At 37.3% G+C, this 72,089-nt stretch overlaps 1 protein-coding gene and 1 pseudogene across 1 annotated transcript; one reads left to right on the top strand and one right to left on the bottom strand.

Moving 5' to 3' along the window:
- Positions 1 to 30,000: 30,000 nt before the first annotated feature.
- LOC116257290 (pentatricopeptide repeat-containing protein At3g62470, mitochondrial-like) lies at positions 30,001 to 33,818 on the bottom strand (annotated as a pseudogene).
- Positions 33,819 to 59,074: 25,256 nt separating this feature from the next.
- LOC116257108 (uncharacterized) lies at positions 59,075 to 71,563 on the top strand. The gene is made up of 4 exons (XM_031633724.1): positions 59,075 to 59,267; positions 59,373 to 60,067; positions 71,228 to 71,369; positions 71,448 to 71,563. Exons 1-4 carry the CDS (start codon positions 59,075 to 59,077, stop codon positions 71,561 to 71,563), a joined length of 1,146 nt encoding a protein of 381 aa, XP_031489584.1.
- The last annotated feature ends 526 nt before the right edge of the window (positions 71,564 to 72,089 follow it).

Raw genomic sequence — 72,089 nt, 5'->3', positions numbered from 1 at the left:
GTCAAAGCTGCATTAGCGACGACAGAGGGGCTGATTGTTTTTAGTTTATTTGTTGGGCGACACATCTATTCTTGGGTTTTAGAATTATTTTTAGTCCAATTTTCTAATCTTCCATTCTCTTAAGTGTTGACCTTTCGATCCGACTTTTTTTTTAATCCAAATAAATTTGGATCCAAATCTAAATTTGTTGTGAAATGGAAGCTTTCGTAGTTTTAATTAAACTTGGATCTAGATACAAATCGATAAAAGTATTATTTTAATTGTCGTAAAAATTGATTTTCAAGAATGGGTCCGACTGTTTTAAAAATATATATCTATATATTCTGTCACTTTCAGTGGATTTCAACTCTGGGTTCAATTTGTTCAAAAGTTTATATTTTGAAGTTGTATTATCTGAATTCAGATTTAACTTGTTTTAAAATAGATATCTTGGGCCTCGTAAATGGATTTCTATACGGATTTCACTTGTTTAGAACTTATTCATATTTGGGTTTGGAACTAAATTTGATTTGTTTGGAGAATGCATGCATTTTGGATATGTGCGTTATTATAAACATATTTGATTCCAATGTGGATCCAAATTTAGCTTGACCCAGTTACTTAAACATACGTAAGTCTAACATTGTTTTTTATATTTTATTGTATAGTTTAAATACATAATGAAAGATAATTTATGCATCTACAACAATGCTTGAAATACACCAGCAGTTATGAATATGGGAATCATGTGTTTTGGTGGCAACCAAACAATCTAGGTCTGAACTGCTTTAGATATATACCTGTTTGCATGATTATTGTTGCAGATGCATTTGAGTTGCACTACCTATTAGCATTTTTTTCCTTGGTTGTTGTGAATATGTTATATGGGCTCAGTTATATATATACGCATTAATGCACTATGCATACGTGCACACACACACACATATATATATATATATATATATATATATATATAATATATATATATATATATATATGTGTGTGTGTGTGTGCACGTATGCATAGTGCATTAATGCGTAAACACATGTTTTTTTGTCCAGACTTTTGTGTTAGCAAATGGGTATATGTGTTTGTGGACAACTGACTCATAAATTGCTTTTGATGTTAGACTGACGTTGACATCCCTCGGCGTAGGCGTGTCCCATTCCCCTGTTACTAGATTTAGGAAATATCCTTTCAGCTGGTCCCTTTTAAGAGGTTGGTTAAATGGAGGATGACAGCCTTGATCTATAAGTCTAGTACTAGTACGTGTTGGTGTTAAGGTTAATCCTTTCTTATTGTTACTAGTTGTTTCTTGGACATTGTAATAAAAATATTATGTGGAATATCAATGCCTGCTGGAACACCCATATGCACACAGCTTTAACAAAAGAAACTTAATTATGTTTACAAGCACGCCAACAAATAATAATTATTTCATGCATGTGTACCTATTAAATTCGTTACATTGCTATTCTAGACACTTGTCATTCTTGAACATCTTATCCATGTGTGTATTAAAACCGGAACCATGCATAGCATTGAAATGTTACCGCCTTTAATCATTCCCATTTTCATCAACCTCTAAGGCTCCAAACTCCAGCATTAGACATCATAAGCAATAATCTTTTGCATTACAAGGATAAAAATGTATACGAACAAGGTGACTTGAAGTCTGCAGATTTTGCCCACTAGCTTGAGAGACATTTCCACATACAAGTCCATTAAGTTCGTTGGCCATCTGCAAAAAAGTGCAGCCAACAAAATATTTCGGTTATGAAACGATGGAGGTTGAGAAGATAACTGTAATGGAAGGTAAGATTAATTTCTTCTGTGTCATCAGCTTCCATACAAATGAACAATGGAAACAACCTGCGATAAAGCTAGATAAAACCTTATCATCATAAGCCAATGACATAAATTCAAAAATAAGCAATCTACATTATTGAGGTTGGCATATGAAGAACATTGATCCATGAGATGATGACAGCTAGCAATTTAAAGTAGGAAAAGGTCAAGCATTATGCATATTTTTAATAAAGTTCCTCTTACACATTTATGGGAAGCAAGTCAAGATGCCTTTTCACTAATTGCAACAAATAACAGAATGGAGGGCCACATTCCTGGGAATCTGATACAGATACTCTCGTTGATTCATTTTTACCATCTTCCTTGACACACTGATCAACAAGATCTTTATAGTTTATAGCATGTTCTTCACAAAATACAAAAAAATGAGCACAAAAGAATTTGAAAGAAGTAAAGGACGAACATCATATATCTCACAGAACATTAAACAACTTAACTTCTCTAAGACATGGGACTATTCCAGAACAATAAGGTGACTTTTCATTTATGCTAGTATTTGAAATTATCATGACATTTAGCAACCACTACTAGCTTGTTCCAAAATTGTATTCATACAAAATATTGATAATGCCATCGACTATGATTTCTGCCATGTACATCACTAGGTGATCATGACCAAGAAGAGCCAAACACATGGGGATTTTCTACCGCATCACCATGTGACAAATAGGGTAGATGTATCTATATGACACAATCAGCAACGGCTTTCAAAAACCTTTATGTTGCAACATAGAGTATATATCCACTTCCACAAGAATGTATATTTTGGCCATTTGTTTTCAACTTTTAGTAGAAAAGTTGAGATGTAAAGTTCAGGTATATGACATGATTCTAAATCTCAACTATTTATTTCCAAAGACACGTATCAGTGTTCTTCTCTCATACTAGCTGCTAGCATCTCATTTATTTGCTCACACTGAAGTATGGCAGTTCAGTCGCACAAGCTGCATTGATAGTCATACTGCTCATAAACTTCACCAATCTAAATAAGCAGACAAAAACATACATTTAAAATTGTATGTTAGTATAGAAGCCATACATGGTGAAATATGTAGTAGAGACATTCAGGCATGAATCGGAGATTTGCAGCTTCATCCCAGATAAGAAGATGAAGTCCTATATAAAAAAGCTACATCTGTTGTTTGTCCCTAGCATTTGATGTGTTGTTGTCAAGAGGAAAAAAATAGACACATGTTGTAACGCTCGGCATATGCAGGCCGGGTCGGGTCAAGGTCCAGACCCGAACCCAAGCTCCACCCGCGTGTGAGCCCGACGCCCTCTCCTCCCTCGTCTTTCCCTCTTCTCCCTCGTCTTCCTCACAGACCCCCCTCTGTTGCTTCTCGTGCCAACGCAAGGAAGAAGAAGACGACGGAGGTGCTGGGCGGCGACGAGAACGGCGGCGGTGGTGCTCAGGTGAGACTTCTGACTTCACTCTGCCTCCTCCTTCCTCTTCTTTCTTCACCTCCTCCTTCCTCTTCTTTCTTCACCTCCTCCCTCTTGCGCAGCCTCCTCTCCTCTCCACCAGTGCCCTCCCTTTGCTCGCATGATCTCTCTTTCCCTCTTTGCACACTCTCATCTCTCTTGCGCTCTCTCTGCTCTGCTCACTTCCCTCTGTCAGCGCCTCCCTCACCCACGTTCTCTGCTCAAGCACACTCAGCCCACGCTCACTTCTCTCTGTCAGCACCCTCGCTCCCTAGCACCTGCTCTCTCTCTCTTCTCTCACCCTCAGCCAAACCTCATACTCACGGCAAATTTCCCTTCTTCTAACGGCAGATTTTCCCTTTTGACCCCTCTTTTGCAAAAGCTCACCCTATTTATGATTTTTTGGTCGGATTTCAGCTTGGGGACTTGTCTTCCCCCTCATAGCAGCGACTTTAAGGCATTGGTGGAGGTGGCAGTGAGAAATTTTAGCCGCTTGAAGACACTTAGACTCGTGATGTGGCTGCCGGAAGGATTGCAGCAGTCTAGACTCTTGATTTGGGGTGAACAGGGCGTAATTGAGCTTATTTTATTGTATATTTTCCTTTGGAGTACATATAATTATTGTTTGAGCATGCTAGAATTAGAATTTGATGTTTAGGGATGCATGTTAGCGACTTTGTTTTTTGGGAAAAGTTTAGAATTATGTTGGAGAAGCGATGATTCATGTATATATTGATCTTTTAAGCTTGAGGTGTTGATTTTCAAAGCAATTGGGAAGCATGGTAGAGATTGTGATGTTGTGGGGAAAGTTTAGAACCGTCTTAGTGAGCACGTGGCACATGCTTTTGTAAACGGGTGTATTTTGGAGTCCGAGGGGAAAGCATGCATAAGTTGGATATGACTATGGGGTTGGCGTCTCGACTAAAAAAAGCAAATGAGAATTGGGTTGTGATGGATTGATCAAAACAGTGATTTTTGATGTTTGGTGGCAACGTCAAGAGGTTAGGAGGAGACCTATTGGAGGGCTTGTAGGTCGACACTACCCGTCGACACCTTCTTGAGGCGACGACATATGCCTCTATGATTTTGTTTTATGTTTGTTTGGATCGTAAAGGTAACTAGTAGAAATTTATCTTGTGATTATGTCTGCAGGTACACCGAGCACGTCCCGTAGACCTTCAGCAACCAGTTTCGAAGCTCGAGGCATTTTGAAGAGTTTTGTAGGTGCGCGACAGGTATGGCAGCATTCCAGACAAATCCCTGCCTGGGCAAATGTGTGAATGTTTGTTCTTAGGATCATGAGATCGTAGGATTGTGATGTGATTGATGGATTGTTTTGTGAACGATTTTGTGTATGCATGCAAATGGTTTGATATATGATATGATTTGCTTTGAATGGCTATTAGAAGCATGTTTTGAAAATGTTACGCATTTACATGTGCATGCTAGAATTGATAACTATTTAGGATAGATGAGGTGGGGTATCGAGTCGAGTGTCTTTTCGACCCCAATTGTGCATTAGAAAGCATCCTAGAATGATAACTGCATAGGACAGCTACGAGCCCATCACAGATCGAGACTACTCTCTGTGGTTTGGCTAAGTTTCTCAAAGATGTGATTATTGTGATAATTGATGTGAATGTTGTGTTTTGTTGCATACACATTGCCACGAACAATGATGCAAATGAATTAATTGGAGGGTAATTGTACTCATATTGTATGACGGCTAACTATGCCTGTTAATATTATATGTAGGCCTCGTGTGGAGGCAATTGGAGGTGTGGGAGCACTCGTGAAGTGAACCAACTTCATGAGCTAGCCAGTTATTTTGTGAATGTGCATTTGTAATGATAATAATATAAGAATAAGAGATGAGAGGCCAGTGGGCTGTGTCAATGTGTTTGGGAACGTCCCGCTTTCGCCACTAGTCTCGCCTGTTCGGAGCACAGGCGGTGCAAGGCCCCAGGGTATTGTTGTGTGTTGTGCTTGGAGTGTTGGGCTCCCGCCTTCCCAACCTGGGTGTCATAGGAAAGGCTGAGTATCTCTCCGTAGAATTCACACACCCATGGATGAGTGCTCTACTATTGCAGCGGATGAATGGATCCATACCGTTATGGGCCACCACGGGGGTTGTCCCTCGGCTATGGGCCACCCATGGTGTGCACGTGTCTGCGTTTGCACCTACAGGAACTGTCAATTCACTAAAGCTAATGAAAATGAAAGTATGTGAATGAAATGTTAAGTATGTCTTGCATGTGATTGATATTGTGTTACTGTGGCCCTTGAGTGATCTTTACATGTCGTGGTCTATGTTAGGGGTTTTCTTGACAAATGATGTGGTTATGCCCTGACACGACAAGATGATATATTGTTTTTATGATTGTTCTCAGATTTGAGTCTTACCTAAGAGGGTTTGAAATTTTCCTGGCTTGTTGTCATACTGCGAAGGCTAAGCTTTCTGTTGTTTCATTTTTTCATGTTTTGGTGGACCAAGGGCAGCAGGTTGAGCAGATGGTTTTACTCACGTCCTACTGGGGAGGTTTTGGGTCTTTTGTAGTGCTGGCGCGTTTTATTTTGATTGTGCTGATGTCTTGTTTTTGTTAGACATCAATTATATGTTTTGGGGCATTTTTGTCATCCACTTATATGTGATTTTGTATGAATCAAAGTTGTTATATGAATGAAAGTTCGCCCCATTGTTTTGAATAGCATAGCTCCTTCTTTTGAATTGTTGTGTCGTCACACTTCAATACTTTATGTTAGAAAAAAAATGTGTTTGAGGGTCAAAAAGGTTGGAGTTTGACACATGTTTTCTCTGTTAGACATTACAACAGAAAATACTTTATTTTTTGAAATAATGCCTCTAATAAAGCCTGTCACTTGATATGTCGTTTCTGATGCAGATAGGCACACCATCCATAATAGTTCTTAAATATTTTGCCCATTAAATATTTCAGAGTGTTGTCATCTATCTGCCATTGATAATCATGATAAATTTGAGTTGAACTTGGAAAAATGATTCTGTACATACTGGATAATGGTCTGAGGACAGAGACAGATTACTGAAAAACTTACCAGGTTAGACTCCTGATGATATTTATTTTGTGTTGCAACATTTTCCAGTAACAAAACTAGGTGTTCTCTTTGGTTCTCCACATTGGATTTCTTCATGACATAAACTATTATTAAGTTTCAATATAATTCCACATCAAAAATTTACAGATTGAGATTAGTGAAAACCATTCAAATCATCAGGGCTTACAGTACCTGAAATCCAAAAATTGATCAAAGTCAATCAAATAATCAAGATCTTGTCTACTACAATCATGATATGCAGTATGAACAAAAGATTAAAGCCAAGGAAGACCGTGAATTTTTTTTCAAAGCATGAACTGCAGCTTTTATCTACCCAACAGAAGTTAGGTAATATTAGCATGACCGATACTAGAAATGCTATAAAAGAGTAATAGACACAAAGAAGACAAGTACTAAAGAAATTTGGAGTCAGAACTAACTGTTATGAACCAACATATTTTACAGCAACTAGGTAATAAATGCAAGACAAACCTCAGGCACGTTCATTATTGGAGGAGTGGTAGCAACTGCATGAAGGGGAAGAATGTTATATGGTACATACTGCTCCCTTATTTTCTCAACTACTAAAGCATACTTTAAAATCTGAAAATTACAGAATATTAGTACATGGAATGCATTTTTCACTTTCATATAAGAGAAATGGCAAGTTAAAGGAAAGTTATACTTCATAGGCAGACCTCCTCAATGATTTTGTCTTTAGCTACCAGGTTTTCAAGGACATCATATAGAACAGATGCAATCTGACAGTTTTTTGCCATCTCGTCACTACAATTTTCACCAAAAAAAAAAGGTGCTGAAAATCAGACAATTGTCCCTGCATTTCACGGACAATAACTTACTACTTTTTTATCAACTCAACATTAAGACAAGAAAATTACGGAGTTCTCTTATGAAGTTGTTCCTTAATATTCTTCTCATAAAACCCCTTGTAGAATTTTTGAATTTCTCGTGCATATGCTTTTGTAGGCTTTGGCCCTTCTTTTTCATCCTTTATGAATATAGCACTTCACAGTTAAAACATAGACAGATAAAGAGATGATGACGAAGCAATAAAATTTTTCCTGAATGACAGGTTTATAACACTCGCCTTTTCTTGCCTGAGCAGAAGTGCTGTCTTAAATTGGCGAACTCTTCGTCCAGCTGATGTAGAATCCAACTTAGGTGCCATCTCAAATGCATGAAAACGACCTGGTGAGAAATGGCATGTTACAGTCTGCAGAAATAGACAAGCACCGTAAAACCAAAGAAGTAGCAGTACCTTTACATGCACAACCAGTTTGAATCATTTTAGTTAAGAAAAACATTTCTATGAGTTATGACATAATTGCAATGTCTTCAACATGAACTAAAATTTGAACCTATATGCATAAAATCTCAGTTAGTAGGATGATAATATTAGTCTTCACTAAATGATATGAAATCCTAGTATCTGAAAGGTTGAGAAAAAGTTTCAATACAAAATGAATGTTGTCTATCAGGTTGACATTAATATATTAAGAATTAAGTTGTTTTATGCTGTAACTTAAATGTATAGGAAATAATACATTTATCATCGGTGATAATACAAAAAGAAAATGACATAAGTGGAGGGAAAACATTTACATATGCTGACGTGAACCTTGTAAAGACAAAGAAAGGATAGTCACATGTAATGCTTCTTTAAACATTTCCAAACTCAATTTGACCTTTGTCTTTTTAAGTTTTCTATATTCTCTTATTCTGCACATACGGCAGAACCATAATATTTGCTTGGAGTTTTACCCACTATTTTAAGCTAGCCATTATCAGATATAAGACCTTAAATTTTATTATTATAAGAAGCATTCTGATGTATCTCTATATATCTTTGTTCATCTCTTTTGGGTCCACAATCCCCAAAAGTTTCTTCTTTGCGACAATGCATTCACCATATTACACCACACCCGGTATCATTTGAGGCAACCCACTTGTGGGCCACACCAAGGTTCTAAACCTGGTTTTCATCCCAAGTCTGAGATCCATACATACATACATGTGTGACTGAATGTGCAACCCGTACCCAACGTTTCCATAATATTGCATCCTTACCTGTATTACAAATCCCTGTCTATTAAAACATAGCTTGGTACTCTTGAGACAAATCACACAAAATGGTACTTATGAGAATCCTTGGCTGCCAACCATCTCAAGCTCATTAAAGGAATGAACTTCAGACCCCAAATCTCCTTCATAAAAATACTAATATCAGGGAAAAGAAAAACAATAAGTAGGCCATCTTGCAGTGCATTTTAATTTCCCTTCCTAAAGGTGCCCCAACCCCTCTCTCCCCCCACCCAAAAAAAAAAACACTTCCTTAAAGTAAACAGGGTAACAACACTCTATTTTGGAGAAAGAATATGCAGATCTTCTTCTTAAGTTCAGGATGTGTACATCGAAAAAAAAAAGTTCAAGATGTGTAGTTTTATAACCAGATCAAAAAATTCAAATCTTTGACCTAAGCCTAGGCATTGGGACGAGTACCCAGTACCTGGCCCAACTCGGGCTCGGGCTCGAGCAAGAAAAAAGGCACCTGACTGGCCTGATAACTTATCGGGCTGGCCTGGGTGGGCCCAACTAAGCCCAGTTCGGCACGATAAGAATTTTTTAATATTAATTTTATTGATTTTGATACATAATTCTAATATTTTATTATGGTTAATTATATTTATATATTATTTATATTATATATATATATATTTCATTAAAGTGTATATATATATATATATATATATATATATATATATATATATATATATAAATCCATTACCACTATAGTCTCAAGTCTAGCTCACTCTTGTGAGGAATTTGCTCAGATGTGGTTAATAATGTAACTCATCCACATTTAACCTCCTAATAGAAGAAAAAGCTGTGTCACTGTGTCAGACCAAGCACAACAACTACATTGATGAGGACATCTGATGAAGTGACATCAAATTAGATCAAAATTCTATCTGAATAAAAAAACTAAAGTCAAAAAGATAAAATCCAGCTTCATTATTTACAAGAATTAGGTGATACAGAACCACAATTAAGCACATTTTTCCATGGTTGATGCCAGTTGATATATTGATATTTGATATTCGCTTAAACAATCATATGGTAATAAATACTGGGAATGGTGGTTTACATATTATACATTTTCAAAGTGAAGACAATTAAGGTTACTCAAAATGCTAAGAGGGAGTGAGAGACGAGGCTCCTGACTTTTTTTGGCAGCTCAAAAGTAATATTTCAAATGGAAGGAAAAAGCAATGTGTTACCCATACATGGGAAGTACATTTCGTGGAAATTCCTAGGCATGAACCAATTATGAGAACAGTTAAATTCTTTATAAATAAGTTCCTTCAATTATGTTACAGAGGTAGAGGTACGGGTATGGGTGCCAGTACAAATCGGCACGGAGCATTTAGAAAACTTAAGTATGGGTGACGGCCGTGTGTGTATTATATATATATATATATATATATATATATATATATATAATCCTGAGTATGTTATTTTGACCAAAGTCAGACCATACCCAACGTACCAGTACCCATATCGATACCGTACTGGGTCAGTACCGGTGTGGCATAGTCCTTCAAGTGCACTAATTACGAGGTGCTGCAAAATTTTACAGGATGTTACAAGATCATGTAAAACCATCCGTAGCTTGACACATGTATGAGAATAAATATTTATGAACCAGCAAAAATGATCCATGTCTCGAGACACTAGGCTGTTAGCCATCAATGAGTACGGTGCCTTGTGTAAGTTTACCTTCCTGTTTGCAATCACAATTTTTGTTGGTCTCATGGATTCCAGACACCAAAGTTCCACTATGGATACGGAGGCCTACCATTTGCATGTAAAATCACAGAGAATTGATCGGAGATTTGGATGGCAAATTCATGCATGACAAGGTGATAACATGAACACAATTTGAAGCATATACAGATATGAGGCTGAAAAAGCAAGTCCTTTTCTTAATCAGTTTTTTCGTTAAAATGACTTACGACTACAGCAACAAATATTATTCTCGGGCTTTAACAGCGAGATTCCTATCTGGTATTTTTCAGGAAAACGTTAGCAATTTTTTAAAAATGAAAAATCCTAAAATTTAGGTAAAAATAAAGTAAACGAGAAACTTATAAGAAGACACAAAAGATACCAGATAAAGAAAATAAAATAATGTTGTAATGATGACAGCAAAGACAATAAATAATTTAATTTAAGTTTAAAATGCGAAAGCAAGTTATTTTCTTATTTTTTTCGTTAATGAAGTGAATTACCACCACAGCGACAAATATTATTCCCAGGCTTTAAAAGCGAGATTCTTCTCGGGTATTTTCAGCAAAGGTGTTTCTCTCAGTAAAATCTTGGCAATTTTGTTTTTCAAAATCCTCAAATTTAGGTAAAAATAAAGTAAATGAGAAAATTATAAGAAGACGCAAAAGACGCCTAGACAGAGAAAATAAAATAATGATTTAATGATGACAGAAAAGACGACAAATAATTGAATTTAAGTAACCCGTGATGATATCAATGTTGAAAAACAGAGAAATGAAGAAGCGGGAAAATGGAAAAAGAAATGCGATAATAACACATTAAATTATTTTCTTGTTTTTTCAGCAAATGCTTCTTTTACACATTTTTTTCGTTTTTCTATTTTGACATTAATATTGTATTTTTTGGCAAAAAATGCGATATTCACAACCAGCAGTTAAGCAATTGTGTCGGAACTACGAGCTGAAGCAACAAAAAGTACTGAAGTAAGGCCAATTTAAATTTGCCTGGAACAAATTGCTGATACAGAGAAGGCCATTGATTCTCCTCCTTAGAAGAGCGACAGATCACTGTAAGTACCGCTCGAACCTGCTTGCAATAGTGTCTAGAAACTATGCGAAATTCCATCAATACTTGCCTATAATTCTTTTACGAAGGAAAATGGAAATATAGATGTTCTCCTCGAATATCAAGTGCCTGAAGATAGCTTGACATACGGAAACCATCAAGATCAGAGCTAACATTGTCAATTTTCACAATAAATGCGTTGAAGATTCCCCACCGTCATCCGTTCACTTGCAACTCAAGCTTTAAGCAATACAAGCAATCAACGCGTTCGACGAGTTCGGGTTTTGAATATGGACTCCGCCACCCCGCGCTTTTCTGTTCCTTGCTCTTTTCTTTTTCAAAATTATATTCAAGGGCTTCCTTTTTAGCTATACTCTTAGTACAACCCTAACTTTTCATCAATTTCGTACATAGTCCCCACTTTTTCCTTACAACAGTCAAAATGTGGACCACCGACAACTTTATAGTTCAGTGACTGCCCCTTTAAGCTTCATTTATTTTTTTTTTATCTATTACTGTGTCAAAAGCAAACCCTTTGTTTAATTATGCGTCCCCTTTTTAAAACATATTATTTTTCTGTTGCATTTGCTTCTCAAACAATTTATTATTTAGTGCCTTCTAAAACTTATCAAACAGTACACGCATCGAGTCGGGTATTCAACGGGTTGGGTTGGGTTGGGCCGGGTTGAACCAGACTCAAATTTCGGGTGTCAAGTTTAGACTCGGGTTCGGGTTTTGAATATCGGGTCAACCCGAACCTGGCTGTTATGGGCCGGCCCGACGGCCAAGTCTAGTGCGAGCCAACTTGTCCTTTGCTCAAACTCAACTCAGGTCAGTTCTTCTAGCCCAGTTCGACTCAACCTATTTAAGCTGAAGCGGGTTTAATGAGGGTGCGCAAGTATTAAAATTCGTTCTTTTGAATAAAAGGATAATATGTTGATTTAAAATATTTTAGAATATTAATATATATATATATGAAAACTTGAAGCATGTCGGCTGCATAGGATGGTTAAATTATTTAAAGGTTCTAGATAAATACTCTATAACCATCAATACACCAAAATCGTTGTTAATGCTTCCATTGCATAGTATTTTTAGCGATGGTTCTTATATATTTGAATTTATATTCGAATTTAAACATGAACAAAGAAATGTTTATACCACATCTAAATCTGGTTTCGTTTCTAAGTTACAATTTGAATCCAACTTTTGAAATTCACACCCAAATATGAATCTGACCTTTAAACTGAATATAAACCAGACTACAATATGGTACAAATGACTTTCAAAGTGTATGAACACTTGATATTAATAAAATTGGTATTGAAAACCAAGTACAATTCATATATGAATCCCATTGAATTTATTTAAATCCAGACATGACTCTGATCAGGTGTCATTTCCATTCAAACTGTTATAGCATGGTTGGTGTTTGAGTCCGACTGCACTCACTTAAAGGTTGGGCAATGGGCATTGGGCCGGGCCTCCAGTAGGTACTTGGGCACAAAAAAAAGGGCACCGAGTTAGCTCGATAATTTATCGGATTAGTCGGGTTGGGTCCGATAAGTCTGGGTAGGTTTGATATTTTTTTAATATTTATTTTAGTAACTTATATATATATATATATATTACGATTAATTAAATTTATATATTATTTTATATTAAAAATTATATTTTGTAATTTAGTCTAGCCAAGCTCAGGCTTGAGTTTGAGTTTGAATGGTCGGGCTAGGGTCTGAGCCTGAGTTTCATGTGTCAGACTAGGCCGACAAGACGCCCAGACTTACACTCATCCCTGTTAGTTCCTTAGATGATGTGTGAGGAGTATTTGTCTTTTAGTTAAATGACTCTTCATTTTTTTTTATTTAATAAACGGTTCTCTCCTTTTGGCATGTGTGGACATTTTTATCTTTTCAGTTTTCAACTATTTTGGGGTCAATATTGAAAATATAAAATTGAAAAAAAAATTGAAAAATAAATTTCTTGGTATAAAAGAATGAGAAAAAATTTCTCTATTTTGATTTTGATGCGTGTATGATGAATGAGAAAAAAAAATCCTTGTAGATTGATGGATTGAAAACAAAACAAGTTCCAAGTGGCATTAGTTAGTTTAGAATTTTTACTAAAAGCATGGTGCATCTAACTAATTTTGGTAAAAGATGATGTACAATATTGTAAATAAAGAAAAGTAAACGGGGCTGAAGTGAAATGTTTTTATAAAAGGGGTTCAACGTTTTCCTTCTTCCATATTTTCTTCTTCGTCTTCACTCCATGTTCTTTCTTCACCTTTCGGCTTTCGGACCTGCGTCTGGAGACCGACGAACTGTGGCAGGAGACTGGCGATTGACAGCTACCTGCGACTAACGAAATGGTAGTGAGATGAAGGGTTTTTTTACTTATTTCTTTTTGTCTTATTAGGTTTTATTTTTCTTTATCACTGAAAAAACCAGCGGCTGGTCGTCGCAATAATCACCGGCGATTTCTAACGTTAAAACCCTTTGTCATGACTATAGGTCGCCGAAAACCCAAGAAGAGGGTGCTGAGGCTGTCGTCTTCGGCTTCATAATGACCGTCTTCCTTTTTACTTCAAATGGTCGGAAGCCGAGGAGAGCTGCCGTTCCTGCTGTAGAAGAGCTGCCGCGGGGTGCTCCCAACGTGAACAACCTTTGGCAGTGGGGTATATCTCCTGAATAAATTCAGATTATGTTTTTGTGATTTGTTAAAGATAACTTGTCCGAAAGCACCAAAAGGATAAGTTGGGTAGAACTTTAACAATTATAAAAAATGTTTTTCTAGTAAACGTTGTCATTTTATTATTGTTCATCTACATGAGTGGGTTCATGAAACATTTTAAAATACCCACCGTGAATCTGCTCTAATTCTTAAGCCATGTACATAAACCATTAACATTTTACAATTGCCAAATAACTCGTTAAGGTATATAGTATGCTTTTGATGCTTAGAGGTGCTACCTCAATACACTTCAACTTACAACTTGCATGCCAACTAAATATCTTCTTTCATCACTACCCACAACCTGCAAATGAAAATCGTCTTTAATTACCCAAAAAAGATCGAGTCTAAAATGAGAATCTAACATGTTTAACAGGCAATAAGGCCAGATTTTGCCCGTAAGTGGACCTTTTTTCTTTCACTTGACAGAAGAAGGCAATCAAAACAGTTCACTCGCAAAAAGAATCCATGCCATCACATCTGTATAGCTTAAAAACCAGACACTTATATTGCATTTGATTACCACGGTGGTTTGAAGTCACTGCAGCACCCACCCCTCCAAAAAAAAAAAAATGTTGATTTTTCTTTTGTCAAAATGTTGATGTTATGTATTTTATCGGTATGGATGGATAGGAGAAAGGAGGAAAAGAAGTGAAAAGAAAAAAAAGAATCATTTCTTGCATTTTAATTGTATATGCATCATATCATGAGTGGATAAAAAATGACTAGACTCAGCCTGGGAAGGGCTGAACTTGTGCCGCCTTTGCCCATTCGTCACACACGTGGACCTCCTCGGTTGCACTTCCTTTGGGAGTTTGGATCTACCAGATCCCTTTAGTTCTGCCCTGCATCAGATCCAAACCCACTCATATGGTTCCAGATCCAATGTCCACGCTTTTGTCTATTTAGACTACGGACCTCATTCTGTACGTGTGGTAGAATGAGGTCAAAATCAATGTTTTTGCTTCCTTTTATTTATTTTGTTTCATTTCAACCCTTACTTTTCATTTACTTAAATCTTTCTAGTTTTGCTCCTTAATTCCTTTATTTTAGTGGTATTAAAGCACAGGTTTAGGACATGAAAATCTTAACCAGTTTACATGAAAGCTGCATGGGAGAAAGTTCTCCTACACTCTTCACAGTGGCAAATGAAGAGAAAAGGAAATCCTATTGTGGAAAACGGCGGTAGATGATCAAATGCACATGTTCGAGATGTTGCTCAAACTTCACAAATTCATGACGATTTTATGGGAAAACATGTTACGGCATTGAAGAACATGATCTTAGAATAGACAAGTACATGTAAAGGATGGATGAACAAAGATTGAAAGATTATGAACCGTAAATGGATGAGATCTAGGCAATGCAATGCATGAGTGCCAATTACACGAGTCTGATGCCAAACTAGTGGGCCTGGAATTGCACCAATTTTGCTCTAATCTCATGTTTATGAGGATGCCGTTTTGGCTTGTACTTTGCAATTCTTTTGTGATAGTGAAAAACTGTTTTGTGTGGCGGCCGTGGATGTAGGAGAATTTTGTCTCCGAACCACATAAATCTTTGTATACTCTTTTTTCATTTGATTTCTATTCTCTTGGTGTGTTAAGAGAGTGAGAGACAATATCGTTCCTAACAAAGAACCCATTGACAAAAATGGATGACGCTCTATAAGTCGCAAGCTCACTGAAAAATTTCATCCTACCATTTGGCTGAAATCTAAAACCCTAATCCTCCTCCTATTCATTAAAATACCACGTCTACTTTCAGTACTTCGGAGGACCAAACCCTTTTATGTTAGACAATAGTGTTTTGTCTCAACCATTGTCTCAAAAAATGCATTTTATTTGAAAAAAATGCATATAAAACGTGAAAAACAAGTCAGCTGTATAAAACGTGAAAACAAACACGTTTAAACAAAAAATGCTTTTAAAAAAACACCAAAAAACAAAAAACGCGTGTAATATGCATATAATACCTGTATTATACGTTTTCCCCCCTTTTTGCCGTTTTTTTATTTTTTATTAATTTTTATTTTTATAATTTTTAAGATTTATTAAATGTTTTAAATTTTTTAAAAATTTGCCGAGATTTTCTCGTTTTATTCCTGAGATATAAAACTTTGCCGTATTATACCGGTCTTTTTAATATCCATGCACGTTTTTTGCGACAATTCTCAACCATCTCAAGGGTTGAAGTGAGCCGATAGGCAATTGTTCATAAAATTTGACTTGACTCAATTGGGTACTTTTTGAGCTGGTTCAATCTCCTTCTGGCCCCAATCTGGTTTCAAGCTTGTCTCAAGCCTCATCATGTACTGGATTTAGCCTAAGGATGCCCTTAGAGTAGGTCCAAACCTTTATCCAAAACTCCAACCAGACAAAAAATGCATTTTACCATTCAAATCCATATCTACACCCAAGTCCATAGCTACATATAGGCACAATTTCTTATGAAAAAACCACAATCTAAATCGTTATTTTGAACCAAATCTAAAATTCAAATCCAAATACCCAAAACTTGAATTCATATTTCAACTTCAATTCAAACCAATATCTTATCCCAACCCATGCCTTTATCAAAACTTGTATCAATTTTCAAATCAAAATCCAACCCAGAACCAAATTCAAACTCCAACCGAAAGTTAAATCCACTTAAGAATCTAAAAGCGCACCAAGACCCCTTACCTAGAAGCACCGTTTAGGGCTCTAGCTACTATATGTTTGTTCTCTTATTTTTGATGAATTTAACCGCATTACAGTAGACCTTTTAGATTAGATAGTTAGTGGTCACCCGATGAATGTAGAGGAAACCTAAACCTTTTGCAAAGAAAGCAGAAATGTGAGGCAACGAAGGGCAAGGTGTGTAACCATTCTGGGTTTACTTCTCCAACCAGGCGATAGAGATCCACAAAGCGTTTGGACCTTGGCTTGTATCCAGAATCGAAATATATGAAATTGGATCCAGAATCCAAACCACTTAGACGGATCCAGGCCCAAGGTCCATCCCTTTTCTATTTAAAAAGGTTGAGACTTGGGACCGCATTTTGTACACGTTGTATAACGAGATCAAAAATAAACTTAGCTTGCTCGCTTTATTCCTTTGTTTCATTTTATTCTTTATTTTTATTTGCTTCAATGTTTCCAGACGGTGTTCTTTAATTCCCTTATTTACTGATATTGAACAGCATCGAGCTGAAGCCCAATTCGCTTAACTGGTTTATGTTAACGTGTCTCATTGCTTTTAACTCGTAACTTATCAACTCGTTTAACTTGTTCATTTGTTTAACTAATTCAACTATGAATGAGCGGTATAATGTGGCCGAACCAAGGTAGTCGAATTCTTATAACTTGAACTAGGCTTTTAACATGAACTAGGCTTTTAACATCTCAAGTATAAATATGAAAGAGCCGAGATTGAGTTCATTTTTTTTGAGTGAGTTCGAGCCGAGACTAAGTTGGTTCCACTCATTGTGTAGCCCGAGCTGGCTCAACGCATTGTACAATTCTGTTTTGGGAGTGCAGCCGAGACGAAGTCGACATGCGTTTATAATTAAAAAACACTGTGGGGGAGCAGGGAAGACTTCTTTCCCCCCTCTTTTTTTTTTTATTAATTAACCTTCCGATATATAATTTTATGGCGACCGTCGGTACATGCCCATAATATAGGGAAGCGCATCATGTAAACGGCGGCCAACCATGGCCACATTATTTCTGGTTATATATACATGAGCTTAGTAAAAATTGAACACTTAGTTAAAGAATAAAAACCCAAACCCCACTAACTTTTTTTTTTGTTTAAAAACTATATATATATATATATATATATATATATATACAGTATGGATCCAAATAGATATAACAGCGATAGTTTGGATCTAAATGGTTCCGAAAGTGATACTTGGATTTAAATGTTTTGAAAGCGATAGTTTGGATCCAAGTGGATCCAACAGTGATAGTTTGGATGGTAGTATTGATGATATTATCATTGGTATTAATGATATTAGTATCCTCATCGGCGTGTTGGGCAAGATTTTCTTTAATTTTTTATTTTTTTACTTTTAAAAAACACTCGTATTTCTGGAAAAATAAAAGAAAATCAGGAGGATTTCAGTAAATTGAAGTTATTTTAAGGATTTTTGAAGTTAAATTCAAGGGTGTTTAGAGGAATCATGTGGATTTTACAAATCAAGGGTATTTTGGGTATTTTCAAGGTCAAAATGAAGGCTACTTTGGGCATGTGCATGCTGTATGGGGTTTTCTTCCTTCAGTAGTCAGCAAGGGAATTTTGGATCAGGATTATGAGTTTCTTTTATGAATTTTAGACTTTGGATCTCAATGTGCTTATTTGGGTGTAGAATGGATCACAAAGTATTGTTTGGATCTGAACTGTATTTAAAAGTAAGATTTAGGTCTACGTTGGTTCCTGAACTGAGGTTTGCATCCAAGGGCGATAGTTTGGATCTGGATGGATCTGAGAGTAATTGTTTGGATCTGAATAAGTTTGATAGCGATGATTTGGATCCAGAAGGATCCACAGGTGAGTTTGGATGAGAATGAAATCTGAAAGTTATGGTATGGATCCAAATGAATCTAACAGCGATAGTTTGGATCTAAATGGTTCCGAAAGTGGTACTTGGATCTAAATGTTTGGAAAGCGATAGTTTGGATCCAAGTGGATCCAACAGTGACAGTTGGGATCTGAATGCGTCCAAAAGTGATATTTTGATCTAAATTTCATAGTTTGGATCTGAAATGGATCCTAATTTTGAATGTTGGATTTGGATTGGGCTTTGAGATACAGATTTGGTCTGGCCCAAAAATCGAGATCAAAATTTGGATTGGGATCGGTATTTTGAGTTCGAGGCTTGAATCGAATGCATTTATTTGGTTGTGATGCAAAATAGTAGCATATGGTTTGGGTTGTGAATAGAGTGAAGATTTTGTAGAAATGGAAAATTAGTATTTTCACATCTCCTAAAGCTTTTCTCTTTCTATTTTAGTAGCTTTGTCTTCTACTGTGTATGGTGCCTGCCATTCACTGATCAGTTGTCTCAATGGATAGATCGATCTCAGATCGCCCAGTTGATTAGGAAATCGCTCAAGTCAGCTGGGATTGTTAGAAAACTTAGTCTCGCTCACCCTTGACTCGTCCTGATTAGCCCGTCATTTTAACGACACATATCACACAAGCAAAGAAAAGAGGAGCATACAAAATGTATATCTAAATAACATAAATTTGAAAAAAGAATGTTAATAAAAAAAAACAGTAAACATACTTATATTAATAAAATAAAAATATATTTTATATATGTAATTTAATTTTTGTCCTCGCTATAAAGCTCGCCCTTAAAGTTTATGTCTTAAAAATAGTTTGAATTGGTTTTCCAAACACAAAGTTCTCCCTAAAAGCTTATGTTTTGAGGTCGGATGGAAGGAGGTCTCAATTCAAATCTATGGATTTAAGATCCTCAAAAGTTTTGAGTTCATTAGTTAAGGAACACATTCATACTGTTTTCACGGAAAGAGATTGGGTCCTCCTTCGAATGTCTCGACCCAAAAAATGGACTGGACTCGGACGTGGATCTGATCACTGATGGGATCTGGATCCATGGTTTAACCTTCAAATCCGGTTCCGTGTAGGAAACAGAAATAGCCACGCCAGCTTAACACGTCGGATGATGGGACCCACCTCAACGTAGGAGATCTACAAATTCCTCGTTCGTCATGGCGCATGGCGGGTCTCGTCGGAAAGAGGAAAAAATTCAAAGAAAAGGAAGAAGGGAGGATACAGAAGAGTGATCTGCCCCGTCCCGATGGCCGGAAAATTACCCGATCGAAGACGTGGAAAAGGCGCGCGGATTTATGCCCAATCAAGCTCTCCTGATCCTTTTTGCCGTTTTCGTGATCGGAAATTTTTGAAGAAAGCCGTCGAGTCGGCACGTTTCTCCGTTTTATCCTTGTCTACTTACCTGCACGTTAGTTTTATCAGCAGTTTGTTAAGATTTTGACGCTTGATAGTCGATGATTTCGAGTTTCTGCTGCCTTGACGTCGAATTTCGTCCGTCGGTGAAAGTCATTCGCAAAGTTTTACTTGCTTCTTTTGCCGGAATTTGTTCGTCAGGAAGGATGTTCGACGATCTTTGATGGATGATCGTCTCTTCTCTTATGTTCTTTCTTCATTCATTGCCATTGCCTGGAGAAGATGCTCCTTGATGAAGCGGTTTTTAGTGATATTTCTCCGGGCACGAAATGCAATCGGGGAATCAACGAGCTTGCTTCTTTGCACATTCACAATAATCCCGTCGCCGTCGTCTAGCACAGTAGGAAGATGGAGAACGTCCGATAGGATGTCTGACGATCTGTCGTGGACGATCAAGAGGATGAGATTTAATGTTCTCTTTGTGAAGAAAGGCGTGCGGAAAAGAGAGAAGAGAAAAACTAGTGAGCGAAAAGAGATGATTTTCATTTCTTATGATGGGGTGTTTATAGAAGTTTGCAGGTATGTACAAATCCCACAAATTTTGGGATTGAAAGATCATGATCTGTGATTGACAACAATACAAGGAAAGATTATAATTTCTTTCTTGAAATCTTCTTACTTTTTGATTTTCTTGATTCCTGAAAATCAGTCAGTTTACTGATTTTCCTCTCCAATACTCCCCCTCAAGTTGGTGAGTGCAAATCTGAAACACCCAACTTGATTCTTAAAGTTTGAAAGCTGTCTCTTCCCAACGGTTTAGTGAAAATATCAGCTACTTGCATACATGATGAGCGCAGATTATTCCTTGCTGATTTTTTTCTCTTACAAAGTGACAATCTAGTTCTATGTGTTTAATTCTTTCATGAAAAACTGGATTTGCTGAAATATGCAAAGCTGCTTGATTGTCGCAATATAAATTGATTGGTTCATTATGACTCCACCCCAAGTCATTCAATAAGGCTTTTAACCAAACAACTTCACAAGTTGTCAAAGCCATTGCTCGGTATTCTGCTTCAGCAGACGATCTGACAATAGTAGACTGCTTCTTTGATTTCCAAGAGATAGGACTATTCCTCAAGAACACAATATATCCATTAACTGATTTACGAGTGGTATGACAACTAGCCCAATTTGAGTCACAATAAGCCCTCAATTGTTTTGCACTTGATGAGGATAAAAATATTCCTTTTGCTGGTGAAGCCTTCAAATACTTCAATACTCTAAGTGTTGCTTCATAGTGTGTAGTTCGTGGTGATTGCATGAACTGACTGAGAACTTGGACTGAATACATTATGTCTGGTCGAGTAATGATTAAATAAATCAAACGTCCAACTAACCTCCTGTATTTAGCTGGATCTTTCAGTGAAATATCATCATTGGGAGTTAATCGTAATTTTTGTTCCATTGAAAAGTCTATAGGCTTGGCTCCCATCAAACCTGCATCATTCAAAATATCAACAATATATTTTCTTTGACATAGAAATATTTCCGATGGGGCTCTTGCAACTTCTATGCCAAGAAAATACTTAAGTATTCCCAAGTCCTTAATATGAAATTTCGAATGTAAATGTTGCTTAACGGAAGCAATTCCTGGTTCATCATTTCCTGCAATGATAAGATCATCAACATAGACAAGGATAACAATAAATTGTTTGTCATGTTTCCGAGTAAAGAGAGTGTTGTCAGCTGATGATTGAATGAAACCAGCGCCTTTAAGTGCAGATAACAGCTTGTGAAACCAGTTACATGGCGCTTGCTTGAGTCCATACAGAGACTTATGAAGACGACACACTTTAGTACTTGAATACTCCCCCTCACGCAGAAGGCCTGGAGGAATGGTCATGTATATTTCCTCATGTAATTCTCTATGTATAAATGCATTACTCACATCCATTTGATATAAGTACCATCCTTGAATAGAAGCAAGAGCAAGAAGTGTGCGCATGGTTGTTAACTTTGCAACTGGAGCAAATGTCTCATGATAATCAAGACCCTCTAGTTGAGTGTACCATTTCGCAACAAGTCTGGCTTTGTAGCGTTCAATACTTTCATCTGATCGCCGTTTTATCTTATAAACCCAACGACAACCAATTGGATTTTTGTATGGAGACAAAGTAGTAATAGACCATGTACTGTTTTGTTCAAGAGCCTGAATCTCATCAGCCATAGCACTTCGCCAATGTTGATGCTTAACTGCTTCCACATACGAACTAGGTTCAACATCACTCATGATAGAGGTTAAAAATGCATAATGAGATTTAGAGAATTTGTGAACAGGTAAGTAATTGTGTATGGGATAACGTGTACCTGAGGATCGCTTAGTTGAAGTAGATTTCTTAGGCGGTGAACTTATAACCATTACATTGGAACACACACAGTCTTGAAGATAGGATGGTGAATGACGAGTACGACTAGATTTCCGTAGAGCAAGTGAGTCTGGAGGAGGTGGATCATCTGACATAGGTCGATGATCTGAAACTGGTAGATTTTGGTCATTGTTGATGGAATTGTGAGGTTGAATGAGTGATAATGGGGAGGAATTTGCTGGAACACCATTCTCACACGATGACATATATTTCTCTCCAAGATAATCTGGTTGAGGGTGAGGTAAAACAACATTGTTCAAATCGTTTGTATGGCATTGTTCGGTTAGAAATGGAAAATTATCCACAAAAAAAGATATATCTCTGCTTGTAAAAATTTGTTTGGTATCCAAATAATATACACGATACCCTTTTTTATTATGAGGATATCTGACAAAAACACATTTGTGTGCATGTGATGAAAACTTATGCATTGAGTTTAAATTTTTGGCATAACATAAGCATCCAAAAACACACAAATCTTCATAATTAGGCTTTTTATGAAAGAGAAGCTCACACGGAGATTTGTTATTTAAAAGAGTTGACGGCATTCTATTAATTAAAAAGGTTGCTGTCAAAATACATTCATCACAAAAAGTAACCGGAAGATTTGCTTGAAATCTAAGTGCTCGTGCCACCTCTAGTAGATGGTGATGCTTCCTCTCAACACGTCCATTTTGTTGAGGAGTTCCAACACATGAGGTTTGATGTTCTATGCCATGCTCATGAAAATATGCTTGCATATTGTGAGCTGTAAATTCAGCACCATTATCACTCTAAACACATTTCACATGAGTATTGAATTGGGTAAACACCATGGCACAAAAACGAGCTAAACAAGAAAATGTTTCAGATTTGAACCTCATCAAGAAAACCCAAGTAGAACGTGTAAAATCATCTACGATGGTGAGGAAGTAATGTGCACCCATGTGGGACGACGTGGCATATCCTCCCCAAATATCACAATGAATTAAACCGAACGGATCACTTGCTCTACTACTCCCCACCCGTCATCTATCAATTTCAATTATTAAAAAATCTGAATATAGGGGTAGATACATTTCTGGTAAGTACTTTATTGCTTCCTTGACTTTTTCTATTTGTTTCATATCTTCTGTATTAAAAGCTTTAACCCTAGTTTGGCCGAGTTTACTATATAATGGGCCAACCATTTTTCCTAAGTCTTTAATAAATGGTCTAGCATGGTTTACTAATCCTAAAAACCATTGAAGGCTTTTAATATCATGTATCTCAAATTATAAAGCTTTAGTTGCTATATGTGGTTGTAGTTTGACTTTTCCATCACCTATCTCTACACCTAAATATTCTATGTGTGTTGTAAAGAACTGTGCCTTTTTACTACTGATTATAATTCCATTATGTAGAAATTCTCCTAACACTATTTTTAAGTGGCATATATGATCTGGTTGTGTTTTACTATGAACAAGAATATCATCTATATAAATACACACAAATCCTCTATATTGGCCAAATATCATATCCATCTTTTATTGGAATATAGCAGGAGCATTTTTTAAGCCAAAAGGCATGACTAACCATTCAAAGCTTTCTAAGGGACAAGTAAATGCAGTCTATTGAATACTATCTGTATGCATTTTTACCTGCTAGAATCCAGATTTGCAATCAAATTTACTAAATATTTTACTGTGTTGTATACTATTGATTAATTCAGTCTTATCAGGTATATCATAAGAGTCTTCTATGGTGTTATCATTAAGTCGCCTATAGTCTATGACCATTATTGATTTTCCACGAACTTGTTCACTATGTTTATTAACAATAAAAGCAGGACTCTTGTGAGGGCTTATGCTTCTCCTTATGATTCTTAGTTTCAACAATTCATTTATATGTGTTTCAAAATCTTTAATATTGTCATTTGTAGCATTTATCTTTTTGTCGGAAATAGTAAATCCTGGGTCTTTTATCTGTAGGATACATTCTATCTTATTACGATCCCAATGTTTAATAGGTATTTCTCCTATGATTTCATCCTTTTTTAATATTCTAAGCAAGTCATCTATTTCTGTACAGCTCGTTTCTAATTTATTATAGATTTTTTGTATATTTATAAGGTTACAATCGGGGTCTATTTCTAATTTTTTTCTTCTAGGTTATAACTGGTATCAGAGCAGTCATAAGGGGGGAGGGGGGATTTTTGAACGAAAGCGCAGGTTCGCTTCTTACAACAACATGGGAGTGGAGAAGAAAATGAAGGGGAGTGAGGAAGGGAGAGGAACTCAAGCACTCGGGAGCAAGCACTCGGAGGTGGATGGAGGATAGATGTGAGGATGATGGATACAGATGCTGGGGTGGTGCCTTTATAGGCACCAGACTTGAAAACAAATTACAATATGGAAAAGGAATAGGATTCCTTCCCGAACAAGCTAAATGCAAACAAATAAAAACAGTTACACCCGAAGGAACTCGAAGGTGGACAGCTATCGTGTGCTGGATGAGGTGGCAATCGAACATGTCCAAAAAGCCAAAAGGTGCTACAGTGCATTACAGTGTCTGTTGAAGTGCTACAGTAACTGCTACAGTGACTGCTACAGTAGCCGCTTCGTCTTTTCTTCAATGGCAAGCGACGTGTTCACTCTTTTGACGTGTGTAACATTCCTTCTTCTTTATTTACGCAACGTTGCTTTATTTACATAAAGAAGGTCGACAACTACAACGATCTTCTAGAAGCGCCTCAAAACGATTTGCTTCAGGATGTGACCCAGAGCTTATCCTGTGGGGTGCGTCACAGGGTAAATTTTTATGCAGAAAATTTACAAACATAAAACCCATATTTATTCTAGAGGGTTTTTCCAGGGTAGATTTTGAGGCGATGATCTACAACGCAAATCCTATGTTTAACTTGGGGGATTTTTCCAAGGAGAAGTTTATCACGTTTCTTCTCAAACGGATCTTGCTTATGTTTTACATGGGAAGCACTGTACCTATGAAAAGTTTAACCATAACTTACCAGGGCAAGTTTTTTCGGTCTTGACAAACGATAGGCTGCAGGGTTAAGGACTCAGCAGCTTCGTCCCTACTTTAAAGAATGTCTACTGCCATGCTGGATCTGTAGCTTCTTCGCTATCTGAATGTTGAATGTTGATCAAATTGGAGAGTTATTGCGGCACCATCAGCACCATTATCACCGAATTCATGAAATTGCCATCTTGCATTGGTTTGGGCAAAATGTTCACGTAATCTTGACTTAATACAAATGTGGTTTTGGAATGGTATAATTATTTTTACATGTTCAGTGTCATAGGTGTATATCCTTGTATTTCTGTCTTCTGAAATGAGGTGATTCTAGGTTCTCCATTGTTGGGATATCTTGAATTCTCTCTATCTTGTAAGCTCATCATGCCAGTCGTCTGGATTGGCTTCTGGTATGTCTGTAAGAGGTAGAGGGGCTTGTAGAGGGGTGGCAAAAGAGTATGTCCTAATGATTATTTCATGTTTTGCATCACATGGATAGTCATATGTTGGAGGGATTGTATTGATATCGAGGTTTACAAATCCTTTTATAACCCAGTTATTCTTGAAAATCTGTTCAACTATATAAGCCAAACACCAATTGAATAGCAACATATTAGTCTGCTTCACTGCTGTTACGATAATCCTTCTTATATATCCTAGTTCCATTAAGTTTTTCAATGAAATCTGCATGTCAAAAGTTTCTATGTCTGTCCATCTTTTCAGATTAATGCTTACCATGATAATCTGAAATCCTTTATGACACTCGCAGAAAGAGTTATCAGCATGTCTTCTTTGTTGGTATTTGACTAAACAGAACTTCAATCCCTTTTTTCATAATCTAGGGTTTCTGGCAAGAAATCTTAAAATCTCTTGAATACGTCCTTTTTCCTGCTTTTGCTTTTGAAGAACTATTTTATAGACTTGTTCTCTTGCTACATCTATTTCTGGGGAAAAATTTTCTCTTTTTTCTTCCCGTTGTTTTTTCATTTCTTTTTCCCATTGTTCTTTCAATAATTCTATTTCGGCTATTGATTGCTTCAATTTTTCGGTCATGTCTTCCAATTTCTCTTTACAGAAAGTGAGCTCTGTACTAGTATTCTCTAATTGTTGGGCTATGTTCAGAAAAGCAGGGTTTGGGGTAGGCTCAGGAAAGAGCTTGAGTTGGCTTTGTGTGATTTGGTTTTGAGTATTTTTGATACTAAGGTAGGTTGCTAAGATGCTGAGGATTTTTGAGAAGGTTCGGTTTTTTCTATTGTGCCAGAAGTTATCTAATAAAATATGGTCTTTTTGGTCAAGATTCATACTAGGCAAGGTTAAGAATGCAAGGTTGGAGTCTGGGGGTAATATGGGTAGGCCTAGATCTGGTCTATTTGGACAAGGTGGTTTTGGCTAGAAGATGCCATGTTTCCTGGAACAAAATTTTGTGTTAGATAAAAGAATGCATTCTACATTGTCTACCATAGCTAATGTCTACAGAAAAATCTTAAACCTATCCTATATGATGCTCAAAGGCTATCAAACATTATTAGTCATTATTCATGTTATCTAACAAGTATTGTAGGTTGGTTAAAGTAGAAAAATTTTCTTGAAATTCTTCACAATATTTTCTACTTGATTCGAGTATGTTATGACTCATGCAGCTATCATTACAAGGTTCTTCATCAGAGGAATTAGGAGCATGAAATGATTCTTTTATAGATACAATGCTATTGATGCTTTCAATATCGCTAATATATTCATCTAAAGCTAATACATCCTCATTTACATCGTCAATAAGGATTGAAGCTTTATTGTAAAGATTTTTTAGTTTTGAACAGTCTCTAGCTAAATGTTCAGAACTTCCATAAGTAAAACATGTTAACTTGTTTTTATAATCTCTTTGGGTATTATATTTTCTAACATGTCTATGTTTGTCAATATAGGGTTTTCTAGCATTAGATTTACGAAGGTAGTATCTTCGTCGTTTATCTTTATCTCTTGTCTTATAAGTTTTTGGGTGTCTAAGTTCTCTATCATATCTTTGTGGTGTATAAATTTGTTTGCAAAAGCTATATTCTCCTTTTAATTGTTTGGAAATGGTTATCTCAGTACATTTCTTTACTATTCTTTAATAATAAATTGAATCTTTATACTAATGTTATCTAGGTGGGGCATCATCTCTTTTTCTTTATATTTTTTATGAATCTCAGAACCCAAGGGATCTAGTAACTTGAGAAATAGGCTTTCTCCTATCTCTTTATTATAAAAACATCATGCTAAGGAACTATAATAAAAGAAGTCTTGTAAAAAAGGTTTAATATAGCGCCAGTCTTTAATTTGAAGTTGCTCTAGTTTTTTGATCGAGTCTTGCTGTTGTTTATCATACCCTGTATTTGGCTGGTATCCTAGTAAGAGTAATTGTATTTTATTGGTAAAGTTATAAATATTTTTGCCTAGAAGAATTTCTCTTTGCAAGTCTTGTGGGTGTTTTTTTTTGTACGCTTTCCAAGATGCTCTAACGGTTTCTCCTAACAATTTTTTCTGCCCAATTGTACATTTCTTCGTTGTCCACATTTCTTGATTCATCCTGTCCCATTTCCTAGCAACTCGTTGAGACCACATGTCTATTACTGAGGGTAATAATTGCGGATCATGAGCACTTATGTTCAAAATTCTTCCTTTATCTATTAAATCTTTTCTGTCTATGGTTTCTAAAGGCATTATTTTACCCTTAGGTGTATAGGTATCTTTTTCTTTATATTCTACATGAGGTCTTCTAGGATGTTGTCCAGGTGAATAGAATAGTACAGGTGAAGTTGACGGGGGTTGTGCTTGTTGTTGAGGTTGTTGTTGATCTTGTGGTGATCTCCCTGTAGTAACTAAGGAAGATTCTGGGGTATCTATTTCCATAAGATTTTTTGAGATGTTCATTGGATTCTACATATAAGCATCCTCTAGTCTATTTATCCTGATATTTCCCGTGGAATCTATGTATAGGTTATCTTCCTCTTGAATTTTTCCTTCTGCGACTAATTTTATTTCTAGTATAAGAATATCTTCTTCTGATAAGTCAAATCCCTTAAGAAGTAGAATACAATTATTTTCTAAGGCTTTCTTTTAATCTTTTATCTGACATCGAAATTCTTCAGATTCGTTTCCCCCAAAAAAAAAAAAGAAAAGAAAACCTTGACGACTAATACTTTGCCGGTACCAAAACATAATTAGTAAAGATTTTCTTCGATTGAATGTCAATAAAGTGAAATAGAACGTTGTTTAGTGAATCATCAGAAAATAGCCTCCTGCCTGCCTTCTCAAGCCCCAAACCACTCTAAAGGTAGTGGTAATTGGCGAGCCGTGTCGAGCAAGTAACCACTGGAATGCTAACAATTTCAGATGTAGCAACATCATCTTCCTCCAATGCCATCCAAATCCCTGCAACATCATCTTCCCAAACAAAGACTTGCTGTCAAACTGCTGAGAACGAAACTCTCTGTGACAAGACCCCTCAATTAAGGTGTACAATCTGAGCAGCAATTTCATGTACCATTCTATTTTCCAGCCAAAATCTGCCAGCCCCCTGCTGAAGGCTTGATTGAAAAGGAACCATGTCTCAAACTCTAACGAGAGACATTCACAAGCTGAGTTCAAAGCGAAGCTAAGCAGCTCAAGCTCGACTTGTCTCTTAAAAGGCTCTGGTCAAACTCGAGTGGGCCTTGAGTCACCAACTCAAACACAATATGCCTCAACCTCCTTGCTTGGGTAAGCAAAGCTCAAGTTTGAGCTCAGCTCAGTTCAGCTTCAGCCAACCAAATATTAAAGAAAAAATCATTTTAAGATAAAAGGGCAACAAGAAAATTTGAAATAGAGACATCTTTTTAAGTTGGCAAGTGAGACAAGCAATATGCAACAAAGTTGGTTGTATTAATATTAAGAAAGACATTCTCTATAGATATTTTAAACAAGCTCATTCCAGCCTCAACAAGCCACCCTTGCCTAGCTAGAGCTCAACTCATTAAAGATATGTTTAATTTATGAGTTGCACTTGGCTCTTTTAATAGATGAGAGTCATTGTGCACCCTACTAACATGAATGAGAACCATTACGGAACGTCCACTGCTGCAAGTATTGTGAATCCACTATAAACTAAATGCCCTTGCTCTCAGACTATATCACATGGGTGCTAAGCATGGGTGATGGTGTTGGTGAAAGATGCGGCAAGGTGCGGGTGCAGCGAGAGTATATATATATATATATATATATATATATATATATATATATATATATAAGTAATTTTATTTTTCTATATTTTTAAACAGTTTTTATCAAAGTTACCTTAATCTCATACAAAATTAAAAGTGTTATTAAATAAAATAGGGGAGGAGAGAGAGAAGAGGGAAAGATAGGAGAAGGGAAAAAAATAAAAAAAAAAGAAAAAGAGAAAAGAAGAACAGGTGTGGCCAACAGTGCCCGATTTGGTTTGACCGAGTCAGGTGTCGTTTCGAGCCGCACCAGCACCCGAGTCGACGTGGGTGCGCCACCATTGACATCTGTATATTTTCAGATGAACTTGTTCCTCATGCCACCAGGATTCCCAACTCTGGTCTTCCTTAATACTAGTTTTCCTAGCATATGTTATGGGATTTGTGAAATCAACTACTGCCTTCTGCCATGACCCCGACAGATTGGAGACAGATGGTGCGAACAGCCAAAATGTCATGAAGAACCACACAAAACGTTACAAAAAGATAAACACTTGAACTAGAATATGATGTGCCAAGTAAACAATCAACAACATCATTAACTCGAGTCTTTTGACAAAGTGATTCTGTGAACACATCCTGTAATTAGCAGCAAATTTTACATGGACCAGCTCGAGAAAATGACCAGCGGCAATCCATTTACCATGTAGAATTGTATATTAATATCATACAAGCACAAGCCTGATTTTGATGCTGATTTTCCTGTGAAGGCCTTTTTCATTTCTGAAGATGCCAGACTACGTTATATAACAGATCATTACAGCATGGAAACAAAAAAGTGATGCCAAAACTCCGCAATTCTCAAGAGTCTCTCTACTCCTGACCCTCTTCTTCATCTGTGCAGATAATCTCAAGAATGTATTTGAATCTTCAAATTTCCCAGAAAACTTCAAACGCTTGGCAAGCTCTTCAAGTATATCAGGTTTCCCTGCCTTAGAAAAGTCGGCAGCAAACTTGTTGTAATCCAACTGTGGAGCTTTCATGCCTTCGTTTGTCATCTCCTCTATGTACATGCAAGCCTCTTCAGATCTGCCTGTTCTGATAAGCCCATTGATGAAAACTGTATAGGAATTATCATCAGGGCAACAACCTTTTCTTAACATTTCATTCCAGATTGCCAGCCCCATTTCATAATTTTTTGACAGGAAAAAGGACTTCATTATCATGTTGTAAGTGTGTATTGTTGGCTCCAATCCATTTTCAATCATTTTATTATAAATTCTTGCAGCATCAGCTGGCATCTTTCGGTTGGTCATCAACTTAATCAGGACATTGTAAGTTCGACCATCAAGAGGACATCCATTTTTTTTCATCTCCTGCAGCAACTTATAGACATAAACCATTTTCCAACATTCCCAAAGCCAACAATCAAACAAGTATAAACTGCGATATCTGGCTTGCATCCACTAGCTTGCATTTCATCAAAGTACTGCATGGCAAAATCCATTTTTTTCGACTTGCAGAGATTTCTCATCAAGATTGTGTAACTTCTCGCGTTGGGTGAAGGTCCCTTAACTTTCATGAGTTCAAAGAGCTTGATAGCCTCAGATTTCCTCCCACCCATGAAAAGCCCCTCTAGCATGGTGTTGTGAGGAACAATGTCAGGCTTAAATCCCTTCTCCGCCATCTCATTCCAAATTGTTCCTGCCTCCACCAAATTTTTCACCTTGTACCACCCCGAGAGCAGAACGGAATATGTCATGAGATCTGGAGGAAACCTATCCTTCATTTTCTCACACAAAGATTGGGCTTCCTTAGCCAGCTTTGCTCTTCCAAGCGCATCGAGCAGTGCAATCAATGTATTGATATCTTCATCAACTCAAATATACTAACAGCCTTCTTCATCTCCCTGCCAGCAGCAAATGCCTTAGTTGGTATAATGAAAGTCTCCATTGTGGTCACACTGTTTTTCCCCATCTCTTCAAACGTAGCCACCATGCTCTCAAACTGCCTAGTGTTTCCTAGGATGTTCATCATTGCATTGTATGTCTGTGAATCGTGAGAGAAACCTGGCTGCTGCCCTGCCCAGTAAAAGAATCTCGAAGCAGGCTTCCAGGCATGCCGGAATCGATTTAAGACATCCACAACCAGAACGTGTGAAACCTTAACATTGCATTGGTTTAGAACTGCTTCCATATTCCTGTCAGAAGCAAACAATTCATTAACCACTTTGTACACTCTATCAACCTCTTTGGCATAGATCTCTCTTTCCCTGCTCTTCTCAGAATCACTGCCACTGTCACCACCAGCACTGCCCCTACCATCATCATTATAATCATCGCCAACATCACCATCAACAAATATATCAGTGTCATTAGCAACTTCATCGCCATTCCTTTTGTACACTTCTTCCTCCAAAAGAGTAGAAAATTTTCTACACATATGCGGCCCCATTAGCATGCCAAATGAGAAACTAAGATTCAGAGCCCCGGAGGTGCACAATGTTTCATGCCTATCTTTTGGTAAAGGGACCGAAGAGGTGATATATGGCAAAAAGCATGGAGCTTGACAGAAAAGAGTATAGACACAATGATGAGCACCAAAATGATGCAAATCGGACAGGGACAGAGAGCTACCATAAGAAACACGCACTTGCCATCTGCAAAATCGTCCTTGTCCTCTTCTTCTGCGAGTGGCACAGATGTTGTCACAGATGAAGGGGGACATATTTGCTGTTGAGAGCTGTTGCTGCTGGTATCGTTGAAGAAGGGGAAGACAACTGCTGCTTAAGAGAAGTCAATGGAGACATGTTCTACAGTCATCCAGTCTACTGACATGAGTATCTCCTCAAAAGGTCTCTTTGAAGGTTTCCCTTCTGGAATGGCCACAAGGAGAAGGGATTCATCTGCAAGGGAGTCAATGGAGGAGGCAGAAATTCAGGTCATGAGAAATAAATATATAGTCAATGAGAAAAAATACTTCCAGGTTAAAAAAAACATATTGAATGTTGCTTAGGATGAGTTGTTGCATAGAAGGTGAATTGCAATATCTCACAACAATGGATAGCAGGAAGTCTATATTCAGTATTAAAAAAAAATAGAGGACTGCTAACACGAGCACATGAAGATATGCAAAATTCATTGAACGAATCATGCTTTTCTATTGCAAGCACATAAAAATATAGGGAAGTGCTATCAAATATGTCGATGGCACCACACTTGGAGTCATCTAAGACACGTCTCATACAAGTAGGGAATTCAAATATGTTGAAGGTGGCATAGATGTTTTTCTACTACAAGGGAAAAAAAGAAAAAAGAAGAGCGCTATCAAATATTTTGGAGTTACCATACATGTAATGATATATTATAAGAATGCATCACACAAATAGCTAATCTATCTATTATGTTTCATGAACATGTTGGTTGAGGTAGGTTTTCCTGAAAAGAGAAACCAATGTCAAGTCATGCATGTTTTTTTAAGGGAAGAACCTGAATTCTTGAAGAAGCACAAACTACAAACAGAAGATACACAGTAATTTCCTAAAGATGCCGAACTTGAATTTAGATTGGAAAAAAAAACAACTCCTTTAAATAATGTTGACGCTCAAACCAGGTTCCTGACATGCAAAACCATTTTTTTCTCAAACAATATTCTATCCTTTGATGCTCAAACAAGATGGAGTCTAGGAGGAGATTTTTGTGCAACTTGAGGCTGAAACAAGATGCCAATGCAAATTGGAAACAATTTCCATGCAGCAATTCAGGTTATGAAAAGCGAGATTTTATTCATTTCACAATTGTGATGCTCAAACAAGACTCCAATTCTTCTCCTCAGAATTTGCCTACAAAAACATCATAAAACCAACAAAAGATTGAAAAATTCCTTTCAGTCCCATAAGAAATTGTCACTTAGCAAGCCAAGAAGTCAATAACGGTTTTAAACTTTCAAAGGGTGAAAACTACCCTGCCTAATCGGTAGAATCTCCCAATAGTGGACTGCAGACGGCATTGAGCATGGAGACAGATGAAGGGGGACTCACTTGCCTAATGGGGTAGAAGGGAAGCTCCAAGCTGACGGACACTTCTCAAGCTTAGCAGCTTTGAACTGTGAAGGAGTGACGTAGGGTCGCCACGCTGAAACGGTGAAGCACTCGGGCAAAGGCAGGATCGCCGGCGGCTGGCTGTTCTTGCTTTGTAGAAATGAAGACCCACTCCCGGGGGCGGACGCCGGCGGTTGCAGAGTATAGGGGGCCGCAAATGTGAACGAGAGAGAGAGAGAGAGAGAGAGGGTTAAGACAATCGCCGACGACGGTAGATGGAGTGAACTTCAGCTCGGTGTTGGATCTGCTGTAGTGGGCCCCGAGGGATTCAAATCGAAATTACAGGGGAAAGAACAACTAAAATGAACAGAGGACTACGGTGCCCGCGTACAAGAACACTGAACATCAACGGATCCTATTCGGATTGGATCGTACCTGTTACCATATCCGACTAACAGGTGAGCCGGATTCTAACTCCAACAGTAAGATCCAAACCTAAATCCGAAACTCTCAAACGTGGTAATTTGATTAGGATGTTCATTAAGATTCGATTCATTAGAAAACATGTAGCTCCATTCACTGTTGTAATAATGCAAATTAGTAAATATGGTAATAAACTCCATGGACATTGGCATAACATGATGGATAGGGATGTCCATCATAAGGATGCCAACGGATCATTGGACTGAAATGTACCCATTATCATATCCAATTTATCAGATATCCATATATTTGGATCTGAATTCAAATCCAAATGTAACCATATTCAATGTCGAATTTTGAATTCGAAACCCGAAATTTTGATTCGAACCAGAATCTTCAATTCGAAATCCAAATTTGATTTGAACCTGAAATTTGAATTTTAAATCCAACTGTAGTCCAAATCCGACTTCATAAATTCACGATCGGATTCCATTTTTAAATGCACAACTGAATCCAAAACACATTATTATTATTATTAATGTTCAAAAATGACTCTTAAATGTATGTATATTGGATATAGTGTCAATTAAAAATTGACCTGATAACGCCCGACCAGCTACGTTGACAATATATCATTTTCTTCTTCTTTTTTTTAACGAGACAATTAAACTTGAAATTTCAAGCTGCATACAATATTTTACTTTGACCATACTAAATGTTTTTCATCATCCATGAAGACGAATCATTGTTGCGTGAGAGCTACGACAACTAAAATAGGGTTAAATGTCATGCAAAAGATATTCCTACGTCTCAACATGATCCTATCTTCTCATTGAATTGAAGATTTTTCTTCAAACTTACACAAGTTATAATTTTGGCTGGATGTACATGAATGAGATGCATTCGGTCGACATAGATCTACTTGGCTACATTTGGTAAAGAAATCTGGATCCAGCTATATTTTCGTAAAGGAACTTTGACCATAGTCCAAAATCTAATAAAAATCCAGCTTGATTACTCATAGATGTTGATCTTAAACTAATTGAATCTAATTTTAGTATAAAAAAAAGGGTCCAAAATCCAAGTATAGGTTTGAGCATAATTATCTCGATTAAGTTAAATGTGTCATGGATGCTAGAGCTGACTCGAATATGAGCAGCTTACAACAATGACAAATATTTGCCAACATGGATTGACCAAACTATTTGGTCTGCCCGACAAAGGAGTCTTGAGTGCATTAGTTGCACTTTTTTTTTTTTTTTTTTTTGAAGGAGTATTAGTGCAATTGGGCAGTAAGGTGATTTACATGAAGGGTTTTAATGTTCGAAACTTCCAGCCATTGTTACGTTTCGGTATGCAAATTCTTTAGGCTGCAAATAGTAGCAAGTGTAACTCTAGAGTTGACAAATATATAATAAGTCCATAAGACTTTAAGTAAACCAAAACCATGGAAGCATAAAGATATATGACATGGAGGTTTTAGGTCAAAAATGAAAAAAAAAGAAACTATTAGACTTTTTTTAGTGTCAAATAAAATATATGTTATTTGAAGTTAAATTTTTAGATGGAATTGTTTTCGTTTTCAAAAAGAAAAAAAACTATGGACTTAAAAAAAAAAAAAGCATCAAATAAGTCCTATACTTTTCGAGTTAAATACTTAGATGGAATTGTTTTCGTTGTGGTCAATCTGAAGACTACGACTGGATTGATTACCCCGTGTGTGTGTGTGTTTTTTTGAACGCTCAGGTCATTGTTAAAGGGCACCTTGGTCCTTTAGTTCCCTACTCTGTACCCTATAGGTGACTCATCCAAATGAAAAATTTTGCCTGTTGAGAAACGAAGAAAAGTGAGGAGCACCTCCATTTTTGTTCGGACCAGAAGCCATCCTTTCATCGCGAATGCCACTTCTGCCCTACTCTTTCGTATCACCATTGAGTATATTCTGCTACCATCAGGACGAACCGGTACAGGCGACATGTCAGGAACATTAATCCAAATACGTTGCCCTTGAAATTCCTCCATTGAAGCTTTCATTTGCAGCGTCCAACGACAAGTAAGAAGCGTTGGCCCATCGGCCACCCGACGACTTATCATCCCCGAACTCTCCTCTGAAGGGCACGAATGCCGCAGGTTGGGTTTCCCCTCGGTCCGGGAGAGGCGTTTGCTAGGAATCCTTCGATGCGTATCGTCTCCTTCCGCAACCATTCATTGGAGGTTTCCATCCCGTCAGAGAGAGAGCGCAACTCAATTAGGTCTGCTTTTCATTTTCAAACGCTTGTTTACTGACAAGCGTGCTTCTAATCAAATTTGTTTACTGAAAAAACGAGTTTCCCATGGTCCAGCCATTAAGTTCGTGTTCGTGTGCAATCTAAGATTGATTCTTCACTCCTAATGAACACAACGAAAAATGGTTACTAGGACATAATGAACACATCTATGAGCTTAAATTTTGAAACTGCTTGCGATACAATTCTTTCTAGAACCTGTATGAAAATGTTTTGTTCCTACTATCTATGCTGGGGATAGTTCAAATTTTTATATTTTCATATTTTTAATTCATGTCGGCCATCTCGTTCTTATAAATATGTTCAAAACAACCCTTTCATTTTGAATAAATTCTTTTGAGCACATTCTCTTATGAAGAGATGAATATAAATGGAGCCATGGACTGCTTGTTTTAAGCCTTCCGATAACCACTCATGCAAGCGATAGTTACTAAATAAATTATGTACGTAGTACCTTCTTATAATCTGAAAAGAGCGCGTAAACATGAGAAATAAGTCAAGCTCCAACTGCCTGCATTGTTCTACCTCAGAACGAACCAATACATAATTAAAGCCTTCATGATTTTTTGCTGTAGAAAAATAAGATTATAACGTTTGTTTCTTAGGTAATTAGATGTTTGTTTGAGTGGATACAACCCACACCTATGATTTTTACCTCATTGCCTCTGTATCTACATTACAATTAAATATTTTCAGTATACACTACAATTTTCATAATCCTTTTCAAGTCCAAACCTGTTTGTTCAGTGCGAATGGGTTGTGTAACAAAGTTTCAAAAACATTACAGGAATTCAATGTAATCAGATCTTTCTGTAGCTGTAGAATTCATCAGCTGCCGCCAAAACAAAACCTCAAGCTCGAAGGATTCAATCCATATATAAATAGAATATGCCACAGAGAGCTCATTAAACACGAGTCTTCCACCAGATCGCTTTACGTGGAGATCGTTTCTTATTTCTACCTTCCTGTGGCTTCTTTTCCCATATTCCACATTTACAGAAAATAACTCGATGCATGGGGGGAAGCAAATACCCCTCAGTTATGTACCACCTGAGAAGCTATCTCATATGTGCTATCCTTTTTGCCCGCCAGAATCCTTGAGATCTGCAGGCCCCTGCTGAAGGCCTGATTGAAAAGTAAACGAGTCTGGAACTCTGACATGAAAGGGAACCATGAGAGAACCGCGATGGGTGCAAATATTATGAGCCCCATTATATACTCATATGTCTTCGCAAGCTCCTTAATGGATTCCCACAATCCAATCTTTCGAGCCACTGGCCTGCAAGCTGGGCCAATCTGATAGACAGACCAGTACAGCATATATCAATCAAAAGCTCGTTAGACATATAAATGCATCAAATTCATAGACAAACATGAGAGAAATGAAAAGGAAACCTCCAACAGAAAGAAAAAGAACAAAGAATACCCACAAGCAAAAAGGCCCATCCTGTTGGCAAGAAACCAAGCAAGGCAGCAAACACGTCTGCAATGGTAAGGCCACAAACTACGAACAAGACAGTGGGAACAGAGACGAGTCCAAGGAGAAGAAGTGCTTTCAAAATCCTGAGCATCAGCTAAAAGTCGGTACCAAACTTTCTTCTACCCATTGATACCATCTGGCAACAAAAATTCAATTGAAATTCTGTTAAAATAAAAGTTAAAATCGTCACAGAAAGCTAAATGAAGGTGTCTTCCCATATAATTGACCTAAGAAACCAGGTCAGAGTCCAATCATGATCAAACAAATACATCAATGTAATCCATTTTCAAGTTCCTAGTTCTCAGGCATTATTTTCATCATGCTCCCCACATTCTGTAAAGTGTAAACTGTAACCAGATGAACTTAACCCTTTTATTACAGCGAACAAATTTCATATATTCCAACCACATGCTTCAAGAAAATATCTGCAGAACAAACAAATATGAATGTGTCATGTCAAACAAATTCATCAGACATAAATACCTTTAAGACCAATAAAACAGTCGCCATAACCAGCCATGACAGCCCATAAACCTGGCAAAATAGAAATAAGTTTCAGCAGACAAAAAATGGAAATGTGAAACAAATATATTTGGTGCTGTCAAGGATTCACTGCATTCACACAACTTACTAGAATACTCTTGTTGTGATGGGCTATGTTGAGATGATAAACAATGCCATACTGATAGATGAAGAAGCGCAACGCCAGAAGTATCTCCAGCAGACGCCCTCTCATATCTGTATATTTCAGCTGAACTTGTTCCTCTTCCCACCAGGATTCCCAACTCTTATCTGCTTGAATACCAATACCTCCACGATTTCCAACCCACCGCGTCCAATCTGTAAAATCATCTACTGTTTTCTGCCATTCAAACCCCGACGGATTGAACACAGAAGGTGCAAACAATCAAGATGCAACCAAGAACCACGTAGAGAACGTTACAAAAAGATAAACATTTGAAGTCGAATATGATGTGCCGTAAACCTGATAAAACAATCAACAGTATCATTAATTCAAGTCCTTTAACAAAGTGGCTGTGTGAATACATCCGGTAATTAGCAGCAAATTTTAGATGCTCCACTCCAAACCCACAGCCAGTAGGTCTGTATTTGGCACCGCCAGGCAATATTGTCCTGCCATAATAATGAGCTTTTGTTCCAAGCTGGAAGGTGAAGAAAACAGGGGCTAGCTGCAACTGCATGATGATAAATTCGCCAATAGCAGTACGAAATCCTTTCTCAAGTCCAATCTCCATTACCATAGGCAGCACAAGCAATAGCCAAGCTGAAAGACAGATTGAGTAGCCAAAGCAGATTCAAGAGCTTTGTTTTGCTGGCTGTTTGTATGCCTTAATAATTCTTTTTCCAGGCCACTCAACACCAAATATAAGCGTCCATAAAGGAAAACATAGACAATCAGCACAGTCACCTAGAAGAGATTTTAATGTTAGACTATGTCACAAATGTCAAAAATTTAGATAAGAAATTGCATCCATATTCGAGATGGTCAAAATGTATACTCTGGGACACAACATACACTAACGCAATAAGCGCATAAAGCACTCACCTATGGTTCAAGAGATGAGAGAACTGTGACCTCTAATCAGGTCCTTACCCATGCCATCTTTCGAAGTACCATGAACCATATATATCTCCTATGTTTCATAGCAAAGATAAATAAAACATACCATGCTACTGAAGTAAAATCCAACCGTTGTGAGGTAGAACGATAACATCCTGTAGAAGTCAAAGCGGCAGCCTAATCTGTAAACATCACGGCTCAGAGTCCGTTCTCCATTCCCATTGGAGACCCTTGCTTCAAAGAGTGAAATCTGATTCATTCCAACATCACAACCCTTTCGAACTTGGATATATTCATGATGAGTAATATTTCCTCCACGAAGTGTGGAATTGTACCCTATGCAATTGTAGATTGTTAACAACTTAACATCATAAAATTAAATTAAGCAGAAACAGCCTCACAAACAAGAGAAGCACATATTACCTGAAGTATGTCCTCACGCAAATTGATCCCTTCTGAAGCTTTGCTTATGCCACCTCTTGTTAGGTGAAATATCCTATCAAAAATATCAGGATGGCCATAGTGGAAGCGTACTCTGAAATGACATCCCAAATCAATTGAAGGACCACTATGCAATGTATAAAATTAAAAATGCATCAAGCCATCAACAGAGAAATTCCATGATTCTAAGCAATGCTCCTATTGGGCATGCCAAGCAACATGGTCTAAGTAGTACTCCTATAGGCATACCAAGCAACACCACAATTTCAGGAATTTTTCTTGGTACTGCTACATTTGTCTGAGATTCATCGACACTGTAAAAGCATGAGTAAAGAATAGAATTCCAACGTCAAGAATATAAAAACGATGGATAGGCATTATGCCTCAGCCATGCAAATGCATGTCACCCAGGAGTATTCCCAATCTAAAACACTAAATTGGGACCACAAGAAATAGAGGAAATTTCTTCTTTAAGCTTCATGATCTTAAAAGAAAGAAAAAGAAAAAGAAAAAATTCTCTTCTATGCACGTCAGGGATTTTTAGATGAGGAAGAATATTCACTATAGAGGAAGAATGACGAAATATGTACATCTTCAAGGAAGACCCCTTCTATTCATGTTCCTTTTGTCTTGAAGCCATCATTGGAGTCTACTAAGTCTATTTCTAGTATGGATGTCTCACATGTGTATAAAATATAAATATAATAAATCAAACTTTGGAATGAATATCTTGGTCATCATGGGTGCTCCTTTCTTGAAAGGCTTGTCGGACGTATCAGACATAAATTCCACGAATCCCACCATAAATTTTGACTAAAACAATTGCTCAAGTTGTCAATTATGTAACAGGGTCATGTGTTACATTTCAATTAAATAAATAAAAGAACTTCAAGACCGACTAAAATCATTCTCCAAATGTGATCGCCCATTTCTGAAAGTCCATTATGTATTTTTTTTCACTAATGAATACTCTCCTTAAACTTAGAATCATCTGGACGCATGCTATTTACTACTGTTCAGCACGAGAACACAGTTTCAAAAGAGAGAAATGCAAACACCTTTCCTTATTTTTGGGCGAAAAAAATGTAATGCAACTGATGAAATCTCAATTAACATAACATATAACAGAACAAGATAGAACGCAGCAGAAACCATGTTGACAGTTGAAATGGTTAAATAGATGCATGTCCCCTTCTTAATAAATATGCAAAATCTGTTTCACGTCAGGTTTTGAAGCAATCTCATGCTTCAAAATGCACTAGAGAACCATCTAGATGTGCTTTTTAGTTTTTCCTTTCCCAACGACTTTTCCAACTCTTAGAAGTGATGCCTATGCAAATATCCAATTTCTTTATTTCTGCATATTCAAATAATGATGCCTATGTAGCATATTCAAATAGAGATATGTTATTAAAGTGTCAATTTGAAAGCCTAAAGTGGGTGCATGTATGAATAAGCACAAAAAAAATACAGCTGAATGACAGAAACAATGAAATTGCCAAAGCTATTGAAAGAATCTTCACAAAATCACGTCTCTCTGTCTGAAAATCAGATAGATTGAGAAGAGAGGATAGGAGAAAAGACAATGGAGGGAAGGGAGCAGTCGGCCAATTCAGCCCTGCGTTCCTTAATCTCTATTATAAAATTAACATAATCAGGTTACAACAAAATGTACAAAAATATATGAACATTTACAAGAATGCTATCGCCTAGTATGTTTAGGCGTGTGGATATAAGAGAAGTGGATCGGGTCTGAACAGACCCGATCCCCCATACGAAAAAACTTAACAGCCCCCCTCAAGTTGTGCATGAGATTTGATCATGCACAACTTGTTCTTCAATTCTCAAAAATGCTGCCCTATGATTCTTTTGGTAAAGAGATTAGCTATCTGTTCACTGGTGGATATATAAGTAGGCAAGATCTCGGCTTCCTCAACCTTCTGACAAATGAAGTGTTGATCAATCTCTATGTGTTTGGTACGATTATGCAAAATGGGGTTGAAAGCAATTTTTATCACACTTTGACTGGTAATGATGACTAAACAATAGGAAGATTGAGCTCTCCAAGCAAATGTCGTAACCACAACGCTTCAGCTGTCCCTGCAGCCATTGCTCTATACTCTGCCTCAGTGCTAGATCGTGCAACCACACGCTGCTTTTTACTGCTCCAACAAATGAGATTAAAATCAAGAAAAATGCAGAAACCTGAAACTGATCGTCGGTCATCGGGATCTTCTGCCCAGTCTGCATCAGTATATGTATATATGCAATGTCCAAGAGAAACATTGGGACATTTTGTGCAGACCAGTCTATCACCAAGAGTAGCTTTGAGATACCGTAAGATCCGCTTAGTGGCATCCATATGTCCTTCGGTGGGTGCATGCATAAACTGAGAGATCTGATTTACAACATATACTATGTCTGGGCGAGTAAAAGTGAGGTATTGTAACATATCAACAATGCTGCAATAGAATGTAGGATTGGAATATGCAGCAGTTCCATCAGAGACACTCAATTTAGTATTCAGAACACTAGAAGTAGTTATGGGTTTGCAATTAGTCATACCTCATCAAGAGTATACTTGTGTTGTGTAAGAGTCAATCTATCATTCGTCCTATCAAGTTCAACACCCAAAAAATACCGTAATTTGCCGAGATCCTTCATCTTTAATTCTTGCTTCAACATGCATTTAACATAAGATATATGTGAAGAAGAATTCCCAGTTATAACAATATCATCAACATATATAAGTAACCAAGTGGTAGCTTCTCCGGTATGATAGATAAACAAGGAGTGATCGAGGGAGCTTCTCAAAAAACCAACTTATTGTATATGATGAGAAAACCAATCGAACCATGATCTAGAAGCTTGCTTTAACCCATATAGAGACTTGTGTAATTTACAAACCCATTTTTGAGGATCATGAGTAGTATAGCCGGAAGGTTGCTCCATGTATATCTCTTCCTTAAGAATCCCATGAAGAAAGACATTTTTGACATCTAACTGATAAAGAGGCCATCCATATGAGACTGCAAGAGAAATAATCACACGTATTGTTGCCATTTTGATGACCGGACTGAATGTTTCATCATAATCTTCCCCATACTGCTGAGTGAAACCGTGCGCCACAAGACGTGCATTATGTCGATCAATGCTACCATCTAGCTTATATTTCAATTTGTAAACCCATTTGGACCCCACAACATTCTTATCAGCAGGACGAGGGACAATCTGCCAAGTCTGACACTCATGCAAGGCTGCCATTTCCTCATTCATAGCTTCTCCTTCACTCTTCATAGTGGCAAATGAAGAGAAAAGGAAATCCTATTGTGGAAAACGGCCGTAGATGATCAACATGCACATGTTCGAGATGTTGCTAAAACTTCATAAATTCATGACGAGTTTATGGGAAAACATGTCACGGGATTGAAGAACATGATCTTAGAATAGACAAGTACATGTAAAGGATGGAGGTGGATGAACAAAGATTGAATGATTATGAGCAGCAAATGGATGAGATCTAGGCAATGCATGAGTGCCAATTAAACGAGCCTATGCCAAACTAGCAGGCCTGGAATTGCACCACTTGCAGGTTTTGCTCTAATCTCATATTTGTGAGGATGTCGTTTTGGCTTGTACTTTGCAATTCTTTTGTGATTATGGAAAACTGTTTTGTGTGGCGGCCATGGATGTTGGAGAATGTTGTCTCCGAACTACATAAATCCTCATATACTCTTTCTCATTCGATTTCTATTCTCTTGGTGCCTCAAGAGTGTGTGAGAGAGAATATCGTTCCTAACAAAGAACCCATTGACAAAAATGGGTGACGCTCTCCGTAAGTGGCAAGCTCACTGGCATTGAAAAATTTCATCCTACCATTAGGCTGAAATCTAAAGCCCTAATCCTCCTCCTATTCATTAAGATATCACGCCTGCTTTCAGTGCCTCGAAGGACCAACCCCTCTTATATTAGACAATAGTGTTTTGTCTCAACCATTTTCTCAAAAAACACATTTTATTTGAAAAAAATGCATATAAAAAGTGAAAAAAAAAACGCATTTAAAAAAATGCCAAAAAACAAAAAACACGTTTAAAAAACACCAAAAAACAAAAAACACGTTTAAAAACACCAAAAAACAAAAAACACGTATAATATGCACATAATACTCATATTATACGTTTTTTTCCCGTTTTCCTCCTTTTTGCCGTTTTTTTATTTTTTTATTTTTTAATAATTTTTGAGATTTATTAAATGTTTTAAATTTTTAAAAAATTTGCCGAGATTTTCTCGTTTTATTCTTGAGATATAAAACTTTGCCGTATTATACCCATCTTTTTAATATCCGTACACGTTTTTTGTGACAACGCTTAACCATCTTAGGGGTTAAGGTGAGCCAATTGAGCCCGATAGGCAATTGTTCATAAAATTTGACTTGACTCAATTTGGTACTTTTTGAGCTGGTTCAATCTCCTTCTGGCCCTGATCTGGTTTCAAGCTTGTCTCAAGCCTCCTCATGTAGTGGATTTAGCCTAAGGGTGCCCTTAGAGCAGGTCCCAGACCATTAGGTTAGAGACAAAACTGAACTGTTTTATATGCAACGATTAAGGTGCTTTTTATGTAATCTAACCTTCCAGATATGGTTTCAGAAATGAGTTGATAAAAAATATATGAAAAGTCAATCGTTTTTTTTTTAATTCAATCGTATTTTTATAATAAGTAAAATTGAGCGGTTTATATAACAACAAAATTTTGGTGGAGGATAAATCATCATTTTTCATAGAAACAACCTACCCAAAGCATGGTTTATGTTAAATTAGTTTTTATAAAGATGTTATGATGTTTGTATTTGGTTTAAAGTATTTTTTAGGCAAAAGATTTAAAGAGTCTGGTTTTTGTTCCTGGTCTAACTGTTTGGGATATACCAATATATATATACACAAACTGTGGACCATTCAAGGGGAAAGAAAAAGAGGCTTTGAGACTTTTTTTCTTTTAAGCAAAAATTTAAAGGGTCTGGTTTTTCCTTTCTTGGGTGATTTTGATTCCCTTCAAGGCTACTTCGGAACCTGATGATCTTAGAATCCAATCACTGATCTTGGGCTTGAAGTTGAAGAAACAAACTTTTGCACCGAACGATCGCTAACTGTTGAAAATATCATTTGTATTTTAGTAAGTCAACATGCTTTTATAATTAAAAAGCACTGTGGGGTAGCAGGGAAGGCCACGCCCACAGACTGCACCGAAATTGCTGTATGACGCTGTCAGTTCTGTACTTCGTTTCCTTTCATTTTTCTTTTTCTTTTTCTTTTTTACCTTGCAATACATATTATTAAAAACTGAACACTCATAACAAAATAAAAACCCGGACCCCATTGATTTTTTTTTTGTTTAAAAACTATTTTAAATACGTTATAAACATCTTAACATATTTATAAAGACCATTTTGATACAGAACATGCTTTGATTCAAGTTGTTTTAATAAAAATACGATTTTTTTCTATTATCATGCCATGAGGGTCATTCATTTTTTCTTATTATAAAAACATCATTAAGGTCTAACAAATGATCAATTTAGTATATGTTTTGCATCAACCCATTTTTAAGATCATATCAATAAAGCTAGATTGTAAAAAAAAACATTTTAAAAATTAAAATCCAAAATCAAAAGGTCTAGTTTTTATTCCTTACCTAAAGTATTTGGCTTTTACCAATTTCTCATATATATATATATATATATATATATATGTGTGTGTGTGTGTGTGTGTGTGAAGAGCTCAAATCATGTTCGCTCCGTTCAATCAAGCCACCGATATCGTGCATAGGGCGAGTATGATAACACCCAATGCATGAGAATCAATTCAATGGAACATCTGATTAATAAATGAATTCAGCATTGAAGGATACGAAGCATTATTTCAAGGCCAAGAAATTGAGGTGTAAAAGACAAATTTATGGAACTTGTTCAAAAGTCGGATTTAAATAAGAAATCTGATACCAAATTCTAAGTCGATTGCAAATTGGCAGCTGATTTTTCATTCAATCTGGCTAATCAAATCTGAATTCAAAGCAAAATAACAAACAAAGCCAGCAGAAGTATCACGTCCATACATGGAGCCTCATAGGATTTTGATCATTGACGCATAACACGTCCCAGTGCGTCAGTGCGGACACTGCTGTGAAAGTTGACGCTGTGCACCTCGAAGTGCCGGCATTGAGTATAGTGCACCATCAAACATGCTTTCCAATCTCAGCCTCCTTGTTGGTGCGCAAGAGTCAAATACCTTATAATTCCGATCAGAACCACAGACCCAACGGTGCAATCGGAATCGGAATCACAGCAGGAAAGCAGCTAAATCCGTCGAAAATCTGACCAGAATCAGGCTTTCGCAGAACCAAACATCACCAAAAAATTTAAGAAGGCCAAAATATTCATTGAATCGGCTTGTGATTTGGTGAAAATTTATTATTATATTATAACTACACCCAGGTGGTGAATCCCAATTCAGCCTCTGTCAGCTTTCGTTTAAAAAATGTTAGAAATCAGAACAACTAATCATTTAACATCACTCTTCCTTAAAGATTCTTTAATTTTACATGCATGACTAAACAGCTACCCTCTGTTACTTCAAAGGTCAATAATATTGAAAAACAATTACTAAGTAAATTACATTGTCAGGAGACGAATTGAATTGGTTCATTCCAAGTCGGACCGATTGCGGAAAACCCCTCCTTCCAATCTGGCCCCAAGTGCCGCCCTATGTAACACATCAAAAGAAAAGTTTTCTGCTTTCAATAAGAGGGCTTTTGTTTGTTTGTGGGACATGAACAGAATAGATGAAAGGAACAGTTTTAAACAGGGGAAATAAGAAAGCAGCATGCAGTAAGGGGTCATATAGAATTTTGTTAGAAAAAGTTAGGGTGAAGAAAGTTTGGCTGGCAAAAAACAGCACAGTTTACAATATTTTGTTGCATAACGGCGTTTTTCTCTATTGTTAACAACTTTTCCGATGGTACTTCCCTATCAATTTCCCAAGTTTATGGAAGAATGCAAATTGTTCAAAATTATACGCTAGAAAAGGGGCATAAAATTACCTAAAAACAAGAGAGGAAGTGTCACATGGACACTTTACCTTTTTGGTCGCATTTCAGCAGAGTAATCCAAGTTTCCTACTTTCCTCTCTTTTATAACGACTCTTGGTTTTTTAAAGCCCTTTGGTCATCCAATCAGAACTGTCGGATCCATAACAATTCATTGTTAAGATAAAATCGTGATGGGTATTTCCGTTATGTAGTTTTCTTCATGTTTTTCTCTAAACCATTTATATGTATGTATCAGATGAATGGCCTTGGTTAGACAGCCGGATGATATAGACAACAATATATTTCAAAAAGCAAGTAACTGCTAGACTCTTATATACTAGATTTGCTTGGAACCATTTAAGCCACAAGGAGATGAGAAGGTGTATATTCGGTTACAAACATAGAAGGTAAGCAATTCTTTTTAAGAGTAAAAAGTACAGTTCAAAGCTATACAAGAGAGAAAGAGTAAAGAGGGAAACCAATGATTTCCCTAATCTTAGTTTCTTGCCCTTTTTGAAGGTTACTTTGAACTCTTTGAAAAGCAACTTGCTTTTTATCTTTGTAACTTAAATCATCTGACTTCATTGGAATCAACGGCAAGACGATTTCCTATCAAAATCTGGTATATGAAGATTGTGCGTGCGTAATAGATATTACGTCGATCAATCACAACATAATCTAGTTGGAGTTTGACAAATCTCAATTGGCCTTTGGAAAAATTAGTAATAACATGAACCGAACAAAAAAGATGTCAACATTGTTCATGACGTAGCTTTTATATCTCTGATTCGATCATAAAGAGCAAATTAAGAAACTATTGACGACTAATTTGCTGGTACAACTTTGAAAGAGGAATTAATCGTTTCGTGCATGCCCAAATGAAATCAACGAGTCCTCTGCATGCAATTATAATTAATGGTGAGGCTTCGCTGATCGGGGGGGCAGAATTTTTCATGTCCCCTTGGCAGAATGATGTCTCATCCAACACCCAACATCCGCTCAATCATTGAGTTTATTTTATCAGCTGATAGGTTCTCATGACCGGATCATCCCAGTGCGTGGACATGACGAACATAATCGTAAAGCGTATGGGATATATATATATATATATATATATATATATATATATATATATATATATATAGTTTTTAAGTGAACAAGAAGTTAACTTATACATGAGATGACACTCTTTCTATGCACATACGTAAGTCGGGCAAGTAGGAGCATTGTGCCCCTACTTTTTAAGGTTTGGTTGCATAGAGCCCACACGAGATGACACTCTTTCTATGCACATGCTTTTTTCAACAGCTGTACTAAAAAAAAAAAAAATGCTCATAAACAAATAAAACACTTATACATATATAACATGGAATTTTGACCCAGTTTAAACTTCGGCATCTTACAGCCAATTGCTACAACTCTCTGTAATGGTCGTGTTTTAGGGAACTTGTATTCAAGGCCATGTCCCTTCAGGCCGTATTTTACTCAACTTATATAACATAACACGCATGTCTCTTTGCCCGACTTTTTGGAGTAAATAGAAAGAAGCCAAATGTTTTCTTGGCGTTTGAAGCTATCAACGTGAAACAATCGGGTAACCTGAACCAGGCCGCTAGACGTGGCAGTGGAATTTGACTCACAGAAGAGGTAAGAAAGGCCATTATCAGTTACCGACTCTACTTCAAAAGCTAAAAGATTGGAAAATTATCTCACCTATCTGCAAAACACATCAAAGTTGCGCTCCCCAACAAAAAATTCCTTAAGAAGAGTAAAACAAAAGAGAAATTATAGAGGCGGCCATGGATGACGGCAGAAACAAGGTTGGTGTGAGCTCCACATTCGTTGCTGTTTACAGTGGACATGATCCGCTGTTACCTGGTAGGCCTCTCTCTCTCTCTCTCTCTCTCTCTCTCTCTCTCTCTCTCTCTGATCTCAACAAATTGGGAGATAGACATGCATCAGATAAATAACATAAGCAAATGAGATAAGTAACAGAAGTGGGGAACAATTTATAGTTAGAGAAGAGGACATGGATCACCATTGGCTTCTTTCTTCCATTATCACTGTAGCAGTTATATGCATATAAGAGAAGAGAATGGAGCTAAGGATCGAGTAAAGTAAGTGAGAATGGCAGAGATGAGACGGAGAATGGGGAGAGAGGAGTGGGTGAAGGGGAGGACTGTTAGAAGAGGGGCCTTTGGAACTGTCAACTTGGCCACCTGCTGCAAATCCTCCTCCTCCTTCGACCCTCACCACCCTCTTCCTTCTCTCTTTGCTGTCAAATCCGCCATTTCTGCTTCCTCTTTTTCACTGCAGAACGAGGCCTTCATTCTCTCCAACTCCCCACGAATCATCCGCTGCTTCGGAGGACAATGGATGCTCGGATCGTCCAACCATGGGGTTGTTACATTATTATGTAGACACGCACTAACTAAAATTTCCTAAGTAATAAATTAAATTAGTCACATTTTGAGATTGATTCACTCTACCTATATATATATATATATTACAAATAATCAATCTTATACATTGAATATCTGTACATCATAGGTAAGCTTTTATGACGAAGCAGAGACGTATAGAGTATGACGAGATGACATGACATGGCAGCGAAGCCATGAAAGTGCATGACTACATTTCGATTATGAAATACTTGATGTTATCATAATTTTAGGACCCAAAATTTGTTATATATAAAAGTAAACATAATGAGTTGATCTCATCTGTTATTGGTGAAATATTCGAGGGACCGATTCGTGCAAAATACGTGAAAATTTGAAAAACCTTAAATTAAATTACAAAAGGATCTCAATTTTAGATAGGGGTGCCGATGGTTTTTTTTTTTCAATTTGGAAAAAGGAACTTGTTTGCAGTAGGCGGGGCCGGAGCTACAATTTTTTTTTGTTGCAAGGGCCAAACTACAATTTCAAAATTTTAACAAAAGGTTGAATAAAACTTTTCAAAATTTATATATATATTAAAGTAAAATTTTTAAACTTTACATATACATATACATTAACTTAGGAGGATATAATATAGTCAGATATAACTTGAGCTTGTGACGCGCTAGAAGAATGTGTTTTGTGGCTATGTTTTGTCGCTTAATCTAATATCTTTCGAGTAAAGAAAGCGCAAGTTGACAGAACATGCATTATTTCAAGGAGGAATGTAGTTAGGCCCCAATAATAAGTGACTTTACTCCTTAATTAATGATGTGAAGACTTGCAAACTGCACCCATCATGCGGGACACCAATTGACTCTTAACTTCTTCTTTGGAACAAGTTAGGTTATAGGATTATGCTTCTTATAATAAAAAGAGGCACCATCGTGGGTTAATTAAAACATTATGAAGTACATACACAGATAATAGAATCCACTCAATAGACCTCATCTATCTATCTATATATATATATATATATATAGTGCATTCATGCGTAAATACACGTTTTTTGATCCAGGCTTTTGTGTTAGCAAATGGGTATATGTGTTTGTGGACATGTGACTTATAAATTGATTTTGATTTTAATGGTTATGAATCTCTACTACGTGATTTATTCAAAGCATGTTATATTTGATATTAATACATGCGGAGCCCATGTTGTGATGCATCATATGAGCAAAATAGTATATGCATGGAAAGTATGTTAATTTGTATGAATCAAATATGAATTGTCACAAGATTAGATGTATAATTTGGCCTAACAACACATGATCCGAACTGCTCAGAGAACAGGGTGGCATGATCTTTGGTGACATGAGTAATGTGCAAGGGGTTTCCCTGGGCAGGCTAGTGCCACACCATCCATGTTTTTTTTTTTTTTTTGCAAAAAGTATGCATGTGTCTTGCGCACGCTCATTATGACGCCAATAAGAATGCTAACATATTCAATTTGACTCCCATATCCGACCGATCCCAAAGATTCGAACATGGAAAAAAATTTATTATCCAATTAAGAAATCGGGTCGGATTCGAATATACATAAATATCTTATCGAATTTAGATCAGATTCATTTTTAGACAAATATCTTGTATCCAATGCTATTAAATTTTGAAAATTGACGAAACCCAGATTAAAATTTAGATTCGAATTCGAATTCGGATATAAATATAAAAATTAGATTCAGATTGTAAAATTTTTATTTTGGTTTCGAATATGACTTTTCTTTATTTGAATTTTAGATCCTGAACTGAGGTTTGTATCCAGGGGCGATAGTTTGGATCTGGATGGATCTGAGAGTAATTGTTTGGATCTGAATAAATTTGATAGCGATAATTTGGATCCAAAAGAATCCATGGGTGAATTTGGATCAGAATGAAATCTGAAAGTTATAGTATGGACCTGATTGGATCTAAAAGCAATAGTTTGGACCTAAATGGTTCCAAAAGTGATACTTGGATCTAAATGTTTTGAGAGCGATAGTTTGGATCCAAGTGGATCCAACAGTGATAGTTTGGATGGTAGTATTGATGATATTATCGTTGGGGTTAATGATATTAGTATCCTCATCGGCGTGTTGGGCAAGATTTTCTTCAATTTTTTATTTTTTTTATTTTTTGAAAAACACAGGTAATTCTGGAAAAATAAAAGAAAATCAGGAGTATTTCAGTAAATTGAAGTTATTTTAAGTATTTTTGAAGTTAAATTCTAGGGTTACAAATCAAGGGTATTTTGGGTATTTTCAAAGTCAAAATGAAGGCTGCTTTGGGCTTGTGCATGCCGTATCGGGTTTTCGGCGTTTAGTAGTCAGAAAAGGAATTTTGGATCAGGATTATGAGTTTCGTTTTTGAATTTTGGACTTTGGATCGCAATGTTCTTATTTGGGTGTAGAATGGATCACAAAGTATTGTTTGGATCTGAACTGGATCTAAAAGTAAGATTTAGATCCACGTTGGTTCCTGAACTGAGGTTTGTATCCAAGGGCAATAGTTTGGATCTGGACGGATCTGAGAGTAATTGTTTGGATCTGAATAAATTTGATAGCGATAATTTGGATCCAGAAGGATCCGTGGGTTAATTTGGATCAGAATGAAATCTGAAAGTTATAGTATGGATCCAAATGGATCTAACAGCGATAGTTTGGATCTAAATGGTTCCGAAAGTGATACTTGGATCTAAATGTTTTGAAAGCGATAGTTTGGACCCAAGTGGAAGTGGTAGTTCGGATCTGAATGCATCCAAAAGTGATATTTTTTTTATCTAAATTTCATAGTTTGGATCTGAAATGGATCCAAATTTTGATTTTTGGATTTGGATTGGGCTTTGAGATACAGATTTGATCTAAGTTGAGTCTGACACTAAGATGGAGATCAAAATTTGGATTGGGATCGGTACTTTGAGTTCAAGGCTTGAATCGAATGCATTATTTTGTTGTGTGGGAAAATAGTAGCATATGGTTCGGGTCGTGAATAGACGGAAGATTTTGTAAAAATGAAAATTAGTATTTTTCACATCTCTCAAAGCTTTGTGTGGTGCCAGCCATTCAGTTTCAGTTGTCTCTCAATGGATAGATCGATCTCAAATTGGCTTGGTTTGGAAATCGCTCAAGTTAGCTGGGAATGTTAGAAAACCTGGCCACGAGTCAAGGTTAGTCTGCCTCACCTGGACTCGCCCTGACTAGCCCGATTTGAGTTGCTTTAAAACTTAACCAAGTCCACTAGTAAACCCACCAAATCCCAAGTTCACTAATGGACCCAGTCATCTATCGATTCGATTCTGAATGATGGGTTTGTCAATTATGATCTAATCTTTTCACCCCGGGATTGCTACAGGAACACAAGCCCGACTTGGATTTTACAGGTGTTGCTTTTAATCTAGATGTCATTCACAATTCAAAAATTTAATCATACAGTTGGATGCAAAAATTTAATCATATGCTTTTAAGATTTAAGTTTGAAAGCAATGAAACTTATTTAGATGGCAAAAAGCAAACTCAACTAGTAGGTGTGATTGGATCGAACCCTCAAAATCTAAACATGCAAGCTGGCCTACATATCACGGCGAAGCACTATCCGAAGCAATCACATCTCCAATCGATCCTCAACAAGAACTTAGAAAACCAGTTGACACAAACAAAGGCAGTTAGCAAATGCCAAGAGGGGACTGTAAAAAGTTTGAAGGAGAAAACTCTGACCCAACTAATGCTCAGGAGGAGGCTTAGACCCAAGTTTCAGCCAATACTCCCTTTGAGTGGGATCCGTTAGAGACTCAAAGATGGGTACCCTTCGCTTGTTGCGGGCCACATCAGGCTTGGGATTGATAAATGAGTCCACCAAAGCCTCGAATTCCGCCGTCTGCGGCATTATTTTCTTTTCCTCTTCGTTTTGCGCCACTTCGCGAGGTGTGCTTAACACCCTAGGTCTGCTGACCTGCCCAAATGCAAAAGACACGAATCAATTCCTTCGCATGGACCCTTGGTAGAGGCTGTTCGAGGCTTGTGATTCTTCAAGTTTCTTAGGTGGTTGTGTCCATCAAATGGAAATTTATTCAAGACAAAAACATGCATCAACGGTAAAAGGTAAAAAAAAAAATAGCAAATAGTTTGTAATTCATCATCACAAGGATAAGTCATACGTCACAAGAATGAAGAAGTTCGATACCACAGTTCTAATTTTCTCAAGTTTTTTTTTTTAAAAAAAGGCGCTCTTAAACATGGGCTTCTAAAGGGGGGAATGGCAATGATGAAAATTTCCACATGCCAAACAGTCAGGCCAGCGATTCTTGACCCCACGGTTTCTTTACTCGCGACCGAAACAAAAATATGAAATTGACTTTTTTCCAAGAAGAAGGTTTGGTTTCATGTCGTGCGTGGTGACATGATGAAGAAACGAAATTCCGAAACAAATTGGATTGAACAAGAGCTTGGTACCAAGCCCACGTTCTTTACTCGCCGAACGTGATGAGTGTGGCGGCATGACCTCTGGATGTAGTACAAGCTCTAAAGTAAAGAACCGCTTTCTACCTGAAATTTCTGTTTAGAAAAACTAAATTTAGTGAACTGATATTCCATACCTTGGGCATGATCGTTGGAGGCACCGGCTGCACCTCGGCGTTGTTCGTGGGTGGCATGGGCCGCACCTCGAGCTTATTTGTGGGCCTCCCATGTGCAAACTGCAACCGCATAGGTGTGAGAATGAACTATTAGAACCACATATCACATATATTAATGCAGATATAACTAAGCAAAGACATGCACACTCTACCAGATCCTTTCAAATATAGACTCATTCTTATTGTACTAGGAATCTACTTAAAAATGAACCAGATCCATGAAACACTTGTTATAGGAATTTTTAAGACAGATTTGTAAGGCAGTAACAATGTGTTATGGAGTCACACATAACTCGTCAAACACAGCTAACGTGCTAATTGATCTCATCACTCTGCTTGTGCTTATAACTTCAAATTCTGCGTCACTTATTTTGCTGTTATGACACATTGTCCACTAATTTACAACTATTGAGTCAGACTATATTCACTTTTTGTGTTTAAGGGAGACTACATTTTCTTCATGTGTAAACTAATTAAAACACAAGTTGGTAAACTAAAAATAACTTGTGGAAGCTAAAGTTGAGGTCATTTATACTGACTGGTTGTAAAAAGAGGTAAGAGCTTGCCAGATCAAATCTCACCTCATCATCCGAATGGAACTGCTAGCAAGTTGTATAGGTTATGTTCATAACCTATAGTTTGACCTGCGATTGATGAATATTAGCTGCGCCCTAGCTATTGTCGGCTTGTTTTTTATGTTTCCACGAGCAAACATCAAAACCAACATATTGAAAATTTTCAGAGTATGTTCTAACTAAGGTGCCTGCCGGTTCTAGTGAATACGGCTTTCAGACTTGGAAGGTTAAATGGTCCACGACATGTCACCGGTTATTTCTTTTCAGAGTATAACCATTGTTTCTTGAGTCCCATTGAACGAGCTTACGATTTCTATAACCATGTCAAGCTTGCCAGTACAACTATGGTTGCATCGTATTAGTGGACTCTCCTCCTAATAATCATTCCAAGAGTGAACCAAATCAGAAAGAGGGAGAGATAGAGCAGGTTGCACCTAATGTACCACACATACATACATACAGAAAGACAGAGAAATAGAGCACCTTGCAGTTGGCACCGTAACAGCATGCACCCGTTGTTCGGATAAAAATACGGATAAACACGAATCTACTAAAAAAGATTCAACAACGAAGTGTAGCCCAAACTGATCATGCAATAAGTAACGGATCAACGACAAAGCAATCACAATCACAAACTGCACAAGAAGATTTTTACGTGGAAAACACCTCAAAAACAATGAGGGTAAAAACCACGGGGTACTACGACCCAAACTCAATTCACTATGATCAATGATATAAGTTGTCCCACGAGCGGATACACAAAGTCAACCCTCCAACAATAATATCTCACCAAAGCTATATGAGAAAACAAGAGAAATATCACCGATTGAATGCGGAAACCGTGGATTGAGAGGAGATGCGTCTGGCTTCCTCCTTGGAATCGAATCTTGCTCGAGCCAAGAGCTGGCAACCTTCTCTTCCTTGCCTTCCTCTTCTCCTTCTCTCCTCTCCTCTTCTCCTTCTCTCCTCTTGGTGTGCAGCCACAAAAGAGCTCAGCCACAAGAGAGCTCCCTTTTCTTTTTCCCCAAAACAAAAACCTAAGAAAGAGAGACGTAAGAGGGATGGGGGCACCGTCGGGTGCCCTCCCCTATTTCTCCCACCCGTCACTTAAGTGACGGGCCGGGTCGGGTCCTCTCTTGAGGCTGGACCCGACCCAACAAGCTCCCTCCAGCTTCAAGAGAGGAAACATACCTGCAAAAATGAACAAAATTAATATACTGCCTTAAAGGCAGTCATCCTAACTAAGTCTTTACACATATCATGCTTCTCTTTAGGTAGAGACTTTGTCATCATATCTGCAGGATTATCATCTGTATGGATCTTATCAAGAACAAGCTGCTTCGACTCTAGAACATCACGTATCCAATGATACCTCACGTCTATATGCTTTGACTTTGCATGAAAAGTAGAATTCTTTTAAAGGTGAGTAGCACTCTGACTGTCATAGTAAAACACATACTCGTCTTGACTGAACTGAAGTTCCTACATGAACCTCTTCATCCATAGGAGCTCCTTGCTCGCCTCTGTAGCTGCAATAAACTCTGCTTCAGTAGTAGATAATGTTACACATTTTTGAAGTCTGGATTGTCAAGAAACTGCACCACCTGCATATGTCAATAAATATCCAGATATAGATCTTCTCCCATCGATGTTTCCTGTCATGTCTGAATCTGTATAGCCAACAAGAATAGATTTTTCTGCCACAAAACAAAGTGAAAAACTGCTAGTCCCACGAAGATATCTCAAAATCCATTTAACTGCTTCCCAATGTTTCTTTCCTAGACTTGAGACAAACCAACTAATAACTCCAACTGAATGAGCAATATCAGGCCATAGCATACATCAGACTACCTGTAACTGAGGCATAGGGAATCTTCTCCATATCTTCCTTTTCTGAATCTGTCATTGGACTTTGCTTGGTGCTCAACTTGAAATGCGCTGCAAGAGGGGTGCTAACAGGCTTTGCCTTGTCCATGTGAAATCTTTGAAGTACTTTCTCAATGTACTTCTCCTGAGATAGCCATAACTTCTTTGACTTCCTATCTCGCGTGATCTTCATACTCAAAATCTGACTAGCAGGTCCCAAGTCTTTCATAGCAAAAGACTTACTCAACTCCTTTTTCAAGTTTGAAATTCTTGAGATATTATTGCCAACAATAAGCATGTCATCAACATAAATCAATAAAATGAAAAAATCATTACCTGAGAATTTCTTCACAAAGACGCAGTGATCTGAAGTAGTCTTGGTGTAGCCATACTCCCCCATAAATGACTCGAACTTTTTGTACCACTGCTTAGGTGTCTGCTTCAAACCATACAAGCTTTTCTTTAATCTGCAAACATGGTTTTCTTTACATTTTACAAGAAAACCTTCGGGCTGCATCATGTATATTTCCTCATCAAGATCACCATGAAGAAAAGCTGTCTTCACATCCATCTGCTCGAGATATTATTGTTGGAGGGTTGGCTTTGTCTAGCCCCTCGTGGGACAACTTATATCATTGATCATAGTGGATTGAGTTTGGGTCGTAGTACCCCGTGATTTTTACCCTCATTGTTTTTGAGGGGTTTTCCACGTAAAATTCTTCTTGTGCAGTTGGTGATTGTGATTGCTTTGTCGTTGATCCGTTACTTATTGCATGATCAGTTTGGGTTATACTTCGTTGTTGAATCTTTTTTAATAGATTCGTGTTTATCCGCATTTTTATCCCAACACCCGTCTCCTCCCAAAACCAGCACATTTTCATCTTAAGTCGCGGCAATGAAGATCCGGCGGCTGCAGGGGATGACCTCGGCCAGGTTCCGGTGGAGGCTGAACTAGTGATGATGTCGCCGTCAATGACAACCACGTCCCCGTCCTCCATCTTATTGTTCCTCTTCACAGGCGTCGGAAGGTCCCGTCTCGTAGTTTCTAACAGCGAGCGAAAGATAAAAATATGAGTACCATTCCATGGTCACTTGCTAGTGTCAAACACAATCACTTTTGACTCTCTCTAGTGTCACTTGCACGATTCATTCTATACGATCTCACCCCTGAACTTTCCTACAATGACAAGAGAACCCCTCAAATTTCGCGGGAGAATGTAAGTGAGTAAGTTTTGTAAGCAAATTCGTCCCTGATGCAAAGATTTAATTTAGGAAGGATAGTAGCCATTATCGAACGGGACAAATATGACATTTACAAAAGATCTTCTTGCGCGAAACTATGGGACTAGCATGAACTCAAATTTAAGGGACAAACTCGTCCATTTCCAAAGCTGCTTCCTCATAGTTGTTGCATTACCTGCAGAAGATCAAAACTGTTTCTCCAAACGATGGCAATCGCAATCATGAACAGAAAAACAACGAGACCTGTAAATAATTTTCTAGTCGAACATCCTCTCGGACGGTTGTCGTGCCCTAGACTGCACGAAGCAGGACTAAATGAAAGTGCGATCAGCAAGTTCGTCAGTTGTGATTCCCTCTTTAGGATCGAATTTCTTGTAAGAGAACTTTGAAAACCGCTCTCTGTGGAGTAATATCTTCCCTACGCAATCGCGCGAGAAATGGAATACGAAGAGTATTGGAGAGGAAAATCAGCAATTTTCAGGAATCAAGAAAATCAGAAAGTAAGATTTCAGGAAAGAATATTTCAGGAAAGAAATTATAATCTTTCCTTGTATTGTTGTCAATCACATATTATGATCTTTCAATCCCAAAACTTGTGGGATTTGTACGTACCTGTAAACTTGTATAAATACCCCATCATATGAGAAATGAAAATCATCTCTTTTGGCTCACTCGTTTTTCTCTTCTCTCTCTTTTCCGCACGCCTTTCTTCACATGGTATCAGAGCCAAGAGTCGTTTCTGGCCACTCTCTCTGCTTCGTTCCCTGTATCTCTTCCGACATCCTCTGTTTTCTGCGTAACAAGGAAGTCCCCCGTGGAGCGTGTGGTTATATTCTCTGTTCCCCCCTTCCCTGAGGTGATTCTGGTTCCCTCCACGGTTATTCCTCCTTTGTTGGGGTTGAAAAGGGAAAACCGTCCCAAGCTTCGTCTGCTCCAGCTCTGCCTGCTCGAGCACCTGCTGGAGCTGCTATGCCCGCTCGATTGTTGAGCGTTCTGTTTCAAAGCCGCTTCTCATCTAGCTGCTCTGTTCACTCAATTGTTGAGCGTTCTGTTTCAGAGCCGCTTCTCATCCGCTCGAGTTCCACCTCCGCCCGTTCCTGCACCACCTGAGCGAGCGATCTTCTCCGTCCGCCCGCTTCTTCGCTCCAGCGCCCGTTCCTCCGTTTTCGAAGAGAAGAAGGAGACTGCAGATGCTCGGACCACTGTCGCCCGTTCGCCAGGCTCCCTGACCGGCTCGTGGGCTATTGAGATCGGGAGGTCTCCATCAAGGCTCTTCACACGATGGCACTTTCTTTTTGGCGGCTATATCTCAAAAGCCCAAGCTAGGGTTTTCTCCTGCTGCGATTCTTCAGCGCCCGCTCAAGGCTCTATTCGCCCGAGCGCCCAAACCTGTTCGAGTGCTCCTGCATCGCTCACTCGAGCACCCCATCTTTTCCCTCGACCGCTCCAACGTCCAAATCTCATCCGCTCAAGTGCTCCTGAATCACCCGCTCGAGCGCTCAACAGCCCGGTGCCTCTGCCGCTCTCCTACTGCCCTCTCTTTGACTATGGCGACAACTCCTCTTGTTGATCGGACTGATATCTCTGGTGATCAGAATGAGTCACCTTTCGTCGTGCACCATTCTGATAATCCTGGTGCTATTTTAGTGACCAATCCCCTTGTTGGAGACAACTATTTCACATGGCGATGGGCAATGAAAATGGCCCTGAGTGCCAAGAACAAGTTCGGATTTGTTGATGGTTCTATTTGAAAACCCGCAACCACTAGCTCGGACTACATGCCATGGGTTCGCTGTAATGACTTGGTTCTATCATGGATTCTTAACTCATTATCCAATGAAATAGCAAATAGCGTTATCTATGCCAGTGAAGCTCACGAGGTTTGGATTGATCTTCAAGAACGTTTCTCTCAAGGTAAAGCTGCTCATATTTATCAATTTAAGAAGATGATATCTGATTTACGCCAAGAACGCAATTCATTAGCTGTCTACTTCACTACACTTAAAACTTTTTGGGATGAACTTGGATCTTATTCAACTGTGTCTGCATGTACTTGTGGTGCGTTTAAAGAGTTTCATTCATGTCAAGATCATGAAAAAGTTTATCAGTTCCTAATGGTATTGAATGAAAGTTTTAGCAATCTTCGAAGTCAGATTCTTGCTATCGATCCTCTACCCAACATTAATAGGGTATATACTATGTTGCTTCAAGAAGAGACTCAACGTCTTCTCACACCAAAAATGTCTGGATCCAATAACATAGCTCTTGCTGCCAGGTCTTCTCCTACATCATATACCAAACGGAATAAGGCAAGGATGCCTAATGCTACTCGCAATCGTCCTCGACCAAAATGTGATCATTGTGGAATGCTTGGGCATATAAAATCTCGATGTTATGTGCTTCATGGTTACCCTCCAAATCATCCTAAGGCTGCAGGTTCAACTGGTGATTCATCTAAAATTGAAAAGGCACAACAGGGAGGAACATTGGCAAACAATGTAAAAGTCAGTGCTGTTTTGTCACAACTTACCGAAGAACAGGTCAGTCAATTGGCATCTTAGTTAAATGTTGATGCTTCACCAGCTGTCGCTAATCTAGCAGGTAAACAATCATTCTCAACTCATTTTCCTTGGATTATTGACACCGGAGCCTCAGACCATACGACCCCTCATTTACATTTGCTTTCTAATATCAAAAGTCTACCAAAACATCGTGTCATTAACCCACCCAATGGACATCAAACACTAGTCTCTATTACTGGAACAGTTTACCATTCAGCCAATATTCAGCTTACTGATGTCCTATATATTCCTAATTTTAAATACAATTTATTATCAGTTCTAAAGTTCACCAAGACCACTAATTGTATTGCTGTTTTTCTTCCAACCTGTTGTGCTTTTCAGGACCCTTTGTCGAGGAAGCTGATTGGAGTGGATAACTTGAGCGGTGGACTTTACCATCTTCTTCTTCCAACTACTTCACATGCTTTGTTTGCTTCTCCTAGTAATAAGACAGCTCATATATGGCATATGAGACTTGGACATCCTTCATTTGATAAGTCTTTTTCATTGAATGAAAACATTTCTATTTCCAAGCATGATTCTCCTTGTGATGCATGTCTTAAAGCTAAATTCAGTAGTTTACCTTTTCCAACTAGTAACTGAAGTCGTCTGCAGATATAGCAGCGGCCAGTACAAAGAAAAGGGACTCTCCAGTAGTATAGATCAAGAAATTCTTGCAGTAATATATGGGCTCAATAGTTTTCGCTTATTTTTGCTCAACAAAAAAGAAATAAAAGTTAGGACCGATTGTGATGCTATTGTAAAGTTTTACGAAAATAAAAATTCTAAAAGAATAAGTCAGAGAAGATGGATATCCTTTAAAGATATCCTTATAAACCAAAATTATAAAGTAACATTTGAACACATAAAAGGAGAAACAATCGTCTAGCCGATATGTTAAGTAGATTGCTAAAAGATGAATAGAGACATTGATGTTTATGAATCTGAAATAAGAAAATTTAATAAAATTGTAAGTTATCTCGACCAATACAGAGTAAGGTTACATGACCTTAACCCTGCTTTCTCCATCGAGATCAAAAAAATTAGTGATGATCTTTTAGACATTGTTTTAAGCATGCAACAGTTAGTTGATGACATGAAACAAGAAAGGGTTCAAACATTTCATCTCGTTCTTCAAATGACACTTCTACATGTAGACATTAGTCACGGTAGACAAGATAGAATGCATTGTTTCATTTGATATTTTTCTTCTTACAGGACAAGATGGCCTCTACAAACCAGTTGCCCCTTGACTCAGATCTAGGATTACCAATCTTCCCACCTCATTCAAATTTGGTCTTTCGAACTTCTCCAGGCCTCATCCTTGATCTAAAAGATTATGTCCTTCTAGACAACCTTTGGCAAAACAAAAGAAATCCCTCATACCTAAAAATTATTTCCTTATTAGCCAGCCATCTCAACTTGAAAAACAGGCAACTTCAATCCAAAACTCTGTCAGAACTCTCCTTGGATCATATACCCCTCCGACCTCAAAGCCTGGATGCTTATCTTACCGTAGAAATGAGCCAAAAAGCAGACCAAGCACAAATAAGTTGGTGGAAAAAGGAAAAAGAAGAGCTAAATGAAAAAATACAAGCTCTAAAAACAGAGAATAGACTCTTTAGGTAACATGTTGAAGAAGAAATTAGGAAATTAGGAGAAAAAAGAGAAACAGTTCCCCCAAACATCCCATTAGTCAAGGAACAAATCTATCATTTGGTGATGAAGGCAAAAAGAAAAGAACAAGTTGACATGCAGAATCTATTAAGGACCATGGCACGACATTCAAAGAACAGAAAGCCTAGTTTGGAATTTGCTTTGCTGAAACATAAACACAACCCACATGTAGAAAGTTCTTTATGTGAATGTGCACAAGAATTTTCCATTATACAAGCCACTCTTAACCTTAGAAAGTGGCAGGACCAAGAGATTCAGGGGATAAAACTTTCCCCCAAAACTCTTTTGGAGTAAGGATTTTTAAAACGAGTACTGGTTATGAAAGAAGAGCAGGTAAAACATCTTGATTTTCATTGGCAATTGGCATACACATTAAGAAGGATGTTTAAAATTGGAAACATAAAGCCTTATGGATATGTTAATTTAGACATTGAAACTATTCTTCCTTCGTATGAATATCTTTGTGAAGCGAAACATGAAATTACGATCAATATCTACACTAAACTTTTTCCCCTGCAAACTCGTATTCCTGAAGAAACTCTTCGAACTCTTCTTATTAATGAAGACGTATATTCCCAACTGAAGCATTGGAGAGCTTATACAATTGCTGTAGACCAACATGGCCGGTGGACAAGATCTACTTGTAAGGTAGCTGAAGATAAAAATACACGAATCTTCCTAGTAGATACTTGGCTTACTGAGAAATTTTACATTCCTTTCCAAAGTATCTTACAGATAAACTCTGGCCTCTGTGAACACTTCTGCCAAATCTATGATAGTAGTCCTGCAGAATGGACCGGTGAAGATCAAAATGTCGAACCAGTCATTCATAGAGATGACAATGAAGATGAGTGGAACGTTGTTGATGAAGGAGAATGAGATAATAATGAACAATACGAAGAAGAAATTGGAAACAACTAGAGAAAAGTAGGGATGGAGCTGCTGAGTCCTTAACCCTGCAGCCTAACGTTTGTTAAGACCAAAAAAATTTGGCCCTTGTAAGTTATGGTTAAACTTTTCATGGGTACAGTGCTTCCCATGTAAAACATAAGCATCATCCGTTTGAGAAGAAACGTGATAAACTTCTTTTTGAGAAAATCCCCCAAGTTAAACATAAGATTTGCGTTGTAGATCATCGCCTCAAAATCTACCCTGGAAAAACCCTCTATGATAAATATGGGTTTTACGTTTGTAAATTTTCGTCATAAAAATTTACCCTGTGACGCACCCCACAAGATAAGCTCTGGGTCACATCCTGAAGCAAATCGTTTCGAGGCGCTTCTAAAAGATCGTTGTAGTTGCCGACCTTCTTTATGTAAATAAAGCAACGTTGCGTGAATAAAGAAGAAGGAATGTTACACGCGTCAAAAAAGTGAACACGTGGCTTGCCATTGAAGAAAAGACGAAGCGGCTACTGTAGCAGTCATTGTAGCAGTTACTGTAGCACTTCGGCGGACACTGTAGCGCACTGTAGCACTTTTTGGACGCGTTCGACTGCCACCTCATCCAGCACACGACAGCTGTCCACCTTAGAGTTCCTTCTAGTGTAACTGCTTTTGTTTATTTGCGTTTAGCTTGTTCGGGAAGGAATCATTCCTTTTCCATATTGTAATTTGTTTTCAAGTCCGGTGCCTATAAAGGCACCACCCCAGCGTTTGTATTCATCATCCTCACATCTATCCTCCATCCGCCTCCGAGTGCTTGAGTCCCTCTCCCTTCCTCACTTCCCTTCATTTTCTTCTCCACTCCCATGTTGTTGTAAGAAGCAAACCGGTGCTTTCGTGCAAAAATCCGGCCCCTATATATCAGAAGAGAACCGGCACTTTCGTGCAAAAATCCGGCCCCCCTTTATAACTGGTATTTTCTTCAGGAATACGAGTTTGCAGGGGAAAAAGTGAAGTGTAGATATTGATTGTAATTTCATGTTTCGCTTCACAAGGATATTCATACGAAGGAGGAATAGTTTCAATGTCTAAATGTGTATGCCAATCGCCAATGAAAATCAAGATGTTTTACCTGCTCTTCTTTCGTAACCAGTATTCGTTTTAAAAATCCTTGCTGCAAAAGAGTTTTGGAGGGGAGTTTTATCCCCTGAATCTCTTGGTCCTACCACTTCATGTGGGTTGTGTCTATGTTTCAGCAAAACAAATTCCAAACTAGGCTTTCTCTTCTTTGAATGTCGTGTCATGGTCCTTAATAGATTTTGCATGTCAACTTGTTCTTTTCTTTTTGTCTTCATCACCAAATGATAGATTTGTTCCTTGACTAACGGGATGTTTGGGGGAACTGTTTCTCTTTTTTCTCCTAATTTTCTAATTTCTTCTTCAACATGTTACCTGAGGAGTTTATTCTCTGTTTCAAGAGCTTGTATTTTTTCATTTAGCTCTTCTTTTTCCTTTTTTCGCCAACTTATTTCTGCTTGGGCTGCTTTTAGGCTCCTTTCTAGGGTAAGATAAGCATCCAAGCTTTAAGGTCGGAGGGGTATATGATCCAGGGAGAGTTCTGGCAGAGTTTTGGATTGAAGTTGTCTGTTTTTCAAGTTGAGATGGCTGGCTAATAAGGAAAGGATTTTTGGGTATGAGGGATTTCTTTTGTTTTGCCAAAGGTTGTCTAGAAGGACCTGATCTTTTAGATCAAGGATGAGGCCTAAAGAAGTTCGAAAGACCAAATTTGAATCAGGTGGAAAGATTGGTAATCCTAGGTGTGAGACAAGGGGCAACTGGTTTGTAGAGGCCATCTTGATACCAGCTATAAAGGGGGGCCGGATTTTTGCACGAAAGCGCCAGTTCGCTTCTTACAACAACATGGGAGTGGAGAAGAAAAGGAAGTGGAGTGGGGAAGGGAGAGGGAGTCAAGCACTCCGGAGCAAGCATTCGGAGTCGGATGGAGGACAGATGTGAGGATGATAGATACAGACGCTGGGGTGGTGCCTTTATAGGCACCGGACTTGAAAACAAATTACAATATGGAAAAGAAATAGCATTTCTTCCCGAACAAGCTAAACGCAAACAAACAAAAGCACTTACACTCGAAGGAACTCGAAGGTGGACAGCTGTCGTGTGCTGGATGAGGTGGCAGTCGAACGCGTCCAAAAAGCCAAAAAGTGCCACAGTGCGCTACAGTAATTGCTACAGTGACTGCTACAGTAGCTGCTTCGTCTTTTCTTCAATGGCAAGCCACGTGTTCACTTTTTTGACGCGTGTAACATTCCTTCTTCTTTATTCACGCAACGTTGCTTTATTTACATAAAGAAGGTCCGCAACTACAACGATCTTCTAAAAGTGCCTCGAAACGATTTGCTTCAGGATGTGACCCAGAGCTTATCCTGTGGGGTGCGTCACAGGGTAAATTTTTAAGCCGAAAATTTACAAACGTAAAACTCTTATTTATCCTGGAGGGTTTTTCCAGGGTAGATTTTGAGGCGATCATCTACAACGTAAATCCTATGTTTAACTTGGGGGATTTTTCCAAAGAGAAGTTTATCACGTTTCTTCTCAAACGGATGATGCTTACGTTTTACATGGGAAGCACTGTACCCATGGAAAGTTTAACCATAACTTACAAGGGCCAAATTTTTCCAGTCTAAACAAGCGTTAGGCTGCAGGGTTAAGGACTCTCCATATTTTCTACTTGATTCGATTATGTTATGACTCATGCAGCTATCACTACAAGGTTCTTCGTCAGAGGAATTAGGAGCATGAAATGATTCTTCTATAGATACAATGCTATAGATGCTTTCAGTATCGCTAATATATTCATCTAAAACTAATACATCCTCATTTAGACAGTCAACAAGGATTGTAAAGATTTTTTCGTTTTGAACAGTTTTTAGCTAAATGTTCAGGACTTCCACAAGTAAAGCATGTTAACTTGTTTTTATAATCCCTTTGGGTATTATATTTTCTAACATGTCTATGTTTGTCAAGATAGGGTTTTCTAGCATTAGATTTACAAAGGTAGTATCTTCGTCGTTTATCTTTATCTTTTGTCTTTTAAGTTTTTGGGTGTCTAGGTTCTCTATCATATCTTTGTGGTGTAAAAATTTGTTTGCAAAAGTTATATTCTCCTTTTAATTGTTTGGAAATGGTTATCTCAATACATTTCTTTACTAATTCTTCAATAATAAATTGAATCCTTATACTAATGTTATCTAGGTGGGGCATCTTCTCTTTTTCTTTATATTTTTTATGAATCTCAGAACCCAAGGGATCTTGTAACTTGAGAAATAGGCTTTCTCCTAACTTTTTATTATAAAAACAACCTGCTAAGGAACTATAATAAAAGAAATCTTGTAAAAAAGGTTTAATATAGCGCTAGTCTTTAATTTGAAGTTGCTCTTGTTTTCTGATCGAGTCTTGCTGTTGTTTATTATACCCTGTATTTGGTTGGTATCCTAGAAAGAGTAATTGTATTTTATTGGTAAAGTTATAAATATTTTTGCCTAAAAGAATTTCTCTTTGCAAGTCTTGTGGGTATTCTCTTTTGTATGCTTCCCAAGATGCTCTAACGGTTTCTCCTAAAAAATTTTCTGTCCAATTGTACATATCTTCTGTTGTCCACATTTCTTGATTCATCATGTCTCATTTCCTAGCAACTCGTTGAGACCACATGTCTATTACTGAGGGTAATAATTACAGATCATGAGCACTTATGTTCAAAATTCTTCCTTCATCTATTAAATCTTTTCTGTCTATGGTTTCTAAAGGCATTCTTTTACCCTTAGGTGTATAGGTATCTCTTTCTTTATATTCTACATAAGGTCTTATAGAGGGTTGTTCAGGTGAATAGAATAGTACAGGTGAAGTTGATGGGGGTTGTGCTTGTTGTTGAAGTTGTTGTTGATCTTGTGGTGATCTCCCTGTAGTAACTAAGGAAGATTCTGGGGCATCTATTTTCATAAGATTTTTTGAGATGTTCATTGGTTTCTGCATATAAGCATCCTCTAGTCTATTTATCCTGATATTTTTCGTGGGATCTATGTATAGGTTATCTTCCTCTTGAATTTTTCCTTCTGCGACTAATTTTATTTCTAGTCTAAGGATATCTTCTTCTAATAAGTCAAATCCCTTAGGAAGTAGAATACAATTATTTCCTAAAGCTTCCATATAATCTTCTATCTGGCTTCGAAATTCTTCAGATTCGTTTTCTTCTTTATTTTGTTTTTCTTTATAGTCTAAAAATCTCACAATATACCTGCCATCATGGTTTTTAAACATTAAACTTTCTTCAGGAACTTTGACATTAGTCTTTATTTCGAGATTTTTACTAATATTCCAATCTAAGTCTTCTAATTCTTCAGGATCAATAGTCATAGGCTTAATCATCCTGATACCTTTACTAGTCATAGATTCGATTATAGCCTTAGTATCGATTTTGTACTTTGTAGTACTACTATTAGTTACTTTTCCTAAGAATCTGACATTTACAAGTAAATTAGCTTTCCTGTAAATGTTTAATATCCTTTAGTTTGAATTCTTATGATGATATGTTCAAGGTCTCTTATGCTTAGCAAGAAATCGGGTGCACAATAAAATATGCCTTTGTTGTTAGACATATCAATTTTCATACTTGCTATAGTGGCCTTCCTAGCATCGTTTGCTCATCTCTTATCTAGTAAAGTGATTAATACTTTTGTTCCTAGATTTCTTCTGGCTAAACCCTTAATTCCTATAATTATTAAACCAATATGGATAAATCTATTATGGTTTCGTAATAATTGTTTAATACTATTGTGACTAACGATGCCAATGTTTTGATGTTCAGTAGTTACACAAACTTCTTCTTCTCTGCGTATTTCTGATCGAGTCTTGTTGTTGTTTATCATACCCTGTATTTGTTTGGTATCCTAGTAAGAGTAATTGTTTTTTATCGGTAAAGTTATAAATATTTTTGCCTACAAGGATTTCTCTTTGCAAGTCTTGTGGGTGTTCTCTTTTGTATGCTTCCGAAGATGCTCTAGCGGTTTCTCCTAAAAATTTTTCTGCCCAATTGTACATTTCTTCTGTTGTCCACATTTCTTGATTCATCCTGTCCCATTTCCTAGCAACTCGTTGAGACCACATGTCTATTACTGAGGGTAATAATTACAGATCATGAGCACTTATGTTCAAAATTCTTCCTTCATCTATTAAATCTTTTCTGTCTATGGTTTCTAAAGGCATTCTTTTACCCTTAGGGGTATAGGTATCTCTTTCTTTATATCATACATAAGGTCTTCTAGGGGGTTGTCCAGGTAAATAGAATAGTACAGGTGAAGTTGACGGGGGTTGTGCTTGTTGTTGAGGTTGTTGTTGATCTTGTGGTGATCTCCCTGTAGTAACTAAGGAAGATTCTGGGGTATCTATTTCCATAAGATTTTTTGAGATGTTCATTGGATTCTGCATATAAGCATCCTCTAGTCTATTTATCCTGATATTTTCCGTGGGATCTATGTATAGGTTATCTTCCTCTTGAATTTTTTCTTCTGCGACTAATTTTATTTCTAGTCTAAGGATATCTTCTTCTGATAAGTCAAATCCCTTAGGAAGTAGAATACAATTATTTTCTAAGGCTTCCATTTAATCTTCTATCTGGCTTCGAAATTCTTCAAATTCGTTTTCTTCTTTATGTTGTTTTTCTTTATAGTCTAAAAATCTCACAGTATAGCTACCATCATGGTTTTTAAACATTAAACTTTCTTCGGAAGCATACAAAAGAGAACACCCACAAGACTTGCAAAGAGAAATTGCCTAAAAGATGACACGATTGTAAACAAATTTACAATGTTCACAACTCTACCTCACACTGAGTCATTAGTTTTCAATATATCGCCAAAAGATTCTCATGAGTAAGAAACTCATTTTAGAGTCTACTTTAAACATTTTGTTCTTTTCATGTTTTAATGACTACCGTAAATTTGCATCGATATTTTTCTTGGAAATTTAGTAGAAGCTGAGTTTCATAATTTTTTCTATATTCTTTATTTTTGAACTCCGATGATTTTCCAAAGAAAAATATTTTTTTTTAATATATGAGGAAAACCTTGCCAATGAAGAACCAGCAAAAAATATTTCTGACAATGGAATCAATCAAGGAGCACATCATCCTTGAAAGTGAACTTTTTATAAGTAGGTTCATCCATGAAAGCGAACTTTTCATAAGTAGGTTTGGGAACACCTTATATATATATTGAGTGAATAGTGAGTCTAGCAAAGGTGTGAACTAATACTAGATGGTGAAAATGTCCATCATTTTTTTTTCTTATTTTTCTCTCTACCGTCCATTATAATAGATTAGATGATCATCATGAATGATCTAGTATTTCTCGGCAATATTGTTTTTCTTGAGAAATTTTGGGAAAATCTCATTAAGCTTTTGGGGCACAAAAATAAAAAAAATAATCTAGGTAAAACCAAACAGATGAGAAACTAATAAGAATGCATTAAAGAATGGCTTAGTGATGCTAAGAATGAAATGAAAGGAACATTCCTGATGTCACTAACCTTAAAAAAGAGGGAAAAAAAGGAAAAAGGCAGGTAAAAAATGCGGTGAAAACAAAAAAAAAATTATTTCTTCACGTTTTTTTTAAGGGCACTTTTTTCAGTTTTTTTCATTTTTATTATTTTTCTCGTTAGTATTGTGGTATAAAAAATATCGCATGATTTTTTTGCCATTATATATATATATATATATATATATATATAGCACCAGTATTCCCCACCTTGAAGCCACTTGAACATATGAATGAATCAAACTAAATTGATGGATTAGATTTATTTATTTTATTTAATAAATGCTAAGTTTTGGTGAAGAAAGGAAAATTAATTGCGTATAAAATCAGTGCCTCACAATGCATCGAAACTAGATATCCTTTTTTATTTCTTAAAAATATGAATTAAACATGATTTTTAATGAAAACTAATGCAGAACCTACGTATTTTATCAGATTATGTAAAACGATTCTATAATATATTATATTATTTATTTATTTATTACAATCTCAAGTTCTAACTCTTGGACGAGAGTTGTAAAATCACTGTAACTGAAAATTTTATGTAAAAAAGCTACAACAATAATGTAGTTGACAATAATACCTTGGAAGAAAATTACTAACTGGTGGAAAATAAGCAATCATGATCACAAAAGGTAATAGATGAATGTTCCTAAATTGTGTTGTGTGTGCAACACTAGTTTGGTGATGTCTATGAACCATTTGTTGTGTTCGGGGTCTTTTCAGTTATGTCTCATAGGTGTGCCTAAACAGCTGGGTGCCGCTGCAGCTCCGACACGACACATAATGCAGTTAACATGTCTTTGGCGACCCAACTAAAGTAGCCCTAATATAAAATGGTTAAAAATGTAAATATAGATAGATAAGACTATTAAAAATAAATAAATAACATTACTGAATCGGCACAGTATATAAACCCGCACTCCACACCGATGTGACATAGCTTTTTAGTTGAAAGCATATGCCTAAGCACTTGGCAGCAGCCTAAACACATAAACAAGAAATACTCAAAGTCTTAACCCAAAAATTTATTTTCCATGTCTGTTATATCTTCTAGAATATTGAGCTGGTGTTTTCTTAAAAGCTCTACTTTGACCTTGTTTTTCTTTTTCTTCCTCTTTATTTTCCCCATTTCGATTGAGTATGACTTCTTAGGTGCCAGCATCACTATTCTATACCCAGTATTTCTTGAAGGTTTACTGTCTAGGTCCACGTAGCGTTTTTTAATGGCTCTTCAAATTAGACTTGGGTACAGATGTGCAACTGCCACTTTTTTTTTTTCTCATTGATAGAATCATAGCTTGTTAGTTGTTAATTTTATTGTTTCTAAACAACTATTATTATTATTATTGTATATATATGGACACCTATGTGACATGACCATGATGGGGTTCCAGTGCCAAATGAAGTATTTGTGCGACACAACCAAGATATTAGTTCAGTCTTTGCATTTTAAATATCTTTTTTGTCCTGTTAAATTTCGAGTGAATGGCAATAATGATTTGAATTTCGGAGATAATTTAGATGCCGGAATGGTGAGATATTTGGCTTTTGTAGGCAACCTAATGGCTTAAAACAAGTGGAGGGAAGGCTACATAATTTTTTCTTCGTGTAAGGTGTTTTAACTTATGTCAAGTTGCTTTTGCATTATAAGATACTTTAATGTATTTATGGCCTTTTTTAGTTGAAGGCATGAGGAAGGCAATTTTTTCATAGTATTAATACAATAAAGTGTTGGCAGCAATGAAAATTTGTTTCCTTCTGACTGCTGCGGTTTCTATTTATAGTTGTTTTGCACACACAGACAGTGAGATCTGGTGCTTTTTCCAGCTGGATGTTCTTTGACAATCTTAATGGAACTGAAAACCAGAACTAGTTCTTTATTCCTGTGCTAGCATAATTAATTCACAAAATTCCATTAATGGATTGTTTTACGTTGCTTTGCATTGCAATGACTGGGATGGCATTTGCAGATTGTGAAGGAGAACCAGAAATTACATAAAGGTTCAGTTGAAATTGAAGATGATTCTGCTTCGTTGGCTGATGTGAACATACTGCCTGGAGATGTTCTTTGGGTTACTGACACAGAAGTACATGAGAATCGTGATATTGCAGGTTATTTACTTTCCCACTGCCACTTTTATAGCCTATCTTGCTGCTTGTTCGACCTTTATGTTGGTAATTTGAATGCAGATGAACTTTTGGGAAGCAGGATGGAATTTGAGCCGGCAGAGGAAGGGTTTAAAGGAACTCTTTTGGCATCAAATGGCTCGGTTAAGATGGCTTTATGTAACAACTGTTTATATTAACAAGTCTCCTTTTTTTTTGAAGTATTCTACATCCTCTCTCTGTACATGAAACTGTTTTAGTTGTTGGCACAAGATATCGCTTTAAGACTTTTGGAAGATGAGCAAAACTAGGTGATAAGTTCCTTCCTTTTGTTCTGTTGCTGCTAATGTGCACATGCTAATCTCTGCTATTTTCTTCAAAGATTACTGCAAATAATGATTGGAACTGTGATACATGAAGACATCATCTTTAATAAAATCTATGAGCTGATCTTCATAGATAATTCTTTTTCATTTCAAATCCTCCTTTTAATGCAGACTGGCTAGGTTGCTTGCACCTCACTTTAAATAACGTTTTTATCTTGGCGTTTGTCCTCTGCCCTCTTTTCTCTGTAAAAAATAGAAGATAAGCATATGATGATAGGTTCATGTTACTCAGCTTGGTCGCTTTCTTGCTTGGTAGGACTGTTGGACGTTTTGCGTTACAGCAGAAGAGTCCCTTTTGTGGAATCAGCAAATCTCCAGCGTCCCCTGTGAAGAACAGCAG

This window comes from Nymphaea colorata, chromosome 7, assembly GCF_008831285.2.
Source record: "Nymphaea colorata isolate Beijing-Zhang1983 chromosome 7, ASM883128v2, whole genome shotgun sequence".
Lineage (NCBI taxonomy): Eukaryota > Viridiplantae > Streptophyta > Magnoliopsida > Nymphaeales > Nymphaeaceae > Nymphaea > Nymphaea colorata.
Note: the sequence above shows the minus strand (reverse complement) of the source record. Positions and strands in the feature narration are given on the sequence as shown.

Bases quoted from the DNA above. Each gene is read 5' to 3' on its own strand.
- LOC116257108 (XM_031633724.1), top strand. From the start codon at position 59,075: ATGGCGACAACTCCTCTTGTTGATCGGACTGATATCTCTGGTGATCAG. The intron at 60,068-71,227 runs GTCAGTCAATTG...TGGCATTTGCAG, and splicing joins CACAACTTACCGAAGAACAG to ATTGTGAAGGAGAACCAGAA. The intron at 71,370-71,447 runs GTTATTTACTTT...ATTTGAATGCAG, and splicing joins TGAGAATCGTGATATTGCAG to ATGAACTTTTGGGAAGCAGG.